This window comes from Erinaceus europaeus, chromosome 7 (genome assembly GCF_950295315.1).
Source record: "Erinaceus europaeus chromosome 7, mEriEur2.1, whole genome shotgun sequence".
Lineage (NCBI taxonomy): Eukaryota > Metazoa > Chordata > Mammalia > Eulipotyphla > Erinaceidae > Erinaceus > Erinaceus europaeus.
In genome coordinates, this window is record NC_080168.1 from 30,816,502 (window position 1) to 30,888,590 (window position 72,089).

At 37.8% G+C, this 72,089-nt stretch overlaps 1 protein-coding gene across 1 annotated transcript; it reads right to left on the reverse strand.

Annotated features, from left to right (window-relative positions):
* Positions 1 to 9,088: 9,088 nt before the first annotated feature.
* On the reverse strand, positions 9,089 to 41,066 carry ICOS (inducible T cell costimulator). Its single transcript, XM_007520477.2, has 5 exons — positions 40,972 to 41,066; positions 15,777 to 16,130; positions 14,940 to 15,049; positions 13,887 to 13,971; positions 9,089 to 10,968 (listed from the first exon to the last, which is right to left on the reverse strand). The coding sequence occupies exons 1-5, from the start codon at positions 41,027 to 41,029 to the stop codon at positions 10,928 to 10,930; spliced, it is 648 nt and encodes a 215-aa protein (XP_007520539.2). The 5' UTR covers positions 41,030 to 41,066; the 3' UTR covers positions 9,089 to 10,927.
* Between the last annotated feature and the right edge of the window lie 31,023 nt (positions 41,067 to 72,089).

Consider the following 72,089-nt stretch of genomic DNA (forward strand, 5'->3'; position numbering starts at 1 on the left):
ACTCTGGTGGTGAAAGTGCTGTGGAATTGTACCCAAGTTATTTTGTAATTTTGTAAATCACTAATAATTTTTTTTAAAAAAAAGAAGAGTAAAAGGTAAAAAAAAAAAAGAGAAGAAGAAGAAGAAGAAGAAGAAGAAGAAGAAGAAGAAGAAGAAGAAGAAGAAGAAGAAGAAGGAGAAGAAAATAAATACAGGTGTAAAAGCCTTGCCTGATTAGGGAAAGATAGAAACAGAATGGAGGTATGGATTGACCTGCCAATGTCCATGTCCACTGGAGAAGCAATCATAGAAGCCAGAACTTCCACTTTCTGTACCAGGAAGAGAGAAGGAAAAAAAGAGAGAAAGAAAGGAAGGAAGGAAGGAAGGAAGGAAGGAAGGAAGGAAGGAAGGAAAGAAGGAAGGATAGATAGATAGATATAGAATCAGCTTATATTGGTGACCTTGGGAGAACTACTACAGTTTCCCATGGAAGGGATAGGGTCACAGAACTCTGGCAGTGGGAATGAAACAGTGTGGAATTATACCCCTAATATCTTACAATTTTGTAAATCAGTTTTAAATCACTGATTAAAAGAGTACATACAAAAAAGAGAAATATAGGTGTGAATAGTCATTACTTTAAACTCAAAATTTCTAAGTGGTGAAAACTTGGACGAGAGAGCAAAATAAAATACTATCTAGGGTCTCTATTTTATACTGATCCAGAATGGAGAGAAATTAGGATCCCAATGCTTGAAATGTAGTTAACAGATGAGCTCCATCAAATATATTACCATGAACCAACAGATATTTGCTGCCACTCAAAGGGGTGGAGTAAGAAAATGGATAAAGGTAGTAGACCTCGTATTAGGAGCCAGCAGGTGGCTAGCCTGGCAGACTTCATACACAACCATGTGAAAGGGCATGGATTCAAATCCCAGGTCACCATATAGAAATGTCTCCAGAAGTTCTGCTTCCCCAGAGACCCACCCTACTAGGGAAAGAGAGAGGCAGACTGGGAGTATGGACCGACCAGTCAACGTCCATGTTCAGTGGGGAAGCAATTACAGAAGCCAGACCTTCCACCCTCTGCAACCCACAACGACACTGGATCCATGCTCCCAGAGGGATAGAGAATGGGAAAGCTATCAGGGGAGGGGATGAGATATGGAGATTGGGTGTTGGGAATTGTGTGCAGTTGTACCCCTCCTAGCCTATAGTTTTGTTAATTTATCCTTTCTTAAATAAAAAATAAATTAAAAAAAGAAGTGTCTCCAGGAGGAAGCTTCATAAGCAGTGGGGACAGTGCTGTACTATCTCTCCTTCTTTCTCTGTCTCTACCTCTCTATCTCTCTGTCACCTCTACCTAGAGTAGGGATGGGGAACCATTTTATTGGCAAGAACCACTTGAATGTTTATAACATAATTCACCAGTCTTACAAAGTTTTCAACTTAAAAATTAGTATTTAACAGGCCAGACCAAATGATTTCAAGGGACCCTTATATGACTCATGGGCCAAAAGTTCACCATCTCTGATTTAGAGGAAATAAAATTAGCCACCAGGAGCAATGGAGTCCTGCACAAACTGAACCCCAGAAATAATCCTAGTGATAGATAGAATGATAGATAGATAGATAGATAGATAGATAGATGATAGATAGATAGATAGATAGACAGATAGATACACACATACATACATAGATACATAGACAGATAACATAGATAGATAGATAGATAGATAGATGATAGATAGATAGTTAGATAGATAGATAGATAGATAGATAGATAGATAGATAGATAGACAGGATTACCAATTAAGGAATTACCAATTATTTTTCCATGTGTTTTCTCTTATACTTTGGAACTCACCATGAATTGTATCAACAAAGGGTATGTATATACTTCAAAGAGAGATTTATGTTTATGTAGACAGTTTTGGTTCCACATTCTTGGACTAATTACCTAATTACCACCTACTGTTCCTTTAGCATCGCCTATGCCTAAATCTACTGATAGGCAAGCATACCCATGCTCCTAGACAGCACATTAATTAGACTAGCTCCAAATCTACATGCTAGCAGAGGCTAAGCCTGTTTTTCCCCTTCAATTCCCCATCTAAGATTACCCCCAAACACACTGCCCATTATAGCTTACTGGAGGCCAGGCAATATGATTCAAGGGCAACACTAACATAGACGACTAATAAATTTCCAACAACATAAGGATGCACAAAATTTGCATCTAAACTCCCTCTTGTTGTGAAGCTCCCATAAGAAATTAAGGTTCAAAGATTAAATTCTCCAGCAAGTTAAAATCCCAATGATTTCATGTACAAAGAATTAATGCCCTTAATTCTTTCTCCCAAAGTGCTTACTCTATGCAGTCTTAGCATGTTCTTAGAGAGCCTCTGTAGCCTAGGTTCTTTCAACCACTGACACCTGGGATTTTTAATCATCGAAATGAACATAATTGACTTGGTTCTACTACACTTAAATGATGCAAGGACATACTAAGATGCTCATGGCAGTAGCACTACGTTCATGAAGTTTAGAAAAACAAGATAGATATAATTCACTTTCTAGAAAGCTTTTCTTGGACAAAACTGTTTCTTGAACACAATAGTCCAGATTCAGGATGTGGCCACAGTAGTGTGACTTAAGAGCAAAGCAATGAATCGTCAATCCTAAGGGAAGAAGAGTACTTAGAGAGGAGAAGGTGTCAGGTTCAGTCTTGTTAGGATGCCACTCAGCTGGAATCACTTATGTAGGGTTCATGATGCATTTAAAACCCATTGGTTTTAAAAAAAAATCTCATAAGAAGTTATTTTCTTCTGAGGTTTGTACAGTGTAGGTAGTCCTATTTTGTTGTGGTTCTAATTTGCATGTACCTGAAAAATAGTGTTGTGAATGTCTTTTTTTCTTGTTTTTATTACATAATTGCAAAGCCCAAATAGCTGACAAGCCCAGAGCCTGAAGATGGGTCATTTGATGATTGGTAGTTGAGAAAGTAGATTACACTTTTTGAAGCTGTGGTCTCAGAGTAAAATGCAGATTATAAGATTATTGTGGGGGCTGGAGGGACTGGGACAGAAGAGGAGGAGGTGGCTGTGACTACAGCTTGCTGAAAGAAACCATAGACAAAAGTTAGTGCTATCAAGCTATTTCTTCTTGGAGTGATAATGAAAGAAATACTTAACTCAAAAGTTTTTTTTTTAATCAAAGATCAGGCTCAATAGAGCTACAGATAAACTGTAAATATTTGGTTGAGAGTAAAACTATAGGATCAATGGCCCCAAAACTCAAGGATCTAGGATTCAAATCCACTGACCTTTTCATTCAAAAAATACTTTTTCATCAGAGCTTCTCATGCCTGGTTAGAACTTAACTGAGAAAAGTACTTACAACAGTATCTCTCAGGTCAGGAGCACAGGGGGTGCTGAGAAAGTAATCGTGCTGCTGGGCAAGCAGGTGCAGGATGGTGAGGACAAGCAGCTCCCAAAAAAGAGTGAAAAGGAAGGGGCCAGGCAGTGGTGCACTGGGTTAAGTGCACAAAGTATGAAGCACAAGGACTCCTGTGCAAGGATTCTGGTGCCAGCCCCCAGCTCTCCACCTGCAGGGGAATCAATTTACTATTGATAAAGCAGGTCTGCAGGTGTCTATCTTTCTCTTCCCCTCTCTATCTTCCCCTGCTCTCTTGATTTCTCTCTGTCCTATCAAAAAAAAAATGGAAAAATGACCACAGGAGCAATGGATTTGTAGTTCAGGCACTAAGTCCCAGCAATAACCCTGGAGGCAAAAGAAGAGTGAAAAGGAAAGTGAAATCAACAAATACTTCTCCACATTTTCTCTTCTGCTTATTTTCCCATCTATGTCCTTTATCTTCTGTGGGGGAAAAAAAGATAATCTATGTAGCCCTGGAGGTGGCACAGTGGATAAAAGCATTAGACTCTCAAGCATAAGGTCCCAAGTTCCATGTGTGACTTCACATGGGCCAGAGTGGTGTTCTGATTATCTTTTTCTTCTAGTTCTTTTCCTTTTCCTCTTCCTCTTTATTCTCCTCCCCCTTTTCTATTTCATTATTAAAGAAAACAAATCTTAAAGAAATAAAAAGGGGCTTCAATGGAGAGAGTGAATAGTTAAGAAGAGGTTAAAGTATAGTTGTCTACATAGGTGTCTGTGAAGTTGAGTTGGGTAAAATAAAGTAGGCAGAAAAGAGATACTCAGTGGTGTTAGATGTGAGATAGATGTCCCCTGCTTCTGACACTTGCTGGAAATGTCACCATGGGGAATCATGTAACTACTTAGGAATTCTTACAAGGTTGGATAGTGAATCGTTTGTAGTTTCTATGGTTGTGGGACCTGTAGAGATTCTGTGTTCTGCTGAACTTTATCTTTAAGTTTTATGTATTTATTATTGGATAGAGACAGAGAGAAATTGAGAGGTGAAGGGGAAGATAGAGAAGGAGAGAGACATCTGCAGCACTGCTTCATTACTCATGAAGTTTTCCCCCTGCAAGTGTGAACCAGGGGCTTGAACCTGGGTCTTTGTGCACTGTACCATGTAGTGTGTATCCAGGTGTGCCACAAACTGGCCATTCTGCTGAACTTTATGAATACTTTACATTAGAATCAACTTGATATCTTAGTTGTGGTATTCACTCACATTAAACTGATTATTTTCGGCAATTATTTAACAATCTGTAAAGTTGAATTTCTACAACTCTATAATTTTTCCTCTTGAAATATATAAAGTGGCTGTTCCTTTTTGGTTAGAAAGTGGGAGTAAGGGAGTCAGTTGGGTGGTAGCGCAGCAGGTTAAGCGCGGGTGGCACAAAGCTCAAGGACGGATGTAAGGATCTCATTTCAAGCCCTCAACTCCCCACCTGCAGGGGAGTCACTTCACAAGCAGTGAAGCAGGTCTGCAGGTGTCTATCTTTCTCTCCTCCTCTCTGTCTTCCCCTCCTCTCTCCATTTCTCTCTGTCCTATCCAACAATGAAGACAGACAACAACAATAATAACTACAACAATAAAAAACAAGGGCAATTAAAAGGGAATAAATAAATAAATATTTTTAAAAAAGGAAGTGGGAGTAAATGGCAGAGGGGAGGGGAAAGTGGTTGACCCATAGCACAAGGACCTGCACAAGGATCCTATTTCCAGCACCTCCTCCCCACCTGCAGGGGGCCCCGCCTAACAAGCAATGAAGCAGGTCTGCAGGTGTCTGTCTTCCCCTCCTCTCTGAACTTCCCTCTGTCCTATCCAACAACAGCAGCAGCACCAACATGGAAAAGAAAATGGCCTCCAACAATAGCAACAACAACATGGGGAAAAATTGGCATCCAGGAGCAGTGGTGTAGTGCTGACACCAAGCCCCAGTGATAACCCTGGAGGCAAAAAAAAGGGAATAAACAGGAAGAGAAGTGTGGGAAGCATATTTGGTTATTTTAAATCACTCTATTGTTCTTTATATACCAATTGAAGTTACTCTTAAAGTACTACATAGGAAATGTTAGTCTAGATCCAAGCCTCAACTAGAAGATAGTCCATTGCCTCTTTATTCTTATGTTCATTTGCCTAGGTTTAAGTATGTTCAAAGAGGAATGCTTCTTTTTTCTTGAGTGTTGTGAGGAAATAAATCCAGTCCCAATTGTGTTTAATGTATGTTATGGGATGGAGGGGAATATAAGATTCTCTCCCTGATTTCCATTAAAGGGGGAATTCTGACCCAAAATAATTTAACTATGTCTAACCCACTTCCCACATTAATAAAGAGAACAGACAGTAAAAGCTAATGTTAGTTTCTTTTAGCATCTAGAAAGTCCTACCAGATGAATTAAAGGGAAAAAGATTTAATTTCATAGTGAGAGGGACCTAGCAGCACAGAAGACAGGGCAAGTTCCTGGATAAGTAAAGAAAATTTACTCATTCTTAAAATAATTTTATTAGTGATTTAACAATGACTGACAATATTGTAGTATAAAAGGGGTACAATTACATATAATTCCTACCACTGGAGTTCCATATTCCATCTCCTCCACTGGAACTTTCCCTAGTTTTTATCCCTCTGGGAATATGGACCAAAGATCTTTATGAGCAGCAGAAAGTGGAAGGTCTGGCTTCTGTAACTGCTTCTCCACTGTACATGGGCATTAACAGGTTGACCCTACTATAATGGACCAGCAACCAAACAAACCAGTGTGTCTCAAACTACTTTGAATGCACATAATAAAGAGGAAATTTCAACTGGCAAAGTTGAGTCCACCACTGTCCATGGTTCCAAAGTCTACAGTGGCTATTCCCCCACAGCACCTGCTCTGCTAGGAGTAATGAGTATTAGCCACCCAGCAGGCTAATGTCTGGAAATAATTATAACAGGAGAACTCAGTCTTAGAACATGGCCTATTGCAGAGTGAAATAATCTAAAGGAAGTAATGCATGGAATTTTGTCAGGTAAGTGTGCTGAGTTTCAGAAAAAGACATAGAGAAGGGTGTGCAGAATTCTAAGTAGAGGGACATAAGTTGGCAGTAGAAGGGTAGACTCATAGGAGATATCACCACCCCAAAACGTTTGATGATTAGGGAAATGGACTGAAAGATGTCTATGTCTTAATCCCTAGAAGCCAACAGCTACCTTATACACAAAGGAACTATGTAGATATTTGTTGATCCTGGAGCTCAGCTTCCCCAGAGACACACCCTACTAGGGAAAGACAGAGGCAGACTGGGAGTATGGACCGACCAGTCAACGCCCATGTTCAGTGGGGAAGCAATTACAGAAGCCAGACCTTCTACCTTCTGCAACCCTCAATGACCCTGGGTCCATGCTCCCAGAGAGATAGAGAATGGGAAAGCTATCAGGGGAGGGGGTGGGTTATGGAGATTGGGTGTTGGGAATTGTGTGGAGTTGTACCCCTCCTACCCTATGGTTTTGTTAATTAATCCTTTCTTAAATAAAAAAAATTTAAATAAATAAAGAAAGAATCTTGAAAAGTGAGTACAGTTTCCTCAAGGGAAGTTCAAAAGGCAATGCGAGTACAGAAGCAGCAACTGTGAGGAAAAACCAAAGAATGTTGGTAGTCTTAAGAAGTTTTAGGAAAGGGAAAAATGAATTATTCTCTAGAGTCTCGAGAAAGAAAAAGATCTTTGGCCCATACTTCCAGAGGGATAAAGAATAGGGAAACTTCTAATGGAGGGGAGGGGATATGGAATTGAATCATATAGAATTTTACCCCTCTTATCCCACAATCTTGTCAGCCATTGCTAAATCAATAGAAAATGTAAAATATAAAAAATAAAATAGATAATTAATTTTAAAAAGAAACACAGTAGGAAAGTTAGGAATAAAGGTAGGGAAGGAATATCCATGAATAAATGGTTTTAAAGCAATAATCTGGGAGTCGGGCTGTAGTGCAGCGGGTTAAGCGCAGATGGCGCAAAGCACAAGGACCGGCATAAGGATCCCGGTTCGAACCCTGGCTCCCCACCTGCAGGGGAGTCGCTTCACAGGCGGTGAAGCAGGTCTGCCGGTGTCTATCTTTCTCTCCTCCTCTCTGTCTTACCCTCCTCTCTCCATTTCTCTCTGTCCTATCCAACAATGACAACTACAACAATAAAAAAAAAAAACAAGAGCAACAAAAGGGAATAAATAAATAAAATAAAATATTAAAAAGTAAAGCAATAATCTATTAATTATAGGCATTTGGATTTTAGCAGGATAGGATGTCTCTGGGGTCCAGTGTGAAATACAAGCCATAAATTTATCTAGCCTTGGCCAAGGAAACACTGTAGCACCAAACTGGAGATGGTGGAATGAATCAGGATAGGATGTTAGATCCTATTGTTGGAGGATGTTAGATCCTATTAGATCCTATTGTTGGAGATCCTATATGTTGTAGGACAAGAAGGACATCCATTGAGAGGAAAGATCTAGACTGGGAATTCAGAACCTAAACTGGCCAGCCTCAGACTTGAGCAGGGATGTCAAAGCCCAGGTAGAGTATCACATGGGGGGTGGGGGCAGGGTGCTATCACAATAGCATATTGGATTTATACTAGAGGATTTGTCAAATAAGTAAATATACTAAGGATAACAGAATCAAGTTCCTCACTATCATAAAATAATAAAATAATAGAAAAGAATAGACATATTGTAAATGTTTTCATTTATACATATGTACATCATACTTACATGTGTAAATATGCATTGATATATATATATTCACATGTTAATCTAAATATTTTGTATTTGTACAAGCACAGCTTATATATGCACACATTCACATCTACATGTGGATGTGATTCCTACGAGTAGAAAAATCTCAATGGTAATGAGCATGACTAATGTGCAGATGTTGGCTTCTAAAAGCTATTTTCTTCTCAAAGAAATGAAGGCTTCTTGGATAAATAACTAATTTGGGACAATCACAAATTGAGCCTAGAATTCTTGCTATGCCAGAAAGTATGAAAGTGCTGAAAGAATAATTGGCCATAAGGTCCACTTTGAATGCACTCCTGTTGACTAAGAATGGGACAATTCAGAGCATCAAAATAAAATAATGATCACAGCAAAAGTTTACCCATTAAATATGAAACTGTATAAGTGAGCAAATAAATAAACTGAAACTTCAAAAAACAGAAGGTCTGCAAATTTTCAAAGTGCTGTCATATAAACTAATTGTGACATGGAAACGTTGTCAGTGGAAAAGTTTGAAAGACACTACTTTAGAGAAGTAATAAAAATGAACATTATCAATAATATAAAAAGTTTGTTTCTAGATGCTCATGGTTCAATTGTGGGTTGTTATATGAAGGACAGTGGTCTCACTTGTGGCATATACAAATTATTCAGAGAAGATGGCAACTAGGAAAAAATGGTCTGATTTCTGTGCTTTTAATGTTTTTATAAGTTTGTGGTGGATATATATATATATATATATATATATATATATATATATATATATATTAGATTTTGAAAGGACCACTCTTGCAAACAACATGATTTTTTTCATGACGAAGATAAAAATCTGCCCACACTGCTAAGATAATCATTACCCTCTCCAAAGAAAACACAGCAAGGCTATTTCCAGTTGAAGAATCTCAAATGTTTATTGGTTACCATCCTACCACTGCTGAATTCCACTTCATAAGTAGCTCCTCTTCAAATCAGGTATTTCACAGAAATCGTATTCTTTAATAATTCACTTTGAAATGTCCAGTACTAGGAGGGCATGCCTCACGACACAAAATTGACAACTAGGCCAGTTTGGTCACATGAAGACTGTCCTCCCAACCCCTATCCCACATGGAAACTGTGAACAACTTAGGGTAATACACTCTGAAAGTTCAGCTAGGTTGTGTAAGACAGCTGAAACAGAGAACATCACTCTTGGTTCAAATTACAAAGTCAGTACTGTACTGTACACATCCATCATCACACATGCTTAAAATAATGTAAGTATGCATAATGGTGTCTGATTCCCTTTAAGGTCAACTACAAGCAGACAGCTACAAATTTTAAAATTTCTAAAAAAAAAAAATTACCTAAAGTTTAGAAAGTGGTATACACAGTGGCTGCTTCAGGAACCTTAGGCATACAGATGGGAAGTGGTGCAAATATTCCCACTAAGAATAATCATATTGCAAATCCTATTTGAAAGAAGACTGTCTTGAAGGTTCATGGCCAGTTTTGAGGCTGAATGGATTCAAGGAGAACTTATGCTGGCCATCCTTGATACATCTGGGCTTCTTCATGAGTCATAGATGCAAGCAGACACACAGTGGTTACCAGAGTAACTTCAGGGACAAGGATCTCTAAGTATCTTTGACTCGGGGTTTTTCAACCCTTGTAATTCCATCCAAAGATGCATGAATACTGCAGCCTGATGGGAGTTCATTTAATTGATCAAATGAGACCTCTAGTCTCCAGGAACTGCAATTATTATGCTCATAAATTGTTGGTTTTATCCCCAGGACAGTGATTAACCCTACAAGGAGTTTTGTTTGTTTGCTTGTAATTTTAAAATATCCTACAAGAAAAATATATCCTGTAAAATTAATAGCACCATAAAAACATTGATAATGGCAGGAAATGGAATCATTAAAATTAGTTGCTTCTGATTCAGGATGATGTTTCTTATTACTAATGTCAACAAGTAAACCATTTTGCCTGAATTTGGATAAATAGGTCTTTTTGGAAGAGAAAGAAATTTGGGGAGGGACATAGGCAAACTATATTCATTAGGTTACAACTATACATATTTTTAAGCAACTGAGGGGAGTAATGCAGACATGCTCTCATTTCAGAGAAAGAAGTATTTTAAAACAGAAAACCAAGAGCACAATAATGCATCTAACTAACCTCTTGCTGGAGTGGTTGGGATTCAAAAGTTAGAAGAGTAAGCTCTATGTAGTCAGGTGCTAGGATATCATAGTTACACACTGACACCTTAGAAATAAAAAATATATAGTTTTGAACATCTCCCTTTACTGTCTGATAACAAATGAAATGTCCATCCTACAAGAAGAGGTAGTCTGTTAGTGAAATATAGACAGACGCTGGGGCTTAGCTGCCCATTTGCTTTGCAGATTCAGTATCCTTGGCATCTTTTTTTTTAAAAAGTTGTGAATATGTTTGTTTTTCTGGCAAGTGCATTGCTAGAAGCAGACGTAAAGACAGGGATTCTATCCCAGTGAGGTCTATTTGTTGAGTACACATGAGCTGGACTTTCTATAAAGCTAGCTGAAAAAGAATGTTTGTTTTGAGAAAATTCAACAGTGTTGAAGCAGTCTGGTAAAATCCCTACTGACTCACAAAATCACTAATCCACGTTGCAGGGAACACCAGCAAAAGAGGTACATAGTCAAATCAAGTCAGGCTCTCTGTAGTCCAGAAAATGAAGATATCTTGCACTTCAAGTGGAGGACTGGGGTTCAAGTGGAGGACTTTGTTCATGCCTGAGTACCAGAGAGCCCCAAATTACAGGTCACACCTGTAAACAAAATAATACATGATAGCACAAATTCTTTAAAAACAGGCTTTCTCCCCATACACTATCTCTTACACACACACACACACACACACACACACACAGAGAGAGAGAGAGAGACAGTTCAAACTCTTCTTTGTGTTTCGAGACTGAACACCAGTGCTGTGTTTTTCATAAAGTTTTACCAAGCCCACACAACTCAAGTTTTGCCATGAAATGAGTACTTTTGACACTATCACATGACTCTGCCCTCTATGCAAATAAAGTACCTTTTCCAATGTCATTGCAAACTGAAGAGAAGAACTACCTCAATGTCTTCCCTCCCTCTACTCAAATTGTGATAGCATGCTACACTATTCAGGTAATAAGGTAATAAACACATGGCTTTTAGTAAACGTATTTGTTTACTAATTGAACATCTAATCATCACTTGCTGTGTTCTAAGTCTGTGAAATCATCTACCTGACTAGTACCTAGCTAACAGAAACTGTGACAAGACTACTATACAAAGGCATTAAGTTAAAACCTGCTTCGAACTGTGCACACATGATACTTTCAGCAAAAAGAAGAATTCCAAGGAGCTTCCCTGATATATATTAGACTTGATTGACAGGTGGAGTATGAAACTGCTTACTTCTCATTCTGGCCACAGCTAAAGCAGTTGTTCCTCCTAGCACAATGCTTGGCTGCCTCCAAGGATTTAAATGAAGACTTAAGTCAATGTCCCCCAGCAGACAACCCCAAACTGGTAGGAATAAGAGTCAGCAGATAAATACCCTTATTGCCATTCACAGAAAGAACATCTCTGGGAGGCATCTGCACATGTGGCCTCTAGCTAAGAGCTTAATAATGCAATCTCCATTGGCTTTTCCTCTGATGAGGTCTCCCTCTCCTTGATGCCTCAGCTCTTCTTCTCCTCAGGTCAACGTTCTAATCTACTACTTGCCCAAAATAAGGCATTATAGTAAGCACAAAAACTGAAAATGAAATTTTCAATCGTAAGACAGTTCAACATAGGCTCTTTGCTAATGTCAAAACTTTGGTAAGAACTCTCTGGGAAACCAAAGGAATTGAATGTCCTGGAAATTATTTTCTTTTAAAAAAATAAAATAAAATTAGGAGGTGGACTAAAGGAGCAGTTACTGTTATTTGTTATTGTTCCATGATTGCAGGTGTTCCATTTGACCTTTTTACCACTGTTTAGTTTCAGCATCATGACACACTTCAAATGCATTACAAATTTTCTATAGTGGATCTTTCAAATTTCTATATGCTCCTCAACTTACAATAATATTCAAGTTGGCAATAGTCAGTCCCAATGGAAAAGATCAGTGTTCTACCTAACAGACCCTCTTTGCACATTCGCTATAACAAAATAATACTGCACCAAGTTCTTTCTTCACCTTGGTAAGATGAGTCTATATCTTTCTCCAAATCTTAGTAAAAGAAGAATCATATATGTTTGCATGTCATAACTTAGTAACTGTGGATTCTATCAAAGCACCTGCAGCACGGTTGCCCTTGATTTCCTTTTAAAATATACAAATACGGTGGATCAACAATGGTAGACAATGTTCCATCTTCTGAAGGAAAGTGGGTAACATACACTGTCTAGCACCTGAGGAAGATGGGTCCTGAAACTGGGGCAACTTGGAACATTCCTATTCATGACCACAGAATGTGAGCTCCGACCTACAGGGATGTAGAGGTCACTTAGGCTCCTAAGCTGAATATGGGCCCCAGATCAGATCAAATCGATGGGGTTTACAGTCAACAATGTTTATACACACCTTTCCCATATTAGGGAGCTACTCTCTTCCCTGATCCAGCTTTCTAGTCCTTTTTCTAGCCATGATATAATCTCCCAAGAAAATAACTTGGGTCCACCTGTATATCAGATGTCAGGCTTAGGAAAAAACTAGTAAAGTTATGGTTCCTACGGAATATAGTTAAAATGGACCTACTAGTTATATCCAAAATGGAGACCCCAAACTTTCATCTGAAATATTCCAGTCTTTAGTTGATTAGTCAAAAATTTATTTGGCTTTATGTGTTAACTCATTTTTCAGCCACCAGGTTCCATATGTTACTATGATGCCAACTGGACATCCCTAAGCAGGCCCACCAATGTGTCCTGAAGCCCCGCTTCCCCAGAGCCCTGCCCCACTAGGGAAAGAGAGAGACAGGCTGGGAGTGTGGATCGACCTGTCAACACCCATGTTCAGCAGAGAAGCAATTACAGGAGCCAAATCTCCCACCTTCTGCACCCCATAATGATCCTGTGTCTATACTCCAGAGGAATAAAGAATAGGGAAGCTATCAGAGCAGGGATAGGATGCCAAGTTCTGATGGTGGGAATTGTGTAGAATTGTACCACTCTTATACTATGGTTTTGTCAGTGTTTCCTTTTTATAAATAAATTTTTTTTAAATGCACAAATTTTGTATAATTATGTGTCTACACAATTTCAATTGTCAAGCTTACTGCACTAAGATAGTTTTAAAGGGGCAATATTAATATATATACAAACATACAGTCACTGTTTATATTCTTAGCTTATTCAAAGCCATGTAAGCTGTTAATGTGCTAGTCCTTAGAGTGACAATAAATAACTGACAAGAACATTTCTAAAAGTTGGTATGTAATAAATACTTATTTTCTGAAAATGAAGTTTTCTGCATGAAAGGTGGAGGAGAGTCATCCTGATGTTTGAAATGTCAACAGAAATTTACTTGATAGAGTATCCGTTTACACATTTTGTTTAATTTTAGTAGCAATTAACAAACACATCAATTTTTTCAGTGCCCTATGAAAATCATAACATTAATGCAAACATTCATGTTTTTACAAAAATATAAAGATTAAGCCTCCCAGGAATGTTCCCATTAAAAATAAAATACTGAAATCACACAAATTTGTACCTGTGAGTCCTGGTTTTTTATGAGTGGGCACTGCTGCCATGAACATGTATTCACTGTTAGGGTCATGCACACTGGACTGATACTTCTGGAAAAAAAAATATCAGAAACAGTGTGTCATCTTGCTTTTTTTTTTTTTTTTACTTTATCATTTTCTATTCTTCTCCCTTGAACAAATGTAACCCTAAGTGTTGCAATATTATTTAGGAACCTAGGCTTCAGCAAAACAGGAGAACATTTACGAAAAAGGTTTTAAACAAAAAGATAAATAAAAATAAATAAATAAAGGTGTTTTCTGTTAAATCACCTCAATGTTACCTTTATCCCTCTCTGCTTTGCAAATCCTTTTCCACTGTCCTCATCCTTGATCTTTCTTTTCAGATTCCATTCTGCTACAGTTACCTTCACTGGCCAATGACCACATATTAGCTGTACTTGAGGATTATTATAATTGCCTAGTTACAAAATGGTATAAACCCTTTGATTGATAGCACGTATTTTAACAGACTAAAAAGATGTCTTCCAACATAGAAAGGTTTTTGCTATTGCCCTTGCTTCTGTAGTTTTTTAAGTGATTTTCTTTTAAGTCTCAATAATTTAAAGTCCCAATAATTTCCAATATAAAGAAGTGGGCAGTTTCTCAACTACACTTACACCGTTACTTAACAAGACTTTCTCACTGAAATTTACAATTAATGTTTCACCTTTTTTCTACATTTAGGGACTTTAGGATTAAATTTGGAGCCCACATTTACCAATTTTTTTGAGCTCGAAAGATCTATTTCTATGATTTATCCTCCTTCCTACATTTTTACTTTTTCTTGGCCCCAGTGGTCTTTGAATAATGATAATAGCATATTTCTCAATAAAGTCATGAAATACCCTTTAAAATAAAAAGTTATAAAATAAATAACCTCCTGTTCTAATTTAGTAGACTAGTTAATAGGTACAATTTGAGGGAGAGAATTCCTTCAATTTGCTAATCAAATGTCAAGTTTCCGTTGAGCAGTATCAGCGACGATTCATCAAAGGAGAAGCAAAAAAAAAATTACTCACCTTTTTTGAGATCCAGCATGTAAATACACATCCCAAAATGAAAATGGCAGTGAAAACTGCACATCCAATGGGCAACCAGAACTCTCTTTGGTGGCAACAAAGTTTTGATGCTACATTGAAAAAAGATAACATTAACTCTGAGAATTAAATCTACTCTCAGTATCGTGCTTATCTTTTTTTAAAACCAAATTTAAAAAGAAATTTAACAAAAAAAGTTTTACTTCATTACACTAGAAAAAATACAGTTAGAGAAAATAACAATCTCACTAGGATTCAAAAACCAAAAGACTCTGAACATATGTTTACAAATGTCATTACTAGAAAGGCTATTTCAGTCTACAATATGTTTATTTTATTTTATTTTATTTAAGAAAGGATTAATTAACAAAACCATAGGGTAGGAGGGGTACAACTCCACACAATTCCCACCACCCAATCTCCATAACCCACCCCCTCCCCTGATAGCTTTCCCATTCTCTATGTCTACAATATCTTAAAAAAATAAGTAGTCACAAGTCCAGCAAAAAATCAAAATGTTAAACCTCAAGTGAACAGAGGTAATAGGCTTTAGCCTTGTCTTCCTTATTTTTAATGGCATATGTGCTTTTAAAAACAGCATGATCTATTTCTAAATTTCATGGTCTACATAATCAAATTTTAAATCAATGATTGATGCTGATGGTTATTAACAAATCATCATGGCATATTTTTACTAGAAGTGATTGCCTCCAATTACATACGAATGAATACCTTCCAATACAAAAGATGCTTATTTGAGTTATTTTCATTAGTGACTAAAATATGTCCAATTAAGTTTCGAAGATGAAAAGGTCTTACCATAAACATGCAAATACTCTTTGCTGATAATCTTGACAACATAAGGTGGCGGATCAAAAATTGAGAGTCTGCATAAGTAATAACCCGCATGAGAACTGTTCAGGTGATATAGGAAAAAGGAGGCTCCATTATCAGATAACTGAGATTCACAGAGAGTTGTATTACTCGTGGACTCACTGCCGTTTCCCTTTATCTGAGTGAAGTCACAGAGCACATGCTGTCGCTGTTGCTGTTCTTCTTTAAGCAATTCCATTTTAAACTGATGGAGAGTCCCTGAATGTTCGCATAAAATTTTTACTCCTCCATTGTGATATACAAACATCTTGAGATTGGTGAAATGATTGATGATTTCTTCTGGATAATGGAGGGAAAAAGAGCAAAAATGACATTTTAATATTTTTAGGACCCTGATGTCCTTCTATGTGTATTTGACCACAAATGGGACTTCTTTTCTTCGTAAAGTCATTTCTAGTGAACCAAAATGGAAGAATTTAACTAAAGGTTAGGTTATATTTTAAAAAATGAATCAATAAAAAGTAACAAATTTGCTTGTGGGGTCATCAATATGCAGTAAGTAGCACATGAAACAGCCTATTTACTCAGAAGATAAACATCACTATCAAAATCAGTGTTTCAGCTCTGGCAGCTTTCATTTTGGAAACTGACAGTTTAGCAAATATGAAATATACAGCCTGACTTGTGCTGGAGGGTACCATTGGATTAAAAGTGGTGGGGGAGTCGGCTGTGGCACAGCAGGTTAAGCGCACATGGCACAAAGCACAAGGACCAGCGTAAGAATCCTGGTTCAAGCCCCAGGCTCCCAACCTACAGGGGAGTCACTTCACAAGCGGTGAAGCAAGTCTGCAGGTATCTTTACCCCTCTCTGTCTTCCCCTCCTATCTCCATTTCTCTCTGTCCTATCCAATAACAATGACATCAATAACTACAACAATATTAAACAACAATGGCAACAAAAGGGAAAATAAATAAATGAATATAAAAAAAATTTTTTAAGAATAAAAGTGGTGGAATTGGGTTCTAAATTTGACTGGATGGAAAATCAGAAAGTATCACTTTGAAGAAACTACTTTTGAATAGTAATAATAATAATTAATAATAAATTTACTGATAGCAGTGAATAAAAAGTGTAAGTCTATACTCAGTCAAAAGTATTAAATATCCTAAACTAAATATGAATAATTTTTATTGATTTAAATAATGATCCACAAGACCATAGGATAAGAGGGGTACAATTCAACACAGTTCCCACCACCAAAGTTCTGCAACCCATCCCCTCCACTAGCAGCTTTCCTATTCTTTATCCTTCTGGGAGTGTGGACCCAGGTAAATATGAATAATTTTATGTAAATTTGTGTGTGCATTATACCTTCCTACTTGAGAGCAAAAGAACAGATGAATCAATATCAAATAACTGTGACATGTCTTCTCTAAATCTCATCCATTGAACTAAATCAAGGTCTGATGATAAATATAAAGCCTTACTTTTTTATTTACTCTTTCTTTTTTCTTAAGAATTTATTTATTTATTATGAGAAAGATAGGAGAAGAGAAAAAACCAGACATCACTCTGGTACATGTGCTGCCGAGGATTGAACTCGAGACCTCAAGGTTGAGAATTCAGTGTTTTATCCACTGTGCCAGCTCCTGGACCACTTGTTTACTCATTCTTTTTTTTTTTCTGATGACTTAATATTACGCTTACATTAAACACTATAATGTTATATTCTTAACATTACAAGAAGCCTAGATGGTTTTCGTAATAACATAGGGGACAAAACAAGAAAAGCTGAACTGGTTTGGTCTGTTTGCTGATTCCTAATTATTAGATTATAAATTCAAACTTGTCTTTGATTTCTTTTTTTTCTACATAACAAAGTGTCATGCTGATATTATTTGGCAAAATTATTAGGATGACAGCTTTTTCTTAAGTTTTGAAACTTTAGCCTTATTCTTAAGAAAACTGAGTGAAGAACATAAATAAATTGTAAGGGGAAAAGTTGCCTAGTTTCCCAGTGAAATAAAAATGTCATTTGTGTATTTTTTTGTTCTTGACCTTCCAGTTATTACTTGTTTTATATAACAAACACATTACTTTGTGTTCTGATATTGTCATTAAATATTATATCACACATTCCATTTTTACATAGTCACAAACCATAATTATCCCTTTTATTGTCTACTTAATACACCACAGTGTCAATCTATGATAACCTGTTGTAACATTCTACTAATGATGGATATTGTGGTTACTTTAAGCATTCACTCTTATGTAATGATTAAACATTATTATACGATTATATACTATCAAATTGTTTTTTGAGAGACAATGAAAATTTTCTAGGCTAATTAAAAGAAGAAAAAAAACCCCAAACCCAGAGTGGTGATCAGTCTGGAAGCTGCTTTTACTCTGAGAGCATTCATCAATCTTCAATAACCTGGGATTCCATAGAATTCCATCACTAGAATACCTCAAGCACATAGCCTAATTTCTAATTACTTCAATGGCTCAGAAAACCCACAACTACCCTGGGTCCATACTCCCAGAGGGATAGAGAATGGGAAAGCTATCAAGGGAGGGGATGGGATATGGAGACTGGGTGGTAGGAATTGAGTGGAGTTGTACCCCTCCTATCCTACGGTTTTGTTAATGTCGAAAGAAAGAAAGAAAGAAAGAAAGAAAGAAAGAAGAGAGAGAGAGAGAGAGAGAGAGAGAGAGAGAGAGAAAGAAAGAAAGAAAGAAAGAAAGAAAGAAAGAAAGAAAGAAAGAAAGAAAGAAAGAAAGAAAGGGAGAGAGGGAAAAAAAGAAAATCTCAATCCTAAATATTGCTTAAGGTTAAGGTTATTGGTGATTGTTATTACCGGTCAGTCTTTGAAAGTGGAAATGGAGTTGGGGGGGAGGTCACCAAGTGGAGCATACTGTATCATATAGAAAGACCTGGCTTTGAGCCCTTGACCACCACAATAGAGCATCAACCGAAAGGAAAGAAGCTTCAGGAGCTATGAAGCAGTGTTGTAATGTCTTCCCTCCTTCTTTCTATCTTTCTTCCTCTTTGTCTTTCACCCTCTCATGAGTGGGGGGCGGGACACAGTTTACTGTGAATGGTATAATTATGCAGGTATGGAACCCCAGAAGTAATACTGACAACCAAAAGAAGAAATAGAGAAGAAAAATATAAGCTATTTATATTTCAGGAAGAAAATAATTACATCCTATGATTCAAATCATCTCTACAAATAATATGTAAATAGTATGGTAACTGCAATATAAAAGACAGTAGGGCTGTGGAGATAGCATAGTGGTTTTGTAAAAGGTTCTCATGTTTGAGGCTCCAAAGTCCAAGGTTGAATCCCCAAAACTACAATAAATAAGAGCTGAAAAGTACTCTGACTTCTCTCTCCCCTCACACTATGGCTCTCTCATTAAAATAAAATAAATAAAATATTTTAAAAGATAATCAGATACATAAGGAAATAAGGCAATAGAAGCAACAGCTACAGAAATAAACCCACAAGCAACTGTATTTTTAGTTATCTGATCCCCCAAATAAAAAATAATAAACTTAACATGCCTCATACTATGTGAAGAGCTCAGGAAAACAGTCAGCTAACTTATAAGATAACTTAAACTGGACAAAAGTAATAAAACACTGAGATAAAAAGCTCAGTGTATAAGTTGAGAGTTTCTTACACAGAGTTAAAGAATTGATGAACTAGATAGATGCTAAAAGATTATTCATACTGTAGTCATATTCTATAGATCCTAGCAAATCACAAGTAGATTTATACATAACTATGTAAGTACAGTATAATTATAACTTAAGCTTCTACACACTGAAGCTACCTATCAAACCATAATATAATATTTAGGAGGATAATATAGGTATAACTATATATATATATATATATATATATATATATATAACTTGAAAATTTTATAAGTGCTACATGTTATAGTTTCTTATATAATGGTAAAGAGAAACAAATATATAACCTAAATGGACATCACAAAATTCAGTCTAATCATTTAATAAAAAGGGGAAGAAAAGTTAGAGCAATGCATAAGTAGGGGTAGGAAGATTTCTGTCTTCTAACAATATTTTGTTCTTGACCCATAGTGACTGTGGGGGAAACGTAGTAGGTTCTATATATCTAATTATTTATTATCTTCTTCATTTATGTGTTTCACTTCACTGTGTTATTTTTTCTAGAATTAAAAGTAAACAGAAAATAATGTTCACTTCATTTTCTTGTTCCTATGTATATTTTTGGGACATTAATGGTTTACAGTACAGTTGTTGGCACATGAGTAAAATTTCTTATCTTCCCAAGATAGGTGTCTACAAAACACTGTCACTCCCAAATGAGGTCCATCATGCTGTACCAGGACCTGAAAGCCATCCCACCCCCAACCTCTTGTCTGCCTTCCCTCTCCAGATTTCTTTGCTTTGGTGCAATACACTAAGCCCAGCCAAAACTTTACTTATTTTTTTTTTTTGCTTTCTGTTTTTGCTTCTTAAGTTTTGCCCATGAGTGAGATCATCCCATATTCAACTTTCTCTTTCTGGCTTATCTCACTTAGCATGATTCCTTCAAGCTCCATCCAAGATAAAGTGAAGAAGGTGACTACATCGTTCTTAACAGCTAAGTAAGATTCTACTATGTATATATACCACAGCTTTCTTAGCCACTACTCTATTATTAGGCACAAGTTGGGGCTATTACAAATCATGCTGTTATGAATATATATATTTAAAATTTTTTATTATTAATTTTCCTTTTTGTTGCCCTTGTTGTTTTATTGTTGTTGTAGTTATTATAGTTGTTGTTGTTGGATAGGACAGAGAGAAATAGAAAGAGGAGGGGAAGACAGGGGGAGAGAAAGATAGACACCTGCAGACCTGCTTCACCACTTATGAAGCAACCTCCCTACAGGTGGGGAGCCAGGGGTTCGAACCGGGATCCTTAAACCCATCCTTGTGCTTTGCACCACGTGCGCTTAACCCGCCGTTCTACCGCCCGACTCCCTCACACAGATATTTTTGGATAGCTGTGTTTTTGTTTCTTTAAGATATATCCTCAGGGGAGGAATTTCTGGGTCACAGAGTAGATTCATTTCTAGTCTTCTGAGAGATCTCCAGACTGTGCTCCACAGGGGTTGAACTAATTTATACCCTCACAACTTCTCTAACATTTGTTGTTACTATCCTTTCTGATGTATTTCTCATAGGAGTGAAGTGGTATCTCATTGTTGTCACAATTGTTATCATAATAGCATTGTTTGCATTTCTCTGCTAATCGGTAACTTTAAGCATTTTTTTTGTCTGTTAGCTCTTTGGATCTTTGGTGAATATTCTATTCATATCATCTCCCCAATCTTGGATGAAGCTGTTACCTTTTTTGGTGTTATTGTTGCTGAGTGTGGGTAAACTTTTTATATTTTGGTTATTAACTTTTTGTCTAACATATAATATAAAAAGATCTCCCATTCTTTAAGGAGTGTCTCTATTTGTATGGTGGTTCCTTTTGTTGTGCAGAAGCTTTTCAATTTCTTGTAGCCCATTGGTTTATTTTTTTTTCCTTGTGAATGGATTTGAGTCCCTAAAGATGCCTATACACTTAGATCAAAAAGAGTGTTCACAATATTTCCCTCTAAATATTTTATGGTTTCTAGTTTAAAGACCAAATCCTTGATCCAGTCAGACTTTGCTTTTTTTAAAAAAAATTTTTATTGTGGGATTAATGGTTTACAGTTGACAGTAAATGAAGTTTACCTTTTTGTGGTAAGATAAAGTGGTTCAGTTTCATTCTTCTACAAGTTTTAACCTAATTTTTCCAACACCATTTGTTGAAGAGACTCTACTTCCTCCATTTAGTATTTTGTGCTCCATTGCCAAAACTTAAATGCCCATAGGTGTAAGAGCTTATTTTTGGGATCTCAGTTCTATTCCACTGGTCACCGTGTCCATTTTTGTTCCAACACTAGGCAGTTTTGATTACAATAGCCTTATAGTATAGTTTGAGATCTGTGTCATGCCTTCAGTCTTGTTCTTTTCTCGATTGCCTTACAATTCTAGTTATTTCCTGATTATAGATAAACTTTTAACATTTGTTCTGTTGCCTTAAAGAAATTTGGTGGGACTTTAATGGGGTTTACTTAGTTTTTAAAGTAGAGGTAGCAATGTAGACAAAGACAAAAGGGAAATAACTGACAACATGAAAATAGATGCTTAGGATTACTTTAAACTATATTAAAATTTAAATATTGAAATAAAAATAAAGTGCTTTGGAGCTTATTTTCCTGAGTAAATTATGTTGTGCCACTAATAGCTTCATATTTTTTTCCTTTCTTTCTACATAAGATACAATCAATGAGATGATTCTCAGTTCATTTAGAAATATTTGGAGCAAATTTCTCAATAACTTTACAATGGCAATGAGTAAACCACTAAAAGATCTTGGACCAAAGTGTCTGTGGTTAGTTAGTGTCTGTGTACAGATCTGAATGCACGATCTTTTAATGCCGAAAATGATTTTGTCAGCAGATTCCACCCCTTTCGTGCTCACTGTGATCTCTAAGCCAACAATGTAATGAAACCTAATGGATGATGGTGCAGGCTGATGAGTGTGCAATTCAGTATGTCTCGCGGAAGCTAGAAGTAAATTCAGGCTCTGCTATGAGCCAGCCACTCTGACTGGGCTACATCTCTAGACTTCAGTCTGTTAGTGAAACAACAATGCATAATAACAGTTTTTAACCCAACACTTATTTACTATAGATCCAGGACCACAACATATCCACATGGCCCAGAGGTGACGCAGCAAGTTAGAACATATTTCTTGCCTATGAAATATCCTTGTTCAAATCTTAGTACTGCATATGTTACTATAGAATGGTGCTCATCTCCATCTCTTGCTTTCTCTTTCTCTCTCTCTCTCTCTCTCTCTCACACACACACACACACACACACACACACACACACACACACACACACACACACATCAATCTCATCAAAGGGACCCAAAGATAGCTTAGCTGGTAAGATGCCTGCCTTTCCCCATATACAGTCTGGTTTCAACTCCAACACTACTTGAGAGTGTGTTGCCACCAGAAAAAGATCCAGTGATATATTCTTCTCCCCAGCTCTCTTGATCTTTCCATAATTTTTAAATGAAAAAGTCTACCCTGCAGCAATGAATTCATACATGTGTTAGGTTGTGATTCTGCAAAATGAAGAAGGAGGAGGAGGAGGAGGAGGAGGAGAAGGAGAGAAGGAGAAGGAGAAGGAGAAGGAGAAGGAGAAGGAGAAGGAGAAGGAGAAGAAGAAGAAGAAGAAGAAGAAGAAGAAGAAGAAGAAGAAGAAGAAGAAGAAGAAGGAGAAGAAACATGTCTACATGTGACTACCAACAACTGAGAGAGCTATTACTTTCTCCAAAGGACAAACTGTATTCCTGTAACCATCTCTTGAATTGAAGTGCTAAGGGTGTGTGTCATTGACATGAGAGGAGAAACTGAGTAGTTCAAAGTATCATTTCTATAGGACACAGTTTATCTTTTTAAATATAAAAACTGGCTACATCAGTCTTTTAATATTTATATACATTGATAAGTAATCCAATACATCCACATTAATAGGCAACTAGCTTGTTCCCTCGGGGCCCAAAACATCAAATGAAGAAAGAAAAGTCTCTTCAACAAATGGTGTTGTGAAAATTGGGTTGAAATGTGTAGATAAATAAGATCACAACATGTCATCATGCACAATATGTCATATATTGCAGCAAAGCAAAAGGCTATGGAGGAAGAGGGCTAGGAGGGGTTGAAGAGGCATTGGGATCCTCATACTTGATAGTGGGAAAGGAGCCATGCTGGGTGATTGTGCTGTGCACACATCTATCAAGGGAGATGAGAGATTATACCCATGTGTCAAAAACTACGCTGTAAGCCATTACTCCTCCAATGAAATACTTGAATAAAAAAGTGACCCAATATGATTCCATATATCCAATGTATTAAAATTTCTATCTGAAAAGTTGTGTGTCAGCTTTCAGTCTACAATTTAAATTTTTTTCATCTAAGGGAACCAGGCATGGCATTTCATTGTTTCATAAATATATTACCACCTATTATTAAACAGATATACCCAAATATTTCAACACAAATTCTCCTTGGACTTTGAGGACATATGAAAAAACAGGTCCATGAAGGATGATAAATGACATAGTGGGGGTTGTATTGTTAAATGGGAAACTGGGGAATGTTATGCATGTAGAAACTATTGTATTTACTGTTGAATGTAAAACATTAATTCCCCAATAAAGAAATGAATTTTTAAAAAAAGAAAAGAAAAACAGTATAAAAAAAGATTATTCTTGTAGCCCTGAATAAACCAAATAATGGATAGGCAGACATTTTAATCAGAATCTGAAGAAACTAATTTCTGATAACTATAGAAGTACCTAGAATCTTTTCTCCATTGCTCTGGATGATTTTATCTCCAAATGTAATATTCAACCAGGAATACTGCCCCAACAGTACAAATTCTTATAAGCAGTGTGTGTTTTGATTGTTTGGATGTCAAATATAATTGGTTCCTTTCCCATACTAGTAGTCAAATTTGTGAGTACCCCCTCTGTCTTGTTGCCCTGTCTCCCTTCTTCTCATGCTTAAAATTTCTTTGCATTCTATGTTTTAATATGAAATTATCCTTCAAATTATCCTCTTAAACTATCATCAATATAGTTCTCACTTTCCTTGATGTACTATCTCCATTTCTACTTAATACCCCTAAATTCTCATATATATTGTCCACATTTCAAACACCCCACAAACACCTCACCTTAACATTCAGGTTTCCTGTAGCATCAGTGACAGAATTGATTCAACCTCTTCCTGGCACCATACATAATAGAAAACATAAACCTTTGTACACGGTGGAATTGATTTTTATGTTTTCCATTAAATGTACCACATATGGTGCTGGGAAGTGAGTAGCTTATATGTTTGAAGTCACACAAATTCTTAAGTAAATGAAAGTTTGGAAGTTTAATCTAAAGTTAAAATGACATTAAGGAAGTACAAAGGAAAGAGGTAACCACGTGTGAAGCTATATACATGGTCATTGCAGAATTAGAGGGTCAATGTTAGAATCGCTCTATAGGAAGAAAGTCTCATTTCTTGTACTTCTTTTTATGTCCAGTAGAATTCCACCCAAACTACATTTGCTCCAAGCCAATGGCATTGATCTCTAGGAATATGAGAAGTTCCCAACTTCCTGCTTCTATTCCCACCCACTATCCTAGGGTAGCCAAAAGAATCTTATAATATGAATAATCATATAGCATCAATGCCTACTTCTAAATACCAAAAAAATGGCCATCTTGGAATTTAAATATTTTCCTTGGCTTCCTGTTATGTGCACTGCCTGTCCTGCTCTCCAGCGTACCCCAGTCATTGATTCTGCAGCAGATGCAGAATGACCCTAACCCTAACCCTAACTCTTTCTATTGCTCACACACAAGTATCTGATCCAGATTTTCAGTCCTGCATGTTTTCTCTGATCTTAACAGGACTACTTCTTACTTCTGCAGGAACCACACCACACTACACCCAAAGTATACCTCCAAGTTATATTGTATTATAATACCTGAGATAGCCATTGTCTGGTTTACTTGTATAAATGTTTATTTTCTTTTTTTCCTTTTTAAAAAAGATTTTATTTATTTATTAATGAGAAAGATAGGAGAGAGAAATAACCAGAAATCACTCTGGTACATGTGCTGCCGGGGACTGAACTCTGGACCTCATGCTTAAGAGTCCAGTGCCCCAGCCACTGAGCCACCTCCCAGACCACTATACATGCTTGTTTTCTAGCAACTCACTATAATATGGGTGTTTTACTTTGTTGATACTATTCACTGATTCATTCCAAATATCTATAATAGTAACTGATGTGAAGTAAATCCCAATAAATATTTACTGAATGGGCAGATGAACAAGTTAATTAATCTGCTAAGATAAAGTATAGATTATAGGAAATAAGAATGAGGAAGACTCTTAGAAATCATCCAGGTAAGATTGTTATTTTAAATTTATCAAAGTGAACTGGTGCCCACCCCCCCCCAAAAAAAAAACTATCTTAACTAGAATAATGTAGGTCATAGATGAAAGATTATCTCAGGGTTAACTGCCTCATGTGATCTCTCTTCTGGAAACTGGTATATACAAATATACAACCACTAGAGGACACCTTTCCAGTGGTGAGGTAATATTCTAATGAAAAGTATCTGTCTGAGTCTTAAAGAAAATGTTCAGGGCAGGTGATGGTGTGCCTGGTTGAGTGCACAAGTTACAGTGTGCAAGGACCTAGGTTCAAGACCCCAGTCCCCACCTGTAGGGGGAAAGCTGTACAATTTGTGAAGCAGAGCTGCACATGTCTCTCTGTCTCTCTCCCTCTCTATATTTCCCTACCCTCTCAGATTCTGATTGTCCTGATCAAATAAATAAGTATAATAAATAAAAAAGAAAGAAATGTTATTTACCTGAAAATATATACCAGTTTTAGATATAAAGGCCTGTTTACCTGGCTTATAATTACTTTGTTTCTTTTGTGTCTGCAGAGGGAAGGACAAATCTAAGCCTGGTTGGATATTTAGGTTCCCCCAGAGTACACATATATTGTCAAAACAGGAAACCCTGAACCAATGATTATTCAAATTCATAAATAGGCATATATTCTTTTGAATCTTAGCCAGGGTTCTTTAAAAATCTAATGATTGTGTATCAGTTTCAGTTTTGCTACAATGCCTGTTTACTTCTTATTTGTATCCCAAGAATACAAATACTCCAAAAGAAAATGTTATATCCTCTCCATAAGATTCGTTTATATGTCTGTTCTGCTGTATTTTAGGAAACCTCACTCTGTCATATACAGTAATGAGATGGAACTTTGTCACGTGAGCACTCTGCCCACTGTGCCATAGCCAGGTCCCAGGAATAGACCTTGGGACCTCAGGCATGCCAACCAGGCTTGCTACCACTGAGCCACCTCCCCAATGGAATTATCTGTTTTAGTTATATTCATTACTGTGTCTAGAGTGTGAAAACTTTAAGTAGAGGCTCACAGTTATTATGCAACCCTAACTATAATTTTGATAACATCACTGTTGACATAAACAGACTAATACTTTCAAGAGGAAAATCACAACTTTTTCACTAGGCTATTTCTTTATGTTTTCCATTGGCTCCAGAATAATAACATTTTCATCTGCTTTGGGGTGCCTGGTAAGAAAACTTTGAAAATCTCCTCTCACAGGTCAACTAGGAGTACCAAAGGAGACCACCTGGGACCACAACAAGGCAAGACTAGAATGACTTCAGGAGCCCACCAAATCACCAGTGAGTACAAACATGTGTGGCTCATGGACAGAGAGGAGTCTAGGGAGAGATTAAGTGCCTGGTAACAGTCCAGCAGTTTACCAGTTGAGACACCTCCTCTAGTCCATGTCACCAACAAAAAAGATGGTTGAATGGAGGAGAGAACACCCCTAAGACTCACCAAATGCTGTTGTGAGTCTCCATTGCTACAGCCTTCAGAACCTGGAGCAGTGAGGGGGAGGCCTGGTGCTGACACCAGGGGACAGGAAACTAACAAGGAAATGCAGGAGAAGATCTATACCTTGGTGGCCTAGCTGTGGGGCTGTGATAGTATCTTTGCATAACCACTGGTTTATCTCTGCTTTATCTCTTGGTCAGGTGTCAGTGATTAAGCTAAGAATCCTATTTATAGTTTAAAATCCTTCAGCTCCCATAGCCTAAAGGGAAGAAAAAGAAGAAAAGAGGCATTTAAGCCACTGAACTCCGACTCACGGATTAAAATAATATTGAAAAAACTGACAATCTCCACAACTGTTAACTCTTTAATTAACTTACTTAGACACAAGTCAATCCAGGCAAGAGTGATCAGTAATTAGAATGGTACTGAGAGAGGGACGTTATAACATATTATATAAAATGGTTAAACCAACGAGAAGAAATATTGGAGAAAGGAACAAGGACAAGAGTCCAGATAAAAGCCCCCTAAAGGTTGAAGCACAAAATAATGAGGTCAACATCCCAACACTAGTTAAGGAAATAATCACAAGGGTGAGTAAAGAGTTTGAAAGAATTGTCATCAGAAATGAAGAAACAATGAATGAGACCTTGGAAAAAAACACTAATTATCTTAAGGTTATTAGAGAGCTTAAAGCTGAAATAGATGAGCTAAGAACACAACTAGCTGAACAAACAGTATCAGAACAGGGTAACAAAATAGATTAATTCTAGAAAACAGTAGAGAGAACAGAAACAATGAGGGTGAAGACAGAAATAGCAAGATCAAGGACAAATTAGAGACAACTAAAAAAGAAGCAAGAGATTCCAAAAAGCGATTGATACTGAAAACAACAACAGAGACCTATGGGATGACTTCAAAAGGAAAAAATATATGCATTATTGGCTTATCAGAGGAAGAAAGAGAGGGAGGCAAAGAAAGCATTCTTCAGGACATAATAGCAGAGAACTTCTCTAGTCTAGAAAACATCAACGACATAAAGATCCAAGAAGCCCAGAGGATTCCAAACAGAAACACAGACTTAAAGACACCAAGACACATCATATTTAGAATGGAAAGGAATAAGGATAAAGAAAGGATCCTGAAGGCTGCAAGAGAAAAACAAAGAGTCACCTAGAGAGGAAAACCCATAAGATTAGGAGCAGACGTCTCTACACAAACACTACAGGCCAAAGAGAATGGCAAGGTATCTACTCAGTGCTCAATAAGAAAGGCTTTCAACCAAGAATACTGTATCCTGCTAGACAGTTGTTCAGATTAGATGGAGGCATAAAAACTTTCTCAGACAAGCAACAGTTGAAAGAATTAACTATCACCAAGCCTTCCCTGAAAGAAATTCTGAAAGGTCTCCTATAAACAGTCAGACCACCATAAATAGGCCATATACAGAACACTCTAAAAATCCACAAGAATGGCATTAAAATATCTTCAGTTTTTGATATCAATAAATGTCAGTGGCCTGAATTCACCTATTAAAAGGCACAAGTAGGATGATGGATCAGAAAACACAACCCAACAATATGCTGTTAGGAAACCCACCTAACTCAATAAGACAAACACAGACTTAAAGTGAAAGGGTAGAAAACTATCATCCAAGCCAATGGCCCACAAAAAAGGGCAGGAACAGCTATTCTCATATCTGACACGATAGACTTAAAAATAAAAACAATTTAAAAAGATAGGTATGGACACTACCTAATGCTCAGAGGATCAAGAGGACTTAATTATTAACATTTATGATCCTAATGAGAAGCCATCTAAATACATCAAACATCTACTGAAACAGCTACAGCAATATACTAACAGCAACACAGTCATAGTAGGGACTTCTAACACCCCACTCTCTCAACTTGACAGATCATCCAGACAGAAAATCAATAAAGACATGAGGGAGCTAAATGAGAAGATAGATAAACTAGAGCTACTGGGCATTTTCAGAAACATTCATGCCAAGAAACTGGAATACACATTTTACTCAAGTCCACATGGGTCATTCTCAAGGATAGACCATATGTTAGGCCACAAAGACAGCAGCAGCAAATTCAAGAGCATTGAAATCATCCCAAGCATCTTCTCAGACCACAGTGGAATGAAACTAATACTTAATAATTAACAAATTGATTACCAAAAGATTAGTAATAGTCCCAAAATGTAGAAGCTCAACAATACACTCCTTAACAACTACTAGGTCAAAGAGGAAATAAAGGAAGAAATCAAAATGTTTTGAGAGTTCAATGAAAATGAAAACACTAGCTATCAAAATATTTGGGACACAACTAAGGCAGTACTGAGAGGGAAGTTCATAGCCATACAAGCACTCATTAGGAAATAAAAAAAAAAAAAAACCACAAATAAACAGCCTGATTGAACATCTTAAAGACCTAAAAGAAGAAGAACAAATGAACCCTAACAACCAGAAGGACAGAAATCACTAAAGTTAGGGCAGAAATCAATAACATTGAAAATAAGTAAACCATACAAAAGATCAACAAAAGTAAATATTGGTTCTTTGAAAGAGTGAACAAAATCAACAAACCTTTAGTCAGACTCACAAAACAAAAAAGGGAGAAGACCCAAATAAATCAGAATGTAAAGAAAAGAGGAGATATTACAACAGACACCACAGAAATTCAACATATCATTCAAGACTTCTATGAACAACTAACTATATGCAACCAAAATAGAGAATGTGGAAGAAATGGATGATTTCCTAGATACATATGAACTTCCAAAAGTAAGTAAAGAGGAAGTAGATAACATGAACAGGCCCATCACAGCTATTGAAATTGAAACAGTCATCAAAACCTTTCCCAAGAATAAAAGTCCTGGAACAGATGGTTTTACAAATGAATTCTACAAAACCTAATACCTCTACTTTTTAAAAAAAAGCTTCCAGAAGATTGAAGACACTGGAATACTCCCTTCCAGCTTCTATGAAGCCAACATCACTCTGATACCAAAAGCAGACAGGGACACAACCAAAAAAGAAAACTTCAGACCAATATCTCTGATGAACACAGATGCTAAAATATTGAACAAAATTCTAGCCAACTGGATACATTTTATTAAAAAGATTTTTCATCATGACCAAGTGGGGTTTATCCCAGGGATGCAAGGTTAGTTTAATATATGTAAGTCAATCAGCGTGATCCACCACATCAATAAAAGCAAGACCAAAAACCACATGGTCATATCAATAGATGCAGAGAAAGCCTTTGACAAAATACAACATACCTTTATGGTCAAAACACTACAAAAAATGGGAATAGATAGAAAATTCCTGAAGATAGTCTATATATAGCAAACCTACAGCTAACATCATAATGGTGAAAAACTGGAAGCATTTCCCCTCAGATCAGGTACTAGACAGGGCTGCCCACTATCACCATTACTATTCAACATAGTGTTGGAAGTTCTTGCCATAGCAATCAGGCAGGAGCAAGGAATTAAAGCCATACAGATTGGAAGAGAAGAAGTCAAACTCTCCCTATTTGCAGATGACATGATAGTATCCACAGAAAAACCTAAGGAATACAGCAAGAAGCTTTTGGAAATCATCAGGAAATACAGTAAGTTGTCAGACTACACAATTAACATTCAAAACTAGCGGCATTCCTCTATGCAAACACTAAGTTAGAAGAAGTTGAAATCCAGAAATGAATTCCTTTTACTATAGCAACAAAAACAATAAAATATCTAGGAGTAAACCTAACCAAAGAAGTGAAAGACTTATATACTGAAAATTATGAGTCAGTACTCAAGGAAATTGAAAAAGACACAAAGAAGTGGAAATACATTCCATGTTCATGGGTTGGAAGAATTACCATCCTCAAAATGAATATACTACCTAGAGCCATATACAAATTTAATGCTATCCCCATCAAGATCTTAAGCACATTTTAGGAGAATAGAACAAATGCTACAAATGTTTATCTGGAACCAGAAAAGACCTAGAATTGCCAAAACAATCTTGAGAAGAAAGAACAGAGGTATCACACTCCCAGATCTCAAATTGTATTAAAGGGCCATTGTCATCAAAACTGCTTGGTACTAGAACATGAATAGACACACTGACCAGTGGAATAGAATTGAGAGCCTATAAGTAAGCCCCACACCTATGGACACATAATCTTTGACAAAGACCAAGACAATTAAATGGGGAAAACAAAGTCTCTTCAACAAATGTTGTTGGGAAAAAAATGGGTTCAATCATACAGAATAATGAAACTAAACCACTATATTCCACCAAATACAAAAGTAAATTCCAAGTGGATCAAGTACTTGAATGTTAGACCAGAAACTATCAAATACTTAGAGGAAAATTTTGGCAGAACTCTTTTCTGCATAAATTTTAAAAACATCTTCAATGAAATGAATCCAATTACAAAGAAGACTAAGACAAGCATAAACCTATGGAACTACATCAAGTTAAAAAGCTTCTGCACAGCAAAAGAAACCGCTACCCAAATCAAGAGACCCCTCACAGAATGGGAGAAGATCTTTACATGCCATACATAAGATCAGAGGCTAATAACCAAAATATATAAAGAACTTACCAAACTCAACTACAAGAAAACAAATGACCCCATGCAAAAATGGGGAGAGGACATGGACACAACATTCACCACAGAAGAGATCCAAAAGGCTGAGAAACACATGAAAAAATGCTCCAAGCCTTCGCTTGTCAAAGAAATGCAAATAAAGACAACAATGAGATACTACTTCACTCCTGTGAGAATGTCATACATCAGAAAAGGTAGCAGCAGCAAATGCTGGGGAGGTTGTGGGGTCAAAGGAACCCTCCTACACTGCTGGTGGGAATGTAAATTGGTCCAACCTCTGTGGAGAACAGTCTGGAGAACTCTCAGAAGGCTAGAAATGAACCTACCCTATGATCCTGAAATTCCTCTCCTGGGAATATATAGATGCTATATCCTAAGGAACCCAACACACCCATCCCAAAACATCTGTGTACACATATGTTTGTGGCACCACACTTTGTAATAGCCAAAACCTGGAAGCAACCCAGGTGTCCAACAACAGATGAGTGGCTGAGCAAGATGTGGTATATATACACAATGGAATACTACTCAGCTATTAAAAATGGTGACTTCACAATTTTTAGCCAACCTTGGATGGACCTTGAAAAATTTGTGTTAAGTGAAATAAGTCAGAAACAGAAGGATGAATATGGGATGATCTCACTCACAGGCAGAAGCTGAAAAACAAGATCAGAAGAGAAAACACAAGTAGAACCTGAACTGGAATTGGCGTATTGCACCAAAGTAAAAGACTCGGGGGGAGGGGAATATAGATCCAAAAATTATGACAGAGGACCTCTTGGGGGTTGTATTGTTATATGGAAAACTGGTAAATATTATGCAACTATTGTATTTACTGTCGAATATAAAACATTAATTTCGCAATAAAAAATCTTAAAAAAAAGAAGACTCTGAAAAAAATAATCAGTTACTATACTTGAAAAATTCACTGTGTCTTAGAAGAGTTCACTTGTCAGTGGATTCTTTTAGGTCTAATCTATTCTATTTCTTTAGTACAAGATGGTCTTTCTGCCAGGAATATTTTTAAGCAGCTGTAATTCCTTTCACAAAAGCATTTAGCAAAGCTACATAGTGCAGAGAGTGCAAGACAAATCAGCAATTTTACTTTCGTCTCTTGAACTCAGACTTCTAACCACAAACCTCCACAAAGGATTCAAGGTAATAGAAAAGAAATATCCTCCTGAGTTTGTAGTTGTTGATAATACTTATTAGACACATTTTCTGTAATCAGGCAATAATAAGCTTTAACTTATTACCATGCATGGATGCATGAAAGGCATGGAAGGCAAAATTCTAAGAATTACAATGCTTCAGTTTGGTTTTGATGTACTTGCTCTCTTACTAAGTAATTACAGCATTTAAAACTATGCTTCCTCATGAACATACACAAAAATTAAAATGACAAAGGTTAATGATAAAGAGAATTTCTAGAGCAGCAACAGAAATGAGTCATCTATAAGGTTAAACCACATAATCATAGAGTTGATTTCTTAACAGAAACTCTATAAAGACCAGAAAGGACCAGCGTGAATAGATTCAAAGTCTTAATAAAACAGACCTCCATTCATTATCCAACTAGGTTATCATTCCAATCTGAATGAGTGATAAAGAGCTTTACTGACAAACAGTTAAAGAAATTCACTACCACTAAACTGACCCTGTAAGAAATATAAAGAGACTTACCTAAAAGGAAAATAATAAATTATTTTACTCAAATAGAGTACACAAAAAAATCAAAGCAAAGTCAAGTGAAAACAATTATTTGGACTTGGGCTACAGAGCTGAAGGGTTTGGGGCTGGCAGAGGGAGGAGCAGGCTGCAAGAGGGGATCCAGTGGACTTTGATGGAGGCATTGGCTCTTAGGTGGCTGAGGTGTGGCCACACATTTTGAGAAGTGTGGAATTCTACTTCAAAGACATTTATAATCCTGTAAACCAAGGTTTCTTCAAAAATGAAATTACTGTCAAAAACATGTTTTATATTTTTCAGCTTTTCATGAGAACATAGCCATTTCTTACATCAACTAGCTAAGAAAAATAAAAATTAATAGTTTCTAGAAAGCAGTCTGGAGAACTCTCACAAGGCTAGAAATTCCTCTCCTAGGGATATATCCTAAGGACCAAAATCCACCCATTCAAAAATATATGTTCATAGCAGCACAATTCATAATAGCCAAAACCTGAAAGCTACCCAGGAGCCCAACAAGAGATGAGTGGCTGAAAAAGCTGTGGTATATACACAATGGAATATTTTGCAGCTATTAAGAATAATGAATCCACCTTCTCTGACCCATCTTGGATGGAGGTGGAAAGAATTATGTTAAGTGAAGTAAGTCAGAAAGAGAAAGATGAGTATGGGATAACCCCTCATAAACAGAAGTTGAGAAGGAAGAGCAGAAAGGGAAACATAAAGCAGAATTTGACTGAGTTTGGAGTAAAAAACCCAAAGTAAAAAACTCTGGGTGGAGGGTGAGAGTAGATTTTCAGCTGAACTATAGGGAGGTTAAGGTATGGACACAGGCCTTTGGTGGTAGGAATGATGTTAATATACAAAAAAAAATTAGAATCCTCATTAGAAGATATTATTTATGTATCATGTCTACACACAAATCTTTTATACAGAAAGGATAAAATGAGCATACACATTATTTCCCATTCTCCAACTTCTGTGGAAATCCTCTTGAGCACACACAGAGCATTCATCATGTGTATTTTTTGCATGTAAAGTTTCAGTTCTCATCTTTAGTCCAGAGATAGATAGCATAATGGTTATGCAAACAGACTGTCATGTCTGAGATGTCAAAGTCTCAGGTTCAATCCCCCACACCACCATAAGCCAGAGTTGATCAGTGCTCTGTTAAAAAAAAAAAAAAAGGCAGAACCATATGGCTTTCATCAGATTTCTCATCACAAACTCTGGAAGCAAGGAGGGACTGGAATGCTATACTCAAAGAATAACTTTATCTCAAGTCTGCTTCTCCTCTTTACTCCAACTTTAGATTTCCAATTTCCCATCAACATTTCTCTGCATGCTCTCTGACACACTGAGAGTAAAATTTCCAAAGTAAACTTAATACTCACCAAACATAAGCCATTGCTTTAAGGGAAGGAGTGTGTCCCCAGTTTGACCAGCACGACCTCAGTCTCTCTCTCTCTCTCTCTCTCTCTCTCTCTCTCTCTCTCTCTCTCTCTCATTTTCTTGATGCAATTGACCACCAAGCCATTTGTCTCTAATTCTTAGCTATATCTTAAATTGATTTGTTTTCTCTATTTCCATTACAGTTTCAGGACCTTTTTCGTATCTTTCTTCATCTTTATTGTTTGTTTGTTTCATAGCTGGGTCCTCGCACACACATGATTTCAATGCTTCCAAGTTAAATTTTTAATTCAGAAAGAGAGTGACTTAACAACCCTAGAGCTTCCATTTTTACCATCATGGCACTCTCATGTGGTACCAGAGCTGAACGTGAGCCACATGGATGGCAAGGTACATGCCCTAACCTGGGAGAAGTCTCTACAACCCCAGGAAGCTATGACTGAATTGTGAACAGCACTCTCCCCTCCAAGTCTAGCCTCTATGCTGCTTCCAAACTACTCTAAAAAGTTTTTAATTCCCCAGTTTAAAATTCTCCATGGTGGGAGTTGGGCGGTAGTGCAATGAGTTGAGCGCAGGTGGTGCAAAGCACATGGACTGACCTAAGGATCCCGGTTAGAGCCTCCGGCTCCCTACCCGCACAGGTGGTGAAGCAGGTCTGCAGGTATCTTTCTCTCCTCCTCCTTGTCTTCCCCTCCTCTCTCCATTTCTCTCTGTCCTTTCCAACAATGACTATGACAATAAAACAAGGGCAACAAAAGGGAATAAATAAATATATATTTTTTTAATTCTCCATGGTTTACTACTTATTAGATTTTTAAAATCAATTTCCTTGGCATGACACAAAATTCTCTCACAATCTCATAGACCTAAAATTACACTGAACTTTTTAGTCATTCTTTTCCTCTGTTTCTCTAGGCTTAGATATCCTATTACTCACTTTGCCTGCCTAAAATCCTCATTCTTTCAGAACCATCTTAAAGTGGTCTCTGAGATTCCCCATACAAAGTGCTTACAACAAAATACTTAAAATGCATATAATCTTAGATTATACATATTCTGCCTATCTTCCTCATCCAGCTAAAAACTTCATGAGGATAAAACTGGTATCATCCTCACATAAATAATATCTGGATCTGAAATATATTAGACAATCAATAATAAAAAAAACAAAGAAAGAAACAGAGAAAGAAAGAAAGAAAGAAAGAAAGAAAGAAAGAAAGAAAGGGAAAGAAAGAAAAAGTGATTGTTGGGAGGAGTGGATTCTGCAGGCAGCAAGCCCCAGCTAACCCTAGTGGCAATACAAAATAATAATAATAAATATCAATTTTAAAAGTTAGCATAAGATGAATGAATATTCACAGATAATTCAGAAAAAAATCTTAATGTCAAAGAAGTTATCACTAATAGATATGTGAGTGCAAATAAGACACCTTTTCTGATTATAGAATTCAGAGAGCTTGAGATACACACACACACACAAAAAATGAGTTGACTTGTAATCAGTGAAATACCATAGAGCTCACAAGGCAAGAGCAGCTGGAAAGATCAGTGCTGTCACGGGAAGCAGGTAGAGTAAGTGTAGGGAAAGGACCCTCAAAACAAAAGAGAAGTATTATACAAGGAAGTCTACTGGTGATCTTCAACTATAAGATTCCAATTATTTAAAGAAAACTTACGTGCTTGTCAAGGACACATTAACGAAATAGGGAAGGATGAGAATAAGAAAGGAAGAACATTTCAAAGTTCTCATATCAAAAGAAAGGAACAGTAAGCATGTAAGCAAACTCATTGGCATTATTTATTGATTGATAGATTTTTTTCTGGGCACTTAACCAGGTACACACCACCTGAACCCTTTTGCTTTTTAACTGAACAGGACAGAGAAACTGGAAAGAGAGAGGGAAGATAAGGAAAGAGAAAGACACCTGCAGACATACTTCACCACTCATGAAGAGTTCCCCCCTGCAGGTGGGAGACATTATTTACTTTAATACAATAATCTATTAAATTTAGATACTCTGAACATGATGATGACTTAGGAAATTTTATTCATGGAGTCAGACTTCTAAATTGTAGAAGAAAGGAGTTAAATTTTTTTCATTATACCAACAAAACTAGAGGAAATGGGGAATACAACAATAAAATTAAATATAAAAAGTATAAGGAATAAAATCAAGTACAGGCATGTACTCAAGTTTAACTCAACTCCAGAATTTGCTCTGAGTTCTGAGGAAAAGATATAAAAATGAAACTTGTTGTTTTTTTTTTCTGAGATGGTGGAATTTAAGAATCACTGCTTTGATGCCCCAGTGATAAAAGCAAGGCTTACTAGCTTTTTCCAAAATGGAGACCTCAATTCTCATCTGTTATATTCTTGCCTTTAGGGTCCTGATAATTAAACAATTTGTTCTTCTTTATATTTTAATGCTTTCTGAGACACCAAGTTGCAGATGCTACCATGACATCAGCCTGACTTCCCTGTACAGACAACCTCACCAATGTACCCTGGAACCCCAAACTCTCTAGAGCCCTGCCCCACTAGGGAAAGATAGAAACAGGCTGGGTTCCCCAGAGACACACCCTACTAGGGAAAGAGAGAGGCAGACTGGGAGTATGGACCAACCAGTCAACGCCCATGTTCAGCGGGGAAGCAATTACAGAAGCCAGACCTTCCACCTTCTGCAACCCACAACGACCCTGGGTCCATGCTCCCAGAGGGATGGAGAATGGGAAAGCTATCAGGGGAGGGGGTGGGATATGGAGATTGGGTGGTGGGAATTGTGTGGAGTTGTACCCCTCCTGGAGTTGTACAAAACCCTGTGGTTTTGTTGATTAATCCTTTCTTAAATTAAAAAAAAAAAAAAAAAAGGATCTAAAAAAAAAAAAGAAAGAAAAAAGAAACAGGCTGGGAGTATGGATCCACTTGCCAACACCCATGGTCAGTAGAGAAGCAATTACAGAAGCCAGACGTTCTACCTTCTGCACCCCATAATGATCCTGGGTCCATGCTCCCAAAGAGATAAAGAATAGGAAAGCTTCCAATGGAGGTGGTAGGATGTGGAATTATGGTAGTGGGAATTGCGTGGAATTGTACCCCTCTTATACTATGGTCTTGTCGATAATTTTTATTTTATAAATAAATTTTAAAATATTTTAAAATGAGCCTGGGTTTTATCCTACCAGCTCCTTCTCACAATACATTGTGAAATATGCCCATATACCAAACACCACATGACATAAGTAATTGCTTGCAAATTCAGCTTAGTATAATCAGGATTCATTGGGTCACTTGCTGATTCCCGTAACTCATAAGGTCTAAAGAGAGTGCCTCTTAAATTCAGTTACAAGATCCCATTTTTCCTTAGGCCCCTTTGCAATGAGAACACTCCTATAGTTTCAGAATCATTAAAAGACAACTACATTGTTAAATTTTACACCCAAAGCAATAGGAAATTGGGAACTGTGGTGATTTCTAGCATCTTAAGTCACTAACCAAATACAAAAACTGATAAAAAATTTCTCTCTTTTGAGACAGATGTTACATTGCTACTACTTCAATATTATGTAGGAAGAATGTGGATATCAAAGTCAGACACTTGAGTTCTAATGTTCATTCTGTCACCAGTTACTTTGTAACATATAACATAGCCTTGCCTGATCTGAGATTATTCAAACATTAACCAAGAATAAAAACATCTACTCTTTAAGGAAAAAAGACCTACTGAATTAGCAGGGTTAAAATGTCTGCCAACAACAACAACAACAAAAAGCTTACATGTGTTTATACAGAGTTAAGTTTGACTCTGCTTTTAGAGCTTTTGAAGAAGAGCTTCAAGATAAAGGAATGCTGGTGATGATTACCAGCATATTAACACTTACCTTTCAGTCTTATATGGCATTGTTTTCCATGTAATGAGAGTGAACAGAAACCTTATTCAATTAAAATCCAAATAAACAGTATTATAGAAATATGTATTCTTTAGCTTATCGTAGAACCTGTAAAGCTTCCTTCTACAGTGGGTCTGTTCTTACAGGAAAATAACACCACTGTTATATTCATATCTTCTGATAATATTAACACCACTAAAAATGCCCAAGTTAGTTTGACAAATGTTGGTATGCTTTTCTAGCTGTACGTACAAATCTTCCTTTTTTTTTTTTTAAAGATTTTATTTACTCATTCATGAAGCTAGAAGGAGAGAGAGAGAGAAAGATCCAGACATCACTCTGGTACATGTGCTGCCGGGGATTGAAATCAGGACCTCATGATTGAGAATCCAATGCTTCATCCACTGCGCCACCTCCTGGACCACCAAACAAATCTTTCAATTACCCAAACCAATATTCTTATAAGAAAGCTCCACATTTTTAACACAGCCACAAAGCCTGAATGCTCTGGTCTCTGCTTTATTTCTAACACCATCTAACACCATCCCAGACCATTCTTTGAGTCCAGATATATTGCCTTCCCACTTTCCTGACCTTACTTCATTGACTTCAACCAGATCATTGCTTTTACTCTTTTCATGATATGACATGTTCTTCCCCATCCTGACACCATTGTTCCCATTTACTCCTAGCTGTCCTTCAACTCTAAGCTCAACTTCACTTCCACAGGAAAGACTTTGATGGACCCCCACATCATGATCCCATCTCTATGCCCACACAGTCTTACTTTCTGATTACACTGCATCATAAAATTGAGTTCTGCCTATGATTGTTATTAATTCATTGGATTATCTGATTGATATCTCCCTCCCAAAGTTCAGTTAGCTTCTTGACAGCAGGAAATGACCTGGTCCTGCTCCTCATTGTAGGTACAGCAGCAAGCACATTACTTTCCACATAGTAAGAGTTTGATGCTGTATGAATGAATGAGTGAATAGGTAAATTAATAAATGCCAACTCTGATTCATTCATTATTGGTGCTGTAACAGGACTTGACTGGGTTGTAGAAAAGGCATAGTTCAACACTGATCTTTCCATCAGACTTACTATAAGTAGACATTAATTCTTAACTTATCTTATTATAGTTAATAACAGTTGAGTTGGATTGAGCTACCCAAGACCAAGATTTGACAAGTCTGCTTTTTGTCTGGTTTTCAATTTTAATTGTTTATTTCTTTGTACTGATGCAAAATGTTTTCTAGATAAGATTATGCCACTAAAGTTTTGCTTCCCTTTTATGGTAAATATATGTACCCAATTTAGTACAATTTCACTTTGCTTTTCCCAACTTCAGAAGCATAACTCAGAGATAAATAAAATGAGTACTAAAATATACAAAATGAGAAGGAAAGATATACTAATTTAACTGTAAGTGGTATTATTCAAAATTGTTCAACTATAGTTTGATATATACCAATAAGAGAAATACTTTAGGACATTGGGATGTTTCTAAATGTCTACAGGTACTAGAGAGTATAATTCTCTCATCTTTACATATAGTTCCCTAAAATTTAGTGCTGAATAAAGTCTATAGCAGCCTGACATCAGACCACCCAAATAAGATTAAAATCTAAATTCTTCTTTTCAAGGCTTTCCATTTTACTTTTCCAAGAAGACTTTCCTAACATAAATGCCAGGTTGACACAAGATATTTTGCCTTTCATCTTTCCCTGGAAATGGTCAGTCACCCTTCTACTTTATCACCAAGAAATAACTCCAAGAAATTCATGTAAAAATGAAACATTTTTTCTCTATCTTAAAAAAGTATTCAAGACAGCAGTGTAAGCTCAATGCTATGAGAAGCAGCATAAGTAACCAATGCCCTTAGCCATGAGTTTGGGCTTTTTAGCTCTTGGTCCTACTTTTAAATAAAGTCCCAACTATTTTTTTCCAACTTTGATTGTTCCCAATGTTCACTTGAATTATAACTTAATAAGAAATGCCCATTAGGTTACTTACCTGTTAGAACTTCAACTTGGAAGAAGACAAGAAATAAATACCAAAGGTTTGACTTCATGTTTGCCAGAAACAGACAAAAATACACTCCTTCCCTGTTCAAGCTGACACCAAAGTCATGTTCTCAGTTTGTTTTCTATTTTCTGGAAAGGAAGTGGTTTTCTGAGGGGGTGGAAGTAGTGTCACACTTACCATCAACTCAAAGAGCTGTCTCTTAATTGATGTCAATGGCTACATGAGAGGCATTACTGCTTATAGGGATTAAGCATATCCATAGCTGCTGATGACTTTGAAAACAGAGAAAAACATCACTTTTCTTCTGGGTCCCATGAAGACAAAGGGCTCTGGGGAAGGATTGGAAGGAGTTGGGAGGAACAGAGATGGGACTGGGCTTTGAGGTCCCACATAGTAGTAGTGAGGAATGATCTAGCTTGGGAGTGAGAGTTTTCTTCAGGCACCATCATGGGGAGACAAGAAGAGAAACTGTACCCACGTGTCAACAACTATACTGGGTCCCTCATCCCCAATAAAGAAAAAATATTACAAAAAATAGAAGTGTCAATGGCAAGTTTTCATAACCACTCTTCTTCAATCCACTGATAACTATAGCAGGTAATAAGATCTAAAAGGCAGCATTGTGTATAACAATACATTTTGACACCCTTCATTCATTCTTTCTCTCTTTCTTTCTTTCTTTCTTTCTTTCTCCTTCCTTTCTTTCTTTCTTTTTTCCTGCTACTAAGGTTATTGCTGAGGCTGGGTGCCAGCATTAGAAATCACAGCTCCAGGCAGCCATTTTTTTCCTTTCTATTTTTATTTTAATTGTATATGACAGAGAGAAATTGAGATAGGAGGGGGAGATAGAGACACTTGCAGGCCTACTTCACTACTCTTGAAGCATCCCCAGTGCAGTTGGGGGTTGGGGACTAGAACCCAGGTCCTTGTGCACAGTAATATGTATACTTAACCAGGTGCATCACCACCCAGCTCCCTTAATTTTGACGTATTTCTATCTTGGCATTTTCTCCAGAGAGAGAGATTCCTTGAAAAAAGAACAAGAAACAAATGAAAATATTCCAGAAATTGAATTAAAGATACCTGAAAATAAAGCAACATAGGAAACTAAGAAATAAATTTCCAAATGATTGAGGTAGTTTTAATCTAACTTAAATCCTCTCTGCATCTTTAAGAAGTTTATACTTTTACAAAAGTACAGAAACCAAGAAGTCTGTACATTCAGCCTCAAATGACAACAAGAGTGCTGTAAAACCTATTGATGATTTCTCTGTCCTCACAGGGGGAAAACAAGATGACAAAAAAAAAAAAGAACCAAAATAGTAAAATAAATTATTAGACTTATAGGTGCATAGATGTTTTGTGTGAAATAATGTGTCTTTATTCAAAACTAAAGGTAATGTGAAATAAATTTAATATATAGTATAATTGATGTAGCTAGTATTAATATATTTACATTGTCTAACAAGCATTTGCATAAATTATTTGTGCATATATATTTATATTTTGTTTTTTATTTTGATATTTTATTTATTTATTATGGGATAGATACAGAGAGAAATTGAAAGGGAAGGGAGAGCTAGAAAGACCCCTGCATCCCTCCTTCATTACTTGTGAAGCTTTCCCACTGCAAGTGGGGAGCCAAGGGCTTGAACCCTGGTACTTGAGCACTGTAATGTGTAAGCTTAACCAGGTGCGCCACTGCCTGACCCCTGTATTTATATTATACACTTATTGATTTAATCCTCTCAGTCAACCTTTGGATGGGAACTACTAATTTTCTCATTTTACAGGTAAGAAAGACTGAAGCACAGAGTGATAAAGTGTCTGACACATGGCATATAGTTAAAAGGTGGTAATGTTAGGCTTTGGAGAGTTTGACCTAAGGGCTTCCCTTTTAATTATAATGAGAACCAATCATACTAAGGTAATCTGAGCCAGAGGTCTGAACCAACTTCTGAAATGTTGGGTCTAGGCTGTTTTTCTAGAGAGTGGCAAGCCACCTCTCAGTCAGCAGAAATGATACCCATGTGAGAATCTCTGAAGTCAACTGGACAGGGTAGCGAGGGTGTCAGGCCCAAAAATGTTCCCAAGTTAAGGTAGGATTGATCTTGCAGGGATTTCCCTAAACTGGGGATGGGGGACTTCTCCTGAACAATTCTTTTTTTAGGACTACTAGGTTTAAGACAAAGTTTAAATCTCAGATAAACTCTACACAAACAGACTTCATTTTACAATTTAAGTCAAGACAATCTGATTTTATTGAGGTGGTGTGGAATTAACATTACAGCAATACCACTAGAAAGGTCAGTAAGTAATATGGGCAGGTGAGAGATGGGTCTAAACCACATAAGTTTTAGGTTCTTTATCTAATTGGAGGAAGGGAGGCGCATCTTCTCTGGATTAAACACCTCCCCACCCCACCCTGGCAGTCCTCATTTTTAGACACAGGATAGAATCCAGAAAACAGAGTTCAGTGTAATTCAGCATTAAATATGTACCATATTTCAGAGGCATGGTATCAGGACTACCTGTCAATTTTAATTGAGGCAAGGCCTCTCGCACAGCCAGATCTTTACCTCTGCCTTCCATATGTCTGCTTTGTGATGCTAACCTAAATCACTTTCCTGTCCTCATCCGCATCATTGGTTATGCTGCTCCACATCTGGGCCTCCACCTTTTCACCAGCTGGAATCATTACAGTGTCGATGCACGTTACACCTTGATCTGTCCAGATCAGCATTACAACAACAGGGCATTTAACCCTGGATCTCCACAGTGATTGATTGGAAGTGTTAGGCTAGCCTGAGCAATAAATAAGGACTGTCACTGGGCCATTGGGAACTTGTGACCCTTGTCCCTTTTCTTTTCTTTGTGCCTTTTGCTAGCACCAAGAGGAAAAGTTTCCAGATCTGCTGGAGTCCTTTTCTTCTGACAGAAAGAGGGGCACCACAGATAAGTGACTTTCTCTAACCTGCGCATGGTCTAGCTTTAAACCTGAATATGGAGAGCTTTTTCTTTCATTTGGTTGGTACAAGTTCCCACTAATCCTAGAGTTCAGCTACAGTTAAGCAGAAGCAAATAGAATGGGAATCTAATAAGAAATGGTTATTGAATACATAAGTGTGTTTTCACATGGAGTATCTCTTTTTTTTTATGCCAACTTAGTGCCTTCATAGGATCCCCCCCCCCCTTATTTGATAGGGTAGAGAGAAATTGAGGAGGGGGAGGGAGGTAGGGAAAGCGAAAGAGAGATACCTGCAGCACTTGCTTCACCACTTGTGAGGCTTCCCCCCTGAAGGTGGGGACTAGGAACGTGAACCTGGGACCTTGAGCATAGTGGCACGTGCTCAAGCAGGCATGCTATATCCCAGCCCCTTCATTTGGTTCTCACAACTGCTCTTCGAGGTAGATCTTCTTCCGAAGTAGGGAAAGTAAATTATCACATTCAGATAAGGAAGCTCTAAATTCCACTCTCCTAATAACAATACATGATGGGTTTCATTTATTTGGCCCAAATTTTTTGATAATAAGAATTTTTTTTTTAGTCTCAGAGTTTGGTAGAAGAAAAGCTCTAGTTCCAAAATATTCTAATGCAAATGATATTTCCTTTTAAATATAATTAAGTATGACATATTGAACCAAAGTAAAAGACTTTGGGGTGGTGGGGAAGGCTCAGGTCTTGGAACAGGGTGGCAGAGGACCTAGTGGAGGTTGTATTGTTGTGTGGAAAACTGGAAAATGTTATGCATGTACAAACTATGTATTTTACTGTCGACTGTAAAACATTAATCCCTCAATAAAGAAATTTTAAAAATAGTTAAATGCAGTATTTTCTTTTTTTATCATTTTATTATGATAAAAGCAGTGGTTTACAGGACAGTTACTGACACAAGGGTACAGTTTTCCATCTTCCCATGATAGGAGTCTGCACACCACTCCCACCACCCAATTCTCTCTTCACCACTGTGCACAGGATACCCAGAGCTTCCCAGCCCCCACACCCAGTCCAGAGTCCTTAGCTTTACTGCAATGCAACAGACCAAATGCTTTCTGTTTCAAGGAGAGAAAAGCTGCAGAAGTTATTGTTAGATTCAGCCTTAGTTCAGCTGTATGTGTACATTTTTATTTGATATGAATCTGCTTACTCTTATACTACCACCACACATCTTTGTAAAGCTTTTGCTGGTACTTCGTCTTAAAGCAAAGCAGACTTTACTTCTATGTAAACAGCACCTAATGTCTAAGACCCAGATATGTGATCTTCCCTTGCCTCTGCTTCTCAACAATCTAGGTTAAGATAGCAAGTATCCGTGGTTTTAAATATTCAGATTTACTTTTCATGTGCCTGGAAAATAAACTGGGCAAAAAAATTTCCATTCACCACACAGGAAGTACTTTATGTTTGCTTTTCTTCTTCTTTTTCATTCCGTGACTTAAGAGAGTTTTGATTTGTGCATAGAGATGCCACTGGCTAGGGTGGGGGAATGGAAAGTCTGTTACATTAAAAGTAGAATGTTTATTTCTTGCCTTGCAGGCTAACTTTTCTGAAGTTTCACCTGTCAGTATCTTTCTTTTGCTTTGTTCGAAACTGACTGAGAGTAACATTTGCATGTGGAGAGAAGCCCACTCACCAGGGTGATGGAGTCCAAACAACAGACTTCAACAGCATGGCCCCAGAGTATCTATGTCTCCCCTAACCTTAGTTTCATCTTTCCCATTTGAAACGGGGGAAAAAGCTGTAATAGAAATGATCCTCCTGATCAAAATCCTTTCTTTCGTGACATTGCTTACACTGTGCTGATAGGTATGATACCCATCAGCCACTTAACTAACCAAGAGCCCTGCAGTCAGGCCAGTCCTTCTCACTCTTCACTAAAGATCTCTACTGTATTGCATCTCTGCTGTCTGCCCTGTCTTTTTTTAAAAAAAAAATTTAATTTAATTTACTAATAAAATAAAAAATAGAAAATATCAACAAAACTGTAGGATAAGAGGGGTAAAATTCCACACATTTAACATATAAAGCCAAACAAGTTGTTGACTAATCATGAACCTAAAGACTGGAGTAGTGCAGATGAAGAGTTGGGGGGGGGGGGGGGAATCTGTTCTGTAGATAGCTAGTAAGCATATTTTGGTGATATGTTAATTCTCTTTTCAGCCACCAGGTTCCAGATGCTAGCATGATGCCAACCAGACTTCCCTGGACAGACAACCCCACCAATATGTCCTGGAGATACACTTCCCCAGAACCCTACCCCACTAATGAAAGAGAGAAGCAGATTGGTAATATGGATCGACCTGTCAATGCCCATATTCATTGGGGAAGCAATTACAGAAGCCAGATCTTCCATCTTCTGCATCCCACAATGACCTTGGGTCCATACTCCCAGAGGGTTAAAGAATAGGGAAGCTATCAAGGGAGGGGATGTAATACAGAGTTCTGGTAATGGGAATCGTGTGGAGTTGTACCCTTCTTATACTATGGTTTGTCAGTGTTTCCTTTTTTTTATTTTATTTTTTTATATTTATTTTCCCTTTTGTTGCCCTTGTTGTTTTTTACTGTTGTTGTAGTTATTGTTGTTGTTATTGTTGCCGTCACTGTTAGGTAGGGCAGAGAGAAATGGAGAGAGGAGGGGAAAAAAAAAAGAGGGAGAGAGAAAGACAGACACCTGCAGACCAGCTTCACTGCCTGTGAAGCAACACCCCTGCAAGTGGGGAGCTGGGGACTGGAACCATGATCCTTGTGCTTCGCGTCATGTGCACTTAATCTGCTGCGCTACTGCCCGACTCCCTAGTGTTTCCATTTTTATAAATAAATTTTTTAAAAAAGCAAAAAAAAAAAATCCACACATTTCCTACTACCAGGGTTTCATATTCCATCCACTGAAAGCTTTCCTATTCTTAATCCCTCTGGGAGCATGGACCCAGGGTCATTATGGGGTGCAGAAGGTGGAAGGTCTGGATTTTGTAATTGCTTCCCCGCTGAATACGGACGTTGACAGATGAATGCCCTGTCTTTTTTATCCCCTTTTTTGACAAGGCCTCTCTTATCTTCTCTTTTGAGATCAGGCCTGTAGTATATCTCTCCTTTCTGTCCTCACTCTCAGCCCCTTTCAGTCTGCCTTCATGTTAAAGTCAGAGTAATCTCAGTAAAATGTGAATCTAATTCATCTGTGTTTGCCTTTATACTGGCATCCTGTGGCTTATAGATAAGGCCCAAACTTCTTACAAGTGCTTTCATGACAGGCTTCAAATCTGCTTTATCTCTCCTTCTTCCTCTTCTTCTCCCTCTCCTTCTCCTCCTCCTTCTTCTTCTCTTATTTTTTTCCCCTGCACCAAATGTTTCAGCCAAATTGAATTCTCAGAGTGAACTCTTCCAGGAGGCCCTTGCCCCCACTTTCCCTGTTCACCACTCCTGGTCTGATTTATTTTTTTTTTTTTATTTTTTTTTGATATTTTTATTTTATTTATTTATTCCCTTTTGTTGCCCTTGTTGTTTTATTGTTGTAGTTATTATTGTTGTTGTCGTTGTTGGATAGGACAGAGAGAAATGGAGAGAGGAGGGGAAGACAGAGAGAGGGAGAGAAAGATAGACACCTGCAGACCTGCTTCACCACCTGTGAAGCGACTCCCCTGCAGGTGGGGAACCGGGGTTCGAACTGGGATCCTTATGCCGGTCCTTGTGCTTTGCGCCACCTGCGCTTAACCCGCTGCACTACAGCCCGACTCCCCCCTGGTTTGATTTCTTCTGCAGATATCCTACTATTCTTCAAGCTTTTGTTTACACACCCAATAATTTATCAAGGAAGGAAGCCTTTCTTGGTCCATTCACTATCCAAATACTTTTGTATCTAATGTCTACTCAATTCCTTTCCAGCAACCTCCTTCAACTACTCTGTACACCCCATCTACAACTCCACACACTGTTGGAATAGTCTACTTGCTCTCTTGCAGACACTACAATTCAGTGAGCAGCATCTAAACACTGCCAAAAGCTACCTTCTTTGATCCATAGCTACAATACCTATTATAGTTCCTGAGGTATATTATGTTGGGTTGTCAGAAAAGTCATGGTGTATTTTTCTATTTTTTTCTATGGTTCTCCAGCTAAAGTGCATCATGACTTTTCCAACAAACTAATAGATACTCTATAACTATTTGTTGAATGAATGAGTGGTCAAAAATACTTAACTTTCATTTATTTATTTTATTTAATAAGACAGAGAAATCAAGAGCAAAGGGGGGAGATAGAGAAAGAGAGATACTTGCAGCACTGCTTCACCACTTATGAAGCTACACACACACACACCACACAGGTGGAGACTGGTGGTTTGAACTTGAGTCCTTGCAAATGCTCATGTGCACTCTCAACTGGGTGCACTACTGCCTGGTCCTGAGTACTTGGCTTTTAAGGGAGTTACTATATTAGGAACAGTCACTGATTACAACTTTGACCCTTGCCTCACAATATAAGGGCAGGAAAATTATCAAGATGTGTTTGTATTTCACACTGAAATTAATTCAATAAATATAATCAATGTGATTAATCTCTTATCTGATTATCTGTTACAATCATCCCCAATCTTCAAGCAAATGAGCATTTTTATTTTGATAGCCACATAATGTTTCCTATTTAAAACTTACTAGTTAATCTACAAAGCTCAAAAACTTAATTGCACATTTTGAAAAGGTCACAGTTTAAGATGGGTCTAAGAAGTAATAATACTTTTTAACAACAACAAAAAATGCTTCATAAATCACTTTGGCACCAAGGTCTTCATGCCAGCACTCAAAACATGGTATAGTCACTTCCACAGTCCTATCCTAGTTGCTTCTCTTCTGATTATAAACATGTTACAATCTCCCCAAATACTGAGGCATACACATTTTCTCAAGCCTCACAATTCCTGCCATGCATTTCTTTCTCAAAAAAAGAGAAGTCCTGGCCCTATCTCTACTCTTCCCTGAGTTTTAGGCATCCCTCCCCTACCGTAGATCGATCTCTGTCTCTATCCTTTTGTCGAAACTGCCTACTCTGGACTTATCCCTGAATGTTATGTTGTCAACTCCAACAAGTGATCTCTGTCCTTTCATCCTTAACCTCTTGAAAGCATCTAATGCTATATTTACTTTATATTGAAATTACATTTGCATTATTTTCAAACTGCATTACCCATTCCTGTTTGAGTATATTATAACTATGTGTGTCTGCTTATTTGGGGCTACTTTGCATGTCTCTGATCTGTTTTCTGATGAATAAAGTTTCTCATAAGGAAACCCTAACACTTCTAATCTCAACCCACACTTAATCAAAACCCCTTGTGACATCCATGCATAAATAATCCCTCTCAAAAAAGTGAAGACTACAAAAGCTAGATAAGGGCAAGAGACCAACATACTTCAATAATGGCTCTTTGGTCACTACCAGGCCACCCCATTACCTGGGGCCCTAGTCAGGGAGTCCTGGGATTCCCACGCAGACATGATGGGCCTAGACCTCTAACAGATCCCTCTCTCCACTGTCACTTGTCATCTCCATCAGGAACAACATAGTGTACCCCTTTGTGGGCCCCTATAGGACCTTGCCTTCAGTGTTAATCAGTAATGGTAGGGACAGCCCCATTCTCCAAAGGGAGGTTGGTCAACATACTTTAAAATTTGAGGAAGATGGGTCCTGAAATTTATGCAGCCTGGAATGTTCCTAGCCATGAATACAGAATGTGAGCTCAGACCTACAGGGATGCTCCTATGACTAATATGGACCCCAGATCAAATGAAAGGATTAACAGTTAACAATTTTTAAATACTTTTCTCATATTTGGGAGCTAGTCTCTTCCATGATTCAGCTTTCTAGTCCTATTTCCAACTATGACATTATCTCCCCAGACAATAACCTGGGTCTACCTACATGTTAACTCCCAGGCTTAGGCAAAAAAAAAAAAAAAAACTAGTAAAGTTATGGGCCCCTTGGAATATACCTAAAATAGACCTACTAGCTTTTTTCCAGAATGAAGACCCCAAATCTCATCTGCAATATTCTTGCCTTTAGGTTCCTGATTGTTTAACAATTTGTTCTGTTTTATATCTTAACGTTTTTTCAGCCACCAGGTTACAGATGTTACCATGACACCAACCTGACCTCCCAGGCAGATGACCCCACCAATGTTTCCTGGAACCTCACCTCCCCAGAGCCCTACCCCACTAGGGAAAGAGAGAAACAAGCCGGGAGTATGGTTCAACCTTTCAATGCCCATGTTCAGCAGGGAAGCAATTACAGAAGCCAGACCTTCCACCTTCTGCACCCCATAATGACCCTGGGTCCATACTCTCAGAGGGTTAAAGAATAGGAAAGCTTTTAAGGGAGGGGTGGGATAAGGAGCTCTGGCATGAGAATTTTGTGGCATTGTACTCCTCTTATCCTATGGTCTTGTAAATATTTCTATTTTATAAATAAATTTAAAATAATAATAATTCCTCTCGTTTATTCTCATATTAGGACTTCATTATTTTTGTAATTCTTCTCATCCTAAATGTTGACAGAATGTCACTTGTTCAGTGAAATATTAAATGAGATAAAATACCAGCACTATTTATTTTGTATGACTCTTAACCTGATTCTGAAAATGATTCTATGTTTTAATTCATAGTAGGACTTTTGAAATAAATAAATACATATTTTTTCCAAAAAAAAAAAAAAAAACACTAAAGCTCAAAGACTCACAAACCTACATGCACACAGGGCCAGGCAGAAAGACAAATGTATGAGATAAGAGCTGGCATAAGGCAATAGGGAATGAGAGACAATTAATCAGATTTCTCTATCCTTGTCTCTCTGTCTCTCTCTCTCCCCCGCTCCTCCATATATATAGTCACAAATAACTACAGTCTAGTTTTTGTGGGAAAATACCAATTTAAAATGCAGTGAGTTACACAGTAATACTGTGGGAGGAGTGGGTGAGTTAGCATAAAGGTTAAGCAAAACACTTTCGTGTCTGTGTCTGAGACTCTGAGGACCCAGGTTCAGTCCTCCTCTGCAGTACCATCAGCCAGAGCTAAGCAGTGCTCTGGTAAAAAATAATAATTAATTAATTATAAACACTATGTGATATCCAGTTTGAACTAGGACTATCATTTCTAACTTCTATTCTAAAGGACAAGGTTCACTTGACAATATGTATGCACATATTCAAATTAAGTAAAAAAAGAAAACCCTCTTTATAACTACCTCCTTCATGTGGCTTCTGTGTGGCCCTGAGAAAGACACTTAATTTCTCTGGAAAAAAAAAAAAAAAACCTCAATTATAATTTCATGAGGGTCAAAAGGTAGTAGATATGAAAACACTTAAAATTTTTACACAATACCAAATAATTTAGTTATTATAATTTTAAATGTTCATGACTACTTATTTTTACATTTTAAAAAATGTCACATATATGGACTCATCTTGGATTTTTATACACAGGATTAATATTAGCATCCCCTTTTTCAGAATCAATAACCCCCTCTTAATATAATATTTATTTAAATTAATATTTAATAACTGTTTCCTAGTAATTGATATGGAAGATAAATCCATAATAAATGGAATGGTAAACACATTCCATTTTTAAGCGGTTACTTTTTTTCCCCCATTCCTTTCTTCCTTTCTTCCTTTCTTCCTTTCTTCCTTTCTTCCTTCCTTTCTTTCTTTCTTTCTTCCTTTCTTTCTTTCTCTGGAAGTACTATTAGCCTTAATGTTTTAAGAGTAAGAATATTATCTTATCTGATTCCTTTTAGAACCTACACCAAGGGACTCTGGTAGGCTAGAGAAAAATTCTGAAATTTAGAAAATACAATAGAGTTTAAATCAAAGTGCATCAGGGTTTAGAGGGTGTGTTTTCTGTGAATGGATGACACCTACTGGTATAAGCTTAAAAAATGTCTTTTTTTTTTAAGTGGTAAAAAATAAACATTCATCTGTTAAGGAAAGGAGAAGAAAACCACATCCAGCAGAGTATAAAACTCTGTCAGAGGCACACATCAAGAAAATATTCATTTTACAGCATGTAAAATAAGAAGCCAATACGCGTATATTTGTATGTATGTGAATGTGTGTATGTCTATGAATTTTTGGTTTGTTTTTTATGTAAAATTTATAAAGAAAGACACAGAAAGTGCTACATAGGAAAAAATGAAAGAGTGGGTACCAGAGTATTCCTTTATTAACTTCCTAGTACTACAAGGGCTCTGCTTTTGTTTTTCGTCACTTCTGAAATTTTCTTCTATGACCATGTATCAGTGTCATAACAGGAAAAAATCATTTCATATGCAACAGTTTCTTCTCTCATAAAAGTTTTATGGAATGAATTTATGCATGGAGAAGCAAAAGAGATTAATTAGATTACAGATCTTTTTAATCTCAATTTATTAGAGGGTTAAAGTTTACAACACAGCTGTTGACACATAGGTACAATTCCCCATCACCCCCATGATAGATGCTTGCAAAACACTCTCACCCTCAACTTAGGTCCTTTTACCCATCATGCACCAAGATCCCCAAAGCCCCTCAGGCCCTCCCTCCCCTTCTTTCCCAGAGTCTTTTGCTTTAGTGCAATAAAGTGAAACCAATCCAAGTTTTATTTTGTGTTTTCCCTTCCTGTCCTTGTTTCTTAAGTTCTACCTATGAGTGAGATCACCCATATTCATCCTTCCCTTTTTGGCTTATCTCAGTGTTCTCTCTTCAAACTCCATTCAAAATAAGGGGAAGGGGATTACTTCATCATTTTTAACAGCTGAGATATTTTTTTAATGAAAGAGACCAGAAGGCCATTCAAATCTGACCTATCTTGTGTGATGTAATGAACTTAACACCTTATATATGCAAGCTTTGTGCTCTAATGTTAAGCTTTCTCCCAGAATAATGATTTATTTATTGGGCTGGGAAAACAGCATGATGGTTATGCAAAAGGTTTTCATGCCTGAAGCTCTGAGGTCCCAGGTTCAGTCCCCAGCACCACCATAAGCCAGAGCTGTGGAGTGTTCAGTGTTCTGATCTATCTATCTCATTAAGATAAATAAAATATATAATTTTTAAAAGACACATTTATTTATTCTAAGCAATTTAGTATGACTTTAGAGTTTGTCCCAGTAAGATACATAGTTTTTCTTTAAAATAATTGTCTGTTGTCCTCTGGTTTTTCCAAGCAATTATAATCATCATAAAAATTTCATTATGTTCTCTGCATCTGAACTCCCCACTCCCTAAATTATATTAGAAGTTTGATTCAGTAAACTATTAAGTGTCCAGAACCCCCATCTGAGCACCAAGGTTCCAGTTTGAATCCCCAATTCCACCATAAGCCAGAGCTGAGTAGTGCTCTGGAAAATATATATGCCTCGGTGTGTTTTCCCTTTCTCTCTCTGTCTCTCACTCTAAATATATAGAATTTTAAAATTTCATTCATTCAGTTCCCTAAGGAAGTATTGTGGTGATTCATTTGATTGGCAGACACAGATTATAGCTAATCCTCATAAAATTGTTTTGGGTCACTGATGGATCACACTAACGTTAATGATTTAAGATCCCTACTGTCTGGTGGCATCCTAACATCATACTGCCTTGAGGTAGGCACATTTCATGTTTACTGCACCTCTTGAGAACAAAATTTTCTCCTGTACTTGATTTAACTTCATATTGTTTTTTGTGTGTGTTTTTTTTTAACCAGAGCACTGCTCAGCTCTGGCTTACTGTGGTGCGGGGATTGAACCTGGGACTTTGGAGCCTCAGGCTTGAGAGTCTCTTTGCATAACCATTATGGTATCTACCTTCCATAACTTCATATTGTTTTGATCATCATGACTTCTAAATGTGCCAGATCCACAGATAATGTGCCAATAGCAAGGCCCATCAAGTGATTTATAAGAAAATGAAATAGAAAGTGGCACAGGACCACAAAAGTAGAAATTCAGGAGCAGTTACTGCTCATCCCTCAGGCACATCCCATCCCACCTTTGCTGCAGTCCTGGAAAACAAGAATAAAGGGATGGAACCTACTAACTGGCCTGCTTCAACAAAAACTCCAGGAGGACATATATCAGATACGGGGACATTTCTAATGATGTGGATTAAAAGCCAAACACATGGACATTGGCAGGTCGATTCATACTCCCAGTCTGTCCCTAATTAAAGCAAATTCAATTTCTTTAACAAGAGGAAAAAAACACAAAGGCATATTTCTTTTTTAATATTTATTCCCTTTTGTTGCTCTTGTTTTGTTTTATTGTTATAGTTATTATTGTTGTCGAATTATTGTTGGATAAAACAGAGAGAAATGGAGAGAGGAGGGGAAGGGAGAGAGAGGGAGAGAAAGATAGACACCTGCAGACCTGCTTCACCGCCTGTGAAGCGACTCCTCTGGAGTTGGGGAGCCAGGGTCTCAAACCAGGATCCTTACTCAGGTCCTTGTGCTTTGTGCCACCTGCACTTAACCCGCTGCGCTACTGCCTGACTTCCACAAAGGCATATTTCTCAGAGCATTGTGATAATCAAGACCAAAGCAAAGGTTTTTCATGTTGAAAGAAACGGCTGAACCCAAATGCTATGCTGAATGTACTATTATCTCTGGATAATTTTAGGGACTTGGGAGTTGTGATTCTTTGCTTAATGTGAAAGCAAGTGGGAAGCCCGTTGGTGCTGATGTAAAGATAGCCGAAAATAATTGGGAAAGTCTAGATAAGCTGAGTGTGGAGGGATATTATCTGGCAGAGTGCATCTCCAATATGAAAGAAATCTCCATGTACTGGAAGTAGATGCCTGCAAACACCCCTTAGGAGACAAAGTCAGAGTCAAGTTTCAAGGACAGATCTCAGGCTTGCTTGAAGGCAATGATGGTGGCTACAAAGTGAAAAGCCTTTGTGGTCTGGCACTAAGAGAACACCAAGGCCATCAAGTAGAGTAAGTACTCATTTCCAGAGTTTTACAGGTACAATAAATAGTCATGAATGAACCAACATCAGTGAGAGAGCTCACCTGGAGAGGGAAGTGTCCTGCTTTGTTATGTGTGCAACCCAGGTTCCAGGTCCCAGGACCAAGTTGGAGGTGTTATAGAAACAGGAAGATTTTTGCTATAGTGTCTCTCTCAGTCTGCCTCTTTCTATCTGAAAAAGTTGATTTAAAGTAAGATGTGGTAGTGCCAAAAAAGAAAGTAAAAAATGATGGGATCAAAATAGTAACATAAAAGAAAAACTCAAAAGAAAAGAAATCATCTTACATTGATAAGCGCACCAAATAAATAAGTAAAAAGTCAATAGCTTTTTATATGTTAGGGAAACATGAATTACAGAAAGGTAAGGAGAAAAATAATAAAATATGTAATAGGTAACCAAAAGCCTATGAAACGAGTTGAGAAACACAAGAGATTTGAATAAATGAAAAAGCACATAAGACCACTGATTGGAAACACTAGGTGTTCTAAAAATATTAATTATCTCAAGATTAAATTATAACTGTAATATTTTCCAAGCAAAATTTCAACTTGATTTTTCATATTGGAAGTTGAACCAAATGATATTACAATTCTTTTTGAACGGCAAAGTTGAGAATAATAAAGACAATTAATTGGCTATTACAAAACTGATTAGTCCTAAAATGGACATAGTAATGAAGCTTAATATAATCCAGAAGTAAACTCATATAATACAGACTTTAGTAAAATTGTAAATAATCACATATCAGTTAGTGGAAAATACATCTATTTTGGGGAGTCAGGCAGTAGCGCAGCAGGTTAAGCACACGTGGCACAAAGCGTAAAGGATCTGGGTTCGAGCCCCAGGTTCCCCACCTGCAGGGGAGTCGCTTCACAGGTGGTGAAGCAGGTCTGCAGGTGTCTATGTTTCTCTCCCCCTCTCTGTCTTCCCCTTCTTTCTCCATTTCTCTCTGTCCTACCTAACGATGACATCAATAACAACAATAATAACTACAACAACAATAAAAAACAAGGGCAACAAAAGGAAAAATAAATACATAGAAAAAAGACATCTATTTTTCAGTAAATGAGAAATTTACATCATGACATACAACATTTTTGAATTTGTACTAACAAGTTGACAAGAGATATTTAACTTATATTTAAATGATAGTGAATGATATCTAAAAGGTAATAAATACTATTTAGCACTCTAATAATAAGTCATGAAAATTTTTCTATCCACTGCTGGTGGGAGGGAACATATTTACAACCTTCTGAAGGTCAGTTGACAACTAATGTCAAAAGTCTTAAAGCATATCCTGTTTTCTCTTGATCAAATAACACTTTCCCAAAAGGCCTGCTCTACCATATTATTAGTCATGTCTGGACATGTCAAGAACCTCACTGAACCTCCAAAGGACCCACACCCACTAACAGACAGGCATCTACATTATAAATTATGTTCTATATAAATTCTAAGCATGCAGGTGTTATTCTATCTTTATAGTCATATGGAAACGCCCAAGTGATAGAATGAAACTTATTCTTTTAAATGTTTAGTTTTCAGTAGATACTATCTAAATAAGATTATGCCAGAATGCACAGATAACCTTGTATTTAAATAGTCTTAGAAACACATTCAGTGATTAAGTGAAAAGAGAAAATCTAGTAGAATTTATTCTGACTATGCTTTCCAAACTTAGTAATAGAGACCTTGAGATATAGTTAAATGAAACTTAAAGATACACAGAAAAGAGAAACTTACAGAATGGTACAGGACAGTGTTACTATAATAGAAAAGGAATGTGTAAAGAACTAATAATAATAAATAACTGGCATCTAATTGCCATGATTTTTTATCTTTATTTTATTTATTGGTTAGAGATAGCCAGAAATTGAGCAGGAAGGAGGAGATAGAGAGGGAGAGAGACAGAGAGACACCTGCAGCCCTGCTTCACCACTCATGAAGCTTTCCCCCTGCAGGTGGGGATCAGGGGCTCAAACCTGAGTCCTTGAACACTGTAACATGTGCACTTAACCAGGTGCACCACCACCTGGCCCCTAATTGCCATGATTTTTAAATCTTAGAAGACAAAGTCTCAATGATCATCAGGGAAAATGTGTATTTGTTGACATTATAAATTTTTTAATTCTCATTTTTGTAAAAGGGCGATGTTTAAATTTGCTATAGTTTTCCTTGTCCCAGTCATTTTGTTGTTATGTTTTAAAATATGTACAAATTAATGTATCATCCTTTGGTAGGTTGTCCAAGTCTATATATTCCATGATCCCATCAAAAAAGTGATTTTCTTTACAAGTGGTAGGTGACTTCTGTTCCCAAGAAAATGTACCAACCAAAAGACTAAAAGAATATTATTATTCAGATAATTAATTGTCTCTTCCTCCTTCTACTTTTTGTCACCATGCATGTCAGTGGGGCTCTGTGCCTGCACTAGGACTCCACTGTTACTGGCAGCCATTTTTCCATTCTTTAGTAGTGTGTGTGTGTGTGTGTGTGTGTGTGTGTGTGTGTGTGTGTGTGTGTGAGAGAGAGAGAGAGAGAGAGAGGAGGCCTGCAATACTGCCCCATTGCTTGTGAAGCTTCCCTCCTGCAGGTGGGGTTTGGAGGCTTGAGCTTGTTACCCTGTGCATAGCAATATAAGTGCTCAACTGGCTCTATCCTAATGTATTTTTAACAATAAGAATTCATCTATTCCTGTAATGCAACACTACAGCACGGGCAACCTGATGACATGAAACAAGGTGTGAAGACAACCCAACATGCAACGATAATGGTTTTAAGGTCACAGAGACTTGGTATTAGTCAGTAATTTCCATTGTGACAAAAACCCAAATAGGATTAAGAAAATAGAAAAACTTATGACTCACTAAACCAACTCCAAGAGAACTTCAGATACAACTAGATTCAAGAACATCTTGTTTTTATTTGTGATTCTGTGTATATGCTTCAGAATAAGGTAAGATATTCTAATTCTCATTCTCCCAGCTTGACAAGCATGACAGTTTTTAAAGAGCAAATAGCACTAGCAGAAGTCTTAGGTTTGATACAGTAGACTAACACAGACACAAGCCTATTTTTATAATAACTTCTTTAGGGTGATGAAGAACAGTGGACTGTGGTGAAAGAAATTGAGACTATGGTGATGGGAGTGGTTTGGCAACACATATATATTTTTAATTATTTATTTATTTTTTTATTTAAGAAACGATTAATTAACAAAACCATAGGGTAGGAGGGGTACAACTCCACACAATTCCCACCACCCAATCTCCATATCCCACACCCTCCCCTGATAGCTTTCCCATTCTCTAGCCCTCTGGGAGCATGGACCCAGGGTCATTGTGGGTTGGAGAAGGTAGAAGGTCTGGCTTCTGTAATTGCTTCCCCGCTGAACATGGGTATTGACTGGTTGGTCCATACTCCCAGTCTGCCTCTCTCTTTCCCTAGTAGGGTGTGTCTCTGGGGAAGCTGAGCTCCAGGACACATTAGTGGGGTCTTCAATCCAGGGAAGCCTGGTCAGCATCCTGATTACATCTGGAACCTGGTGACTGAAAAGAGAGTAAACATACGAAGCCAAACAAATTGTTGAGCAATCATGGACCCAAAGCTTGGAATAGTGGAGAGGAAGTGTTAGGGAGGTACTCACTGCAAACTCTAGTGTACTTCTGCTTTCAAGTATATATTTTACAGTAGTTCATGGATACATGTGAAGATATGCTCTCTCTCACAGAAACTGGTGTATATCTAGGTTTTGGGACTTTGTTAGAAAGTGAACCACCTGAGATGAAATTAGAGTATACTATGAAAGGAAAGGTCTCACCTGAGTAATGAAGCTGAAGGGTTGTCATTCCACATGTGAAGTCTCTGGACACAGTCTGAAGTGAAGCATGTTGAGATGGCAATCGTTGCGCTGGTTAGGTTGTGATCGGCAGATGAAATATTATTTTATATGGATTTGGAGAGGCATATGGGAAAGTGGGCCCTATCCAAGGGTTCCAGGACTGGGGGGAAGTAGGGGCTCTATAGTGGAGATGTGAGGTTCCTGCTGTCTTAGGGTTCAAAAAGACAATTGATAGTTAATGTTATCATCACATTATTTGGTAATTGGGTTAACTTTGGAATGTCCTTTTGTTATAGTTTGCTGTACAGTACCCAGTATCTTGTATATAGCTATGCTATTGGTTGCTTCTGATCTACTTGGTCTAGGCTTTTGAGAGAGTCCACATATCAAATACACAGCCTATATATTAAAAAGATTCAGTTTATGTTTTGAAAAACTTTGAGACATACAATTGATTTTCCCCCTCTCATATTAATTAACTACTGATTTATATGTCTACATTTTGCTAGGAGTGTACATAAACACCATTCCCACCACCAAAAGACTGTGACCCATCCCTCCCACCCACTCCCACCCCCCACTGGCCCAGGAAGCTGCATGTCTACCCCTCACCAATGGGTTTTTACTTTGGTGCCCTACTTACAATTTGATCAGGTCCTGCTTTTAGTTTCCCTTTCAGATCTTCTTCCTCAACTTCTGTTGATGAGTGGGATCATCCCATACTCATCTTTATCTTTCTGACTTAGCTCACTTAACATAATTCCTTCTATCTCTGTCCAAGATGGGTCAGAGAAGGTGGGTTCATTGTTCTTGATAGCTGCATAGTATTCCATTGTGTATACATACCACAGCTTTCTCAGCCACTCATCTGTTGTTGGGCACCTGGGTTGCTTCCAGGTTTTAGCTATTATGAATTGTGCTGCTATGAACATAGGAGTACAAACCTCTTTTTGGTTGGGTGTTATGGAGTCCTTGGGGTATAACCCTAGGAGAGGAATTACTGGATCATATGGAAGGTCCATGTCTAGCCTTCTGAGAGTTTTCCAGACTGCTCTCCACAGAGGCTGTACCAATTTACATTCCCACCAGCAGTGTAAAAGGGTTCCTCTGTCCCCACAACCTCTCCAGCATTTGTTGCTGCTGTCCTTTTTGATGTATGCCATTCTTACAGGAGTGAGGTGGTATCTTAGTGTTGTCTTAATTTGCATTTCTCTGACAATCAGTGACCTAGAGCAGTTTTTCATATGTTTGTTAGCCTTTTGGATCTCCTCTGTAGTGAATGTTTTGTTCATATTCTCTGCCCATTTTTGGATGGGGTCATTTGCTTTTTTGGTGCTAAGTTTGCTGAGCTCTTTATATATTTTGGTGATTAGCTTCTTGTCTGATGTCTGGCATGTGAAGATCTTCTCCCATTCTGTGAGGGGTCTCTTTGTTTGTTTAATAGTTTCTTTGGATGTGCAGAAGCTTTTCAATTTGATGTAGTCCCATTGGTTTGTTTCTGCTTTAGTCTTCCTTGTAATTGGGTTTGATTCATCAAAGATGTCCTTGAGGTGTAGGTGGGAAAGTGTTTTACCAATGTTTTCCTCTAAGTGTTTGATTGTTTCTGGTCTGACATCTAGGTCTTTGATCCATTTGGAGTTGATTTTTGTTTCTGGTGAGATAAAGTGGTTCAATTTCATTCTTCTGCATGTTACAACCCAGTTTTCCCAGCACCGTTTATTGAAGACAGCCTCCTTTTTCCATTTAATCCTTTGGGCCCCCTTATCAAACATTAGATGTCCATAGGTGTGTGGATTTATTTCTGGGCTTTCAATTCTGTTCCACTGGTCTGTGTGCCTATTTTTGTTCCAGTACCATGCTGTTTTGATGATGATGGCTTTATAATATAGTTTAAGATCTGGGAGTGTGATGCCTCCATTTCTGTTTCTTTTCCTTAAGATGGTTTTGGCAATTCTAGGTGTTTTCATGTTCCAGATAAATGAATGTAGTGTTTGTTCTATTCTCTTAAAGAAGGTTGGTGGAACTTTGATGGGTATTGCATTAAATTTGTATATGGCTCTGGGGAGAATATTCATTTTGATGATATTTATTCTTCCAATCCATGAGCATGGGATATCTTTCCATTTCTTGGTATCAGTTTCTATTTCCTTGAGTAGCGACTCATAGTTTTCAGCATACAAGTCTTTCACTTCTTTGGTCAACTTTATTCCTAGGTATTTGATTGATTTTGCTGAAACAGTAAATGGGAGTGATTTCTGGATGCCTTCTTCTTCAGATTTAGTGTTTTCATAAAGAAATGCCACTGATTTTTGTACATTGATTTTGTAGCCTGATACCTTGCTATATTGCCTAGTAACTTCCAGTAATTTTCTGTTGGATTCTTTAGGTTTTTCTATGTATACTATCATATCATCTGCAAATAGTGAGAGCTTGACTTCTTCCCTTCCAATCTGTATTCCTTTGATTTCTTTCTCTTGCCTGATTGCTATGGCAAGAACTTCCAATACTATGTTGAAGAGTAACGGTGACAGTGGACAGCCCTGTCTAGTCCCCGATCTGAGGGGGAAAGCTTTCAGCTTCTGTCCATTGAGTATGATGTTGGCTGTAGGTTTGCTATATATAGACTCCACTATCTTGAGGAATTTCCCATCTATTCCCATTTTTTGTAGAGTTTTGAGCATGAATTGGTGTTGGATTTTGTCAAAGGCTTTCTCTGCATCTATTGAGATAATCATGTGGTTTTTGGCTTTGCTTTTATTGATGTGGTGAATGACATTGATTGACTTATGGATGTTGAGCCAGCCTTGCATTCCTGGGATGAATCCCACTTGGTCGTGATGAACAATCTTTTTGATATGTTGCTGTATCCGGTTGGCCAAGATCTTGTTTAATATTTTGGCATCTATGTTCATCAGCGATATTGGTCTGTAGTTTTCCTTTTTTGTTCTGTCCCTATCAGCTTTTGGTATCAGGGTGATGTTGGCTTCATAAAAGGTGGAAGGGAGTATTCCTGTTTCATCAATCTTATGGAAAAGCTTAAGAAGTATGGGTACTAACTGTTTCCTGAAAGTTTTGTAGAATTCTTTTATGAAGCCATCTGGACCCAGGACTTTTGTTGTTGGGGAGATTCTTAATGACAGTCTCAATTTCTTTGTCTGTGATTGGTGCATTTAGATTTTGTAGTTCTTCTTGGTTCAGTTTTGGAAGGGCATATGCTCCTAGGAATTGTTCCATTTCTTCCAGATTCTCTAGCTTGGTGGCATATAGTTCTTTATAGAAGTTTCGCAGGATTCTCTGAATTTCTGTGGTGTCAGTTGTGATATCTCCTCCATCGTTTACAATTCTATTAATTTGAGTCTTCTCTCTTTTTTGTTTGGTGAGTCTGGCTAGGGGTTTGTTTAATCTTTAGTCAGTTTTGTTTAATCTTTCAAAGAACCAACATTTGGCTTCATTGATCTTTTGTATGGTTCTTTCATTTTCAATGTTGTTTATTTCTGCTCGAACTTTAGTGATTTCTGTCCTTCTGGTTGCTTTAGGGTTCCTTTGTTCCTCTTCCTCTAAGTCCTTGCGGTGGGCAACACATATTTTAAAGAGATATTGAAATCATACCACTAAAGCATAGACAGTCTTGTAAACTAGCCATACCTCGATTAAAAAAAATTACAGTACATGATAGTTATGTAGTTTGATTTAGGTGTATATATTAGTATACACACAGTAAAATAAAATACTCTCTTGAAGGAAAGAGTCACATATCTTACCAGTGAGGTCGGATCATGTGCTTCTCTCTGGATCCCAGGAATGAGGTCAACCCCACCACAAACACAAAACCACAAAATGCAAAGTTGAGGAAAAGTAGTTCCTAAAGGAAAATCAATCTGCTATTCCTAGAAAAGAAGAAAAAGAATGTTGGGCAGAAACAAAACAAACAAAAAGCAACAGAAGTTTGCACATATGGGAAAGTTTTTTTTTTTCATCTTGAAAAAAAAAGTGTTCAGGGCTCAGTATGAAGTCTCCTTGTGGTGGGATGTATAATAATATTAATTTTAGACTAAATAATTGACAGTGATTAATGGGAGCTTTTTATTAATTATTTTACCATTTCTAATGTAGAATGAGAATAAAAGGGGAGAGCTGGGAATTAACACTCATCACTATTTGGTTGTTACAAGGTCTTGAATGGTTACTGCCTCTGTAGCAGAAAATGAAACACATGGAGTGCCAAGGGCCCTTGGGGTCTGACCCTACAGATCCCATCGACTCCCTCAACCTCTGTCATACATTTGCTTTTTGCCAAGGGAGAATTCTTATACTAAGAGAAAATGAATGCTCAATATATTTATTTCCTTCAAAACTATGACTCCTGTCAGACAGCCCTCTCTGACTAGTCCTACAGTTCTCTGTGGGTTCCGCTACTGACCTTCAGATCTAGAAGTGCTAATGGCTTCCTGCCCTTTCTTGTCCTAGAATATTTTCTCTTTTTTTTTCTGGTTCCCTTTAACCCTACTCACACCTTTGAAACAGTCCCTTTATTATACTTTTCTCAGTTACTCTTGCTTGAGCTTACAGTTTATTTAACTGAGTGAGCAATGGGGGGAGAGGGAGCGGTTCAAAGGAGTAGGGAGCCCTCAGTGATTCAAGGACCAATTCTGTGAAGAGATAAAATTATTAAGTGTCTGGCTACTGATTATTACTTCAAGAATGATGCAGTGGAAGGTCTTTATCTTCAACCCTACCCTGCTCCTCACTTGTTGATCTACACATTGAGGTATGAGTTTTTTTAAACATTTTTTTTTTACTTTTTTATAATCTTTATTTCATAGAGACAGCCATAAATCGAGAGAGATAGGGAGATACAGAGGGAGAGAGATAGACACCTGCAACACTGCTTAGCCACTCTGCAAAGCTTTCCCCCTGCAGGTGGGGACCAGGGGAGTTATAATTTTTCTTTGTGAAAACAAATCCTTTCATTTCACTACCACGTCAAGGTCATGACATGCAAATCATCCAACTATGTAAGTGGCTGATACCAGATTATCTCTTCAGAGATAGTGATGGGGTTCAGAGGAGATTGCCCCAGTATGTAGCACCTTGGGAAGGTGATGAAGGTGAACATTTGGAACTAAAGTTATTTACCAAACAACTATACAAGATAAAACTATAACACTCTGTTCTGGAAAATGGGAAATCAACTTTACAACAGAAGAGCTGAGGGCACCTTTATCATCAGAGATAGGGAATTCATCTTGACTAACAGGCCCAAACAATTTTGCCACCCATCTCCTCAATTCTTTTACATCTAAAGAGAATATAAAAATAGAATTATCTGCTCATTTTTCTAGTTCTCATGTTCATGGAATTTCTGAGAAAAAAAATAAATGATTATTGGGCTAGCCAAAAAACAATACAAAAAGAGGGAGATGCAAGGGGGGCAGTGTCCCTCTTCAACAAAAGCATTGAATAGAAGGAGAGAAAACAATGAACCCAGAGTCAAATATGACAACAGCTTCACAGAGAATCTAGACAATGCGGGGGGGGGGGGGGAGGGGAGGAACTGTGCGTATAAAAGAAAGACTTTCTCAAATTCTAATTTTGAAGGTCATCTCTATCATTAACTTTTTTCCTCCTTATTATCCTAGATTAAACTAATTTTCCAAAAGAAATTGATGGGACTCTCCCCATCAATTCTTCCCATCATTCTACTGATGCCATTGGAAAGCCTGCTAAGGGACCAGGTAGTGGTGCACCTGTTTCAGCACACACATTATAGTGCACAAGGACCCAGGTTCCAGTCCCTGGGATCTCCTTGCAGGGAAAAAACTTCACAAATGGTGAAGCAGGACTACGGGTGTCTCTCTGTCTCTTTCCCACTCTATCTGCCCCTACACTCTCAATTTCTGTCTCCAATAATGATAATAATAATTTTTTAAAAATGTAATTAAAAAAAACTGCTAAAGTTAGTGTCCTCACCTCCAGAGATACTGGTCACTGGACTGTGCTAACCTTACTGCTGCCTCAGGAGCCACTCCTATTGCTGCTGACTTCCTCACTCCTGGGTGCTACACCAACTGAATGTAGTCAGCTTTCTGGGAGACAAGATTCCTGGTGGTTACAGAGCATATTGTCAACCATCAGTCTCCCACAGTGTCTTTTTTTTCCCCCTTTATTGGGGCATTAATGTTTTACATTCAATAGTAAATACAATAGTTTATACATGCATAACATTTCTCAGTTTTCCACATAACAATACAACCTCCACACAGTCCTCTATCAACCTTTTCCAGGACCTCTATTCTCCCTCTCACCCACCCGAGAGTCTTTTACTTTGGTGCAATACACCAACTCCATTCCAGGTTCTGCTTAGTATTTTCTCTTCTGATCTTGTTTTTCAACTTCTCCCTGTGAGTGAGATCATTCCATATTCATCCTCCTGTTTCTGACTTATTTCACTTAACATGATTCCTTCAAGCTCCATCTAAGATGGGCTGAAAACAGTAAAATCACCATTTTAAATAGCTGAGTAGTATTCCATTGTGTATATAGACCACAACTTGCTCAGCCACTCATCTGTTGTTGGACACCTAGGTTGCTTCTAGGTTTTGGCTATTTCAAATTGTGCTGCTATGAATATAGGCATACACAAATATTTTTGGATGGGTGTGTTGGGTTCCTTAGGATATCTCCCCAGGAGAGGAATTTCAGGGTGCATTTCTAGCCTTGTGAGAGTTTTGTCTTCTTATGTTAACCTGGACACCTTTTCTCTGTGTAGTATAGCCTCTGTTCTGCACCATGTGGATGCTGCCATCCCATGCCACAGCCAGGGTGCTCATTCAATGATTCTGACATGGTAGATGCCATCTCCCTTGAGCACCAGTAGGCAGTGAAGTGACATTTTATTTCCACAGAGGTTCTAAAGAGAGTGAATAACAAAGAGAAGGTGGCAGCTGCTGAAAAGGCTATGACCCAGGAGGAATATCAGGATAAATGGATGACCCATTTCCCGAGCTTATGGATAGTTGTCCTGAGCTCTCAGACAAGTCTGAAGGCCATGACTACCTCTGTGTTTACCCTGCAGTTCCCTGATCAGGTCTGGAACACCTAGCCCAGCACTGCAATTGGCTGCAGCCCCCACTGCACAGTCTACTGAATGGGTACTAAAAACCACTGAGTGATCTTAGCAGCTCTTCCACAGACTATCTATTTGTTTATTTATACCAGGACACTCAGTTTATGGTGGAGCTGGGGTTTGAACCTAGGACTTTAGTCTCAGGAGTGAATGTATTTTGCACAACCATATGCTATCTCCTGTGCCCTCCAAAGACTAAAAGAAAATAGAAATAAACTTTATGAAAAATAAGTTTCTTAAAGATATATAATTAATTAAAATAAACGTCAAAGTGGATAGGAAGCTAGCTCAGTAAACATGGCTGGCATATTCACGTATCATATCTTATCAGTGCTCTGGTCTCAAAGAAGAAATTAATTAATTAATTAATTATTAATTTAAAAATAAACACTGGGAGACTTCTGGAGGCAGGGCTATGGAACAGTAGCAGCTGTGTTTCTCTTCCTCTCCTCTCCCGGGTCAACTAAGAATACCAAAGGAGACCACCTGGGACCACAATGAGACAGGACTTGAGCAACTTCAGGAACCCACCAAATCACCGCTCTATAACCCGCTTCCCTGTTGCTATATGCCGCTCAGCCTGTCCAGTGTGCCATGTGAATCTCTTCAGGCAAGTGATGACAGAATCCATTAGGTGAGGCCACAAAGGGGTCCATTGTGTTGTTCCTGATGGAGATGACCCGTGACAATGGAGAGAGGGATCTATTCAAAGTCTCGGCTCATCGTGTTTGTGTGGGAACCTCAGGACTCCCTGACTATGGCCCCAGCTGATGATGGAATGGCCTGATAGTGACTAAAGAGTCATCATTAAAGTGTGCCGGTCTCTTGCCCTTATTCAGCTTTTTCAGTCCTTGCTTTGATGAGGTTAGCTTTGGAGTGACTGAGGGAAGTGTAATAGGAAGTAGGTGAGGAGGGTATCTAGGACTAAATAGAAAGTATTTCCTTAGGTACTTTAAGGTGTCTTTTTAGGTCTTTCTACTTGCTTGCTTCATTTGTTGACTCACTGCAGACTATTGTGCACTTTTGCTTTCAGGTATTTATTTTGCCTAACATGGACCCTTTGGAATATACGTAAAATAGACCTACTAGCTATTTCCAAAAAGGAGACCCCAAATCTTCATCTGCAATATTCCAGCCTTTAGGTTCATGATTAAGCAACATTTTTTTGGCTTTATATGTTAACTCTTTTTCAGCCACCAGGTTCCAGATGCTGCCATAATGCCAACCAGACTTCCCTGGGCAGACAACCCTGCCAATGTGTCCTGGAGCTTTGCCCCACTAGGGAAAGAGAGAGACAGGCTGGGAGTATGGTTTGACCTGCCAACACCCATGTTTAATGGGGAAGCAATTACAGAATCAAGACCTTCCACCTTCTGCACCCCATAATGGCCCTGGGTCCATACTCCCAGAGGGATAAAGAATAGGAATGCAATCAGGGGAGGGTATGGGAAACCAAGTTCTGGTGGTGGGAACTGTGTGGAATTGTACCCCTCTTATTCTATGGTCTTGTCAGTGTTTCCATTTTATAAATACATAAATTAAAATTTAAAAAGAGGAATGCTTTAGCAAAATAAATAAACACCAAGGAGAGAGAGAAACAGAGAGAGAGAGAGACCACTAACATATTCTTCCCGCAAAGCCCCCATAAGAAATAAATCCTGTCAGTGTCTTTATCAGTAACATCTGACTTCCATAATTGTGGGGCCAGCCACTCAGGGTCCACCCACCTCCCTGGCCATTGGGAGACAGAGGTCAAAGTGGTCCCCTGGGGTCCTGGGGTAGCCCTGAATGCTAAGGGCAAAGTGCTCAGGGAGACAATCAGTCAGCACTGGAGAGCCTCAGTGGGGTGACTCAATTCTTGAAAGAAAAGGCAGATAAATATACCCATAACTCGGGGTAAGGTTGAAGTAACCATTAACCCAAACACAGAGTAACACAATTAATTTTGACCTACAGACTGTTTGATCACAAGTAAAAGGTTACCATACCAGGTTTGGTCACAAGCTTTACAATGTACATTTTTCTGGAGGTAGATTGCAGTCACTTTAAGGCAACAGGGAGAGAAAGGGAAGCAGCTGAGCAATCAGGATGTTTGCTGGCAGTTTTTAAGTTAACCACACATAGTAATCCATGGCTTTTAATTAAAGAAGGAAAGGGGGAGAGTGTGGCATGTGTAGAAAGGTGTCCATGTGTGGGGGTCCAGCTGTCATAAATCCCAGAGGTCAGGAGGGACCTACCATATCTCAATCAGAAGGGTGTGGGGATTTGAGGGTCAGACCCGCTCAGACCTCATGGAAACTATGGCCTGGACTTTCCAGGCAATGGATCTAGCCCCCAAAACATAATCATGAAAATTTTCTGATGTTTTTGTCGCCTAGTCTGTTTGGTTACCATATATGAGTGAAACCACTTAGTAGTTGTCTTCCATGTATTTACATGGAAGTGTATTTAATTTCACTTAGTATAATCACCTTGTCATAACATTGTCATCTTTTTTAATGGCATAACAATATTATGTTGAATATACCCCATCATCTCATTTTTCTTAATATCTAATTTAATTTACTTATATATTTTAAAAATGGGGGCTACCACTGGAGATTAGTACTTGCACAATGGCTCTACTCTACTGATGGCCATTTATTTATTTATTTATTTTTATAGAGGATGAGAAAAAGAGATAGAAAAACAGAGTGGTCCAGGAGGTTGTGCAGTGGATAAGCATTGGGCTCTCAAGCATGAGGTCCTGAGTTCAGTCTGGTTCTTTCTCTTCTTCTCTCTTTTTCACTAATAAAAAAATAAAATAAAATATTTAGTAAAGAAAGAAATAAAGGAGAAAGACAAAGGCAGAGAGGAGAGACAACACCACTTCTAAAGCCCCCTCCCCCTGTCCCCCATGCAGATGAGAAACAGCTTCATTCTACCAGGCACACCACCACCTGGTCCCCCATAACATTTTTAATGCAACCTAGATGAGGAAATTTAGGCTGACTCTGTATTTTGACTATTGCTATTATGATTTGTGTAACTATTGGCATAAAGTACCTATCTCCTTTTGAACTAGGGCTTTCATGCCCTGTGAATATAAGCCTATGGATTGTATGACTGGTTCCTACAATACTTCTACTTGTGTTTTCTAAGTAACCTACAGACCGTTTTCAATAGGATCTGCAGCACGTTGCATTCCCACCAACAGTGTAGCAGACGTCCTTTTTCTCCACTCTTTCTGTGGTCATTCTTACCACTGTGGGGTGCCTTATCTATGCGCCAATATTAACCTGTGGTCAAACTACTGCCAACCCTACCAGATACTGAGATAAAACTCATTCTAAGAAATGGCATGACATTTCCAGTTGTATAATTTGTAATGTTCCATCTCTTCTCACACAGTGACACTGTAAAAGGAGAACTAGTTGGACAATGAAGAAGTAGGAAATCGGGGGAGTGGATGTGATACGGAGTTCTGGTGGTGGGAATTGTGTGGAGTTGTACCTCTCTTATCCTATGATTTTTGTCACTGTTTCTTTTAAATAAATAAAAATTAAAATAAAAAAGAAATTCAACTGTGTGAATAGTAAGAACTGAATGAATAACATAAAATAAGTTAAGGTCCCTGAAGTGTAGCCATAATCAAATCCTAGGTGCCGCTACTCCACTACATACACCCTTGTCTTACCCAGTCCAGTTTATTGTTGATCCTAACCCTATATTAACACAGAGTCTAAACAGAAGTAGGGACTAAAGCAAGGACATGATCTCCGAATTATTTATAGAAATAGTGTTCACATGTCCCATGCTTCTACAACAATGATTTAAAAAATAATAGAATTTGCTTTCAAATTTGTGCTTGGGAACCCATTGCCTTAGAAATAAACATAAATCGACTCATGGCGCTGGAAGTCGGCAGGCGAGGAGCTCGCGCTGCCCAGCCAGAACGGGTGGGCCAGTGGGGCATTTCCCCACTCCCAGCCCACCGCCCCCGCAGAACTGCCCGAAGCCTGGCTGCTCGGGACCTGCCAGCCCGGCTGCATAAGGGGTTCCAGGAAGAGGGCGGACTGAGAAGCTGCTAGCAGCGTGTGCTCTGATCACATCTTCTTGAAACGAAATCTGACTCAGAGTGGACTCTCTATGTGTGTATCTCTGCTCTAGTTCCCTTTCCCCTCTTATTACCCCTAGAATATACAGTGGATAGTAGATTTGCATAACTGTCTATTCTTGCTATCCTCTCTTTTCTCTTTCTTCACTGGGATTTGGTTACTATTTTTTCACGGACTGGAGAAATTGTTTGGCTAACTGGTAACGATTAAACTACTTCAATACTTACTTCAGTTGCTACTGTAATTCTGGAGGTTGGTGAGTGCAATTGTCATAAAGGTATTTAGTACAGTGTTACTTGTACTCAAGACACAACAACTGAGGAACAACAGAGCATTAAAAAAAACACATAAAAAAAAGGGTAGATCAAAAACAAATAAAACTGCTACTCCAATGAATGAAGACAAGAGCCCAGAAGAAACTACAAAACCGCCAGAAGTAACCATAGATAAGAAAAGTATGCAAGCAATAATAAACTTATTAATCACAGAAATGAAAACAACATTGGAGGAAAGGAATGGCAGCATTAGGGAAACAACAGTTGAGACCCCCAAGGAAAATATCAATTATCTTGAGGCATTTAGAGAACTGAAAGCTGAAATAGCTGTAATGAAGAAAGAAGCTGAGGCAAGGGAAAGCAGACTAACAGAAGCAGAAAACAGAATTAGTCAGACAGAGGATGAGTTAGAGAAAACAAAGAAAGAGGTGAAAGAGCTTAAAAAGAGATTGAGAGACACTGAAAACAATACCAGAGACATATGGGATGATCTCAAAAGAAGTAACATTCGTATAATTGGCCTGCCAGAGGAAGAAAGAGAGGAAGGGGAAGCAAACATTCTAGAGGAAATAATACAAGAAAACTTCCCAGACCTGAATAACAGAAAGGATATCAAGGTTCAAGAGGCCCAGAGAGTACCAAACAGAATCAACCCAGACCTGAAGACACCAAGACACAAAATAGTCACAATGAGAAGAAGTAAGGATAAAGAAAGGATCCTAAAGGCTGCAAGAGAGAAACAAAAAGTCACATACAAGGGAAAACCCATAAGATTATCTGCAGACTTCTCCACTCAAACTCTAAAAGCCAGAAGGGAGTGGCAAGATATCTATCGAGCCCTGAATGAAAAAGGGTTTAAACCAAGGATAATATATCCTGCTAGACTTTCATTCAAACTAGATGGAGGGATCAAAACCTTCTTAGATAAACAACAGTTAAAGGAGGCAACCATCACCAAGCCAGCCCTGAAAGAGGTACTAAAAGACCTCTTATAAACAAGAACATCACTATAATACTTGCAATATATCAGAGCAAACAATTTTTTTTAGAACAATGGCACTACAATACATTAAATCCATAATATCAATAAATGTCAATGTCTTAAACTCACCCATCAAAAGGCACAGGATGGGGGGATGGATCAGAAAACATAACCCAACCATATGCTGCTTGCAAGAATCCCATCTGTCACAACAAGATAAACACAGACTTAAAGTGAAAGGATGGAAAACTATCATACAGGCTAAAACAATCAACAGCCATTCTCATCTCAGACACGATAGATTTTAAATTAAATAAAGTAATAAAAGATAGGCAAGGACATTACATAATGATTAGAGGATCAATCAGCCAAGAAGACTTAACAATTATTAACATCTATGCACCCAACGAGGGACCATCTAAATACATTAAGCATCTACTGAAAGAATTTCAAAAATACATCAATAGTAATACAATAATAGTGGGAGACTTCAATACCCCACTCTCACACTTAGATAGATCAACAAAGCAGAGAACCAATAAAGATACAAGAGAATTGAATGAAGAGATCGACAGACTAGACCTCTTGGACATTTTCAGACTCCTCCACCCCAAAAAACTGGAATACACCTTCTTTTTAAATCCACATAACACATACTCAAGGATAGACTACATGTTAGGCCACAAAGACAGCATCAATAAATTCAAGAGCATTGAAATCATCCCAAGTATCTTCTCAGACCACAGTGGAGTAAAACTAACATTTAACAACAAATGGAAAATTATTAAAAGACACAGAATTTGGAAACTAAAC

Coding starts and splice junctions, on each gene's coding strand:
- ICOS (XM_007520477.2), bottom strand. CDS start 41,029: ATGAAGTCAAACCTTTGGTATTTATTTCTTGTCTTCTTCCAAGTTGAA. Junction 15,050..15,776: donor AGAGTATTTGCATGTTTATG/GTAAGACCTTTT, acceptor TTTTCAATGTAG/CATCAAAACTTTGTTGCCAC. Junction 10,969..13,886: donor TAAAAAACCAGGACTCACAG/GTACAAATTTGT, acceptor TTTTGTTTACAG/GTGTGACCTGTAATTTGGGG.